At 35.4% G+C, this 72,089-nt stretch overlaps 5 protein-coding genes across 5 annotated transcripts; 2 read left to right on the top strand and 3 right to left on the bottom strand.

The window, feature by feature from the left end:
• The first annotated feature begins 18,767 nt into the window (after nt 1-18,767).
• LOC120122338 (beta-galactosidase 6-like) lies at nt 18,768-24,827 on the top strand. Its single transcript, XM_039141478.1, is given in 17 exon segments — nt 18,768-18,928; nt 19,601-19,700; nt 20,001-20,113; nt 21,009-21,075; nt 21,178-21,203; nt 21,205-21,268; nt 21,458-21,601; nt 21,687-21,887; nt 21,958-22,042; nt 22,112-22,230; nt 22,302-22,648; nt 22,731-22,822; nt 23,416-23,525; nt 23,605-23,712; nt 23,833-23,940; nt 24,409-24,554; nt 24,628-24,827. Coding segments are annotated over 17 exon segments (2,148 nt in total). The 3' UTR covers nt 24,785-24,827.
• LOC120122303 lies at nt 24,677-33,954 on the bottom strand. Its single transcript, XM_039141457.1, has 10 exons — nt 33,350-33,954; nt 29,225-29,322; nt 29,082-29,127; nt 28,760-28,842; nt 28,615-28,679; nt 27,580-27,641; nt 26,025-26,084; nt 25,844-25,876; nt 25,082-25,147; nt 24,677-24,984 (listed from the first exon to the last, which is right to left on the bottom strand). The coding sequence occupies exons 1-10, from the start codon at nt 33,791-33,793 to the stop codon at nt 24,940-24,942; spliced, it is 1,002 nt and encodes a 333-aa protein (XP_038997388.1). The 5' UTR covers nt 33,794-33,954; the 3' UTR covers nt 24,677-24,939.
• A 363-nt stretch (nt 33,955-34,317) lies between these two features.
• LOC120122337 (WAT1-related protein At5g40230-like) lies at nt 34,318-36,401 on the bottom strand. The gene is made up of 3 exons (XM_039141477.1): nt 36,093-36,401; nt 35,879-36,004; nt 34,318-34,530 (listed from the first exon to the last, which is right to left on the bottom strand). Exons 1-3 carry the CDS (start codon nt 36,348-36,350, stop codon nt 34,318-34,320), a joined length of 597 nt encoding a protein of 198 aa, XP_038997408.1. The 5' UTR covers nt 36,351-36,401.
• A 747-nt stretch (nt 36,402-37,148) lies between these two features.
• On the bottom strand, nt 37,149-39,122 carry LOC120122302 (poly [ADP-ribose] polymerase tankyrase-like). The gene is made up of 3 exons (XM_039141456.1): nt 38,941-39,122; nt 37,395-37,986; nt 37,149-37,295 (listed from the first exon to the last, which is right to left on the bottom strand). Exons 1-2 carry the CDS (start codon nt 39,057-39,059, stop codon nt 37,404-37,406), a joined length of 702 nt encoding a protein of 233 aa, XP_038997387.1. The 5' UTR covers nt 39,060-39,122; the 3' UTR covers nt 37,149-37,295; nt 37,395-37,403.
• A 19,535-nt stretch (nt 39,123-58,657) lies between these two features.
• Nucleotides 58,658-59,527, top strand: LOC120122336. The gene has a single exon (XM_039141476.1). It carries the CDS (start codon nt 58,658-58,660, stop codon nt 59,525-59,527), a length of 870 nt encoding a protein of 289 aa, XP_038997407.1.
• The last annotated feature ends 12,562 nt before the right edge of the window (nt 59,528-72,089 follow it).

Below are 72,089 nucleotides of genomic sequence, written 5' to 3'. Positions count from 1 at the left end.
TTGGTAATAAGATTTTCTGAATTCCACCAAACACATAAACTATAACAAGTTCTTTTAAAAAGTAAAGAGTCATATGCAATAAAGATGTCCCTCTAGAGCAATTGGTTAATAGCGTTGGCTTTATGGATAAAGTTTAATTAGCCCAATGAAGGCTAATCACAATAAAGCTGAATTCAGCTAGCCAAAAAGGCAAAAGAATAAGTTGTTATAAAAAGTGAAATAAATACCTGTTATAGTCTATTTCACACATGTACACATAGAAATTTCATTATTAGATCGATATTCTCACACTGCTTTGGGTAGAATAAAAGATTTCAGAGAATTGAAATGGAAGTATTCTATGAGGTCTAGTACTTAGTTGCGCTAGATTGTGTCATTTTGTATGCATCCGATTAAAGATACCAAGACAAGAAAGTGAAACATGTGACAATTTTCACAAAGAGCGAGAGAGGAGTGACATTTTCACTAAGATGTAACCAAAGAAATAGGAAAACCAACCTGAAACTAACTTCTCAATCTTGATACTTGTCAAAGAACTATAACTTTGAAATAGTAAAAGTTGTTGATTCTTTTGATATTCCTTGAACTCATGCTTATGATTTGATTCTATTGTGAACCTATAAGGGACAATATTTTACAAAATTCTTTCATTCTTTGACAAGAGAGGAGGAAGAACAATTTTAAACAGGATGGTCTCAAATAAGAAAGAATCTTGAATCAAGTTGATTTTACCCCTATTGGAAAAAATAAGCAGGCTAGAATGAGGAAACATTTCACATTCTTGAAAGCAAGTGGCCCGAGAAATTAAGTCTGGGGAGTTGGACTTATAGTATTCCTTTATGACAATCTGTCAAAAAGAATAAGAATGGTCGTCTCATTTGAAAGAAAGGCATATATCTCGGGCATTTCTGTCAGAAGAATTGATCACTTCTTAATTTTGTAACAACGTGAAAAGAATTTTTCAAGTTACTTGACAACATTGCTATTTAGTTATACTGGAATGAGAACATTTAAGATAAACAAATTTGGCACCAAGAGAGCCACGAGTACCCACGATTGGACATTATCAAAGTTGGACCTTGTAAGGATCATGAGATTCAAAATCAAAGGGACATTGAGAGCGAACCTTACAACTTAGAATTTTGGAACATCTTGAAGGCTCACATCAGCATGAAATAATTTTGGGGCATTTTAATACTGGGGCATGATGAAAGCCTATATCAGACAGAAATAATCCATGTAGGGTATGCTGAAGGTCTATTTCGGAAAAAAATGATCCAAGTAGGATATTTTGAAAGATCACATCAATGTTGAAGCATTTTTTAAGGCTCACACCAACAAGAAGCAAATGTTGGGGCATGCTGAACCCTTATCATCCTATGGAAGATTATCGATTTGAGCAAATATTTCCACTAAAACAAAAAGGTATGAAGAATAAAAATGGTGAAACAATGACAATAGAGTTGACCATACATCACTGTTCGTTTACCATGTGATCACATTATCCCCACAGGAGCCACAAGAAATGATGAATGTGTTGTCAAGTGTTTTACGAATGGCAGAAGTCACAGGAAATGATAAATGTGTTGTCAAATATTTTACGAACCAGTAATTATGGTATTGAACCAATCATGTGGTTGATATAAGATGAAGTTTGTCTTCAACTCCAAGATTCAGAAATGAGAAATAATGAAGATTTCTTTCCATAAAAGAGCATTGCAATTTTAACAACAATAAACTAGTGGAGCCAACTAAGATTGAACGATGGGTTGTTGTTAAGAATCTAATATGGTTTAAGATCTGATTAGACGTGGAGACATGAAAGGAATTAGGATAAATCCTTCTTGTGATGTGTTTCAAGAGTCAAATCAGAACAGACGTAGCTGATATCTTGATTAAATCTCTACTGGGTTTAGCATAGTTACATCTATATGCTGCAAGGATGATAGATTCTCTTTTCAAAGACAAAAAGCTTTATCAGATTTCTACACAAGTTCTGGTAAAGACAGCTAGTGTTATCAAGAACAAAATGGGGCAACAAGGTCGTAATTCTGAGTATGGCAAGAGTTCCATAAATGAAACAGTTCTTCTGAATGCAAAAGAAGACACAAAGATACAAGTTGATCAGATGGCTATTCAGAAATACAAACTTGAAAGCATAAGTTGTTACATTGATATTCGAAGAAAGCTTTGGAAATGAATGATCAAATGGAAGGAGATTAAACTTTGGAGTCAAAAGAAGATTGAGTCAACATTTTGAATTCATAAAAACATTATTTGCATAAAAGAGCATGCATTACATTGATACATTTGATTGCATTTGCATATATATACATATTCACAAAGATGTAGGGACAAAATACCTTACGAGTATAAGGTAGAATCCAAATCACATATACATGAAGCACGTTAGGAGAGGAAAACATCTAAAGAATAGATGAACGCAATCCATAGAATAAGTATTATTTTGGGGCATGCCCGACCAACAAGTTGTTTTGAAAAATGAGAACATGATTTTCAACGTTCCTCATTTAATTTTTGTCAAAAATGAAATTTTTGGAAAGTAAGAAAGTTTCTTACCCATTAAATTATTTTCCACGAATTTATAAATCCTTCGGGTCATCTGTTAGACTTTCGAGCATGACGTTTAAATCCTTTGGGTCATCTGTAAAGCCTCAGAGTAGGATGTTTTTGTATGAAAATGAGAAAGAGATTTTCAAAGTTTCTCATTTAATGTTCTAGAAAATTAAAGCCTCCGGGTCATTTGTAAAACCTTCAGGTAATTTGTAAAGCCTTCGAGTAATTTGTAAAGCCTTCGGATAATTTGTGAATCCTTTGGGTCATTTGTCAGTCTTTCAAGCAAGATGATAAGTCCTTAGGGCCATTTGTAAGATCTTCACGGAATAGTAGTGGAATCAAATCAATCTAATATTCACGGAAGAGTAGTGAAATTAAATTTTTGTCAAGTTAATCATTTTTCAGTCTTCACGAAAGAGTAGTGAAGCAAGAGTAGAAGCAAGATCGAAATTCGCTCTCCACGGAAGAGTAGTGGAATGGATTTTTCAGCAAAGTATGAAGCCTTCATGAAAGAGTAATAACGTAATGCAAATTCAGTCTTCACGGAAGAGTAGTGAAGCAACTCATTTGCAAAGTCATCCTCAGCCTTCACAGAAGAGTAGTGAAGCAGGAGCAAGATCATATCAAAATTCGATCTTCATGAAAGAGTATTGGAATGAATTCCCAACAAAGCAAGAATTTCACTCGACGAAAACTTTTTGTCTTTTTATCTTTGCTTTATTCTTGTTTACAAAAATAAGAAAAAATGGGCAACTGCTGACAGTAGTTTTCGTCCGAGTTGTTATATTAATATATATATATATATATATATATATATTATGTATTAATATATTATTATATTATATTATTTATGATTATAAATGGAGGCCTATGTACAAAGAGAAAGGCCCGGTTACATTTAAACCCAACCAGTTATAACCAGAGCCCGATCAAGATTCAAGCCCAATTCCAACAGGCTTGCGAGAAGCCCATCAGTAGTTAGGGTTTCCACCAGCTTCTCCAATACCGCTGCTCTTCCTTAGTCGTTCGATCAGAAAGAGATCCAAGGGCCAGAAACGAACCAGCAAAACCCTAGGGCCTATTCCGGCCACCGCCTCCACTTCTCCAACCTAAGATTACCACGACACCGCTGCCTCACCAGAAGGCTCCAGAATATGCACACCAGCTGTACACATCGCAACCCTAGGGTGAGTCACCACCGTAGCTTCAATGACTCACAGGGTACATCCTTTTAACCGGTCTGAAAGGGGACTCGAAGAACCCTATAAATAGGGATACACCTGTAAAGAAGAGAACAACGAACAAGCAAGCCAAAGCAGCAACACAAACCACAGAAAAATCATTAAATAAAGAGAGAGGGAAGCCTTACCGTCATCGGAGATCTCAAGCGCCACCGGAGAAGCCAAGTTTCGAAGGTATAACTCTTAGATGTACGAGATTATAAAGCTTTTTAGAGGAAACCAACGTCGGATTTGGCTTTAGGGTGCTCGGATCTACATTTAAGGGTAGTTTGGTATTTTTCGACGGCAGAATACGGTGGTTATCGCGGCTGACCGGTGACCGACCTCCCTCTGGTGAGGGGTTTAGAGAGAAGAGAGAGCTTCTCTCTCCTTAGAGAGAGAAGCCAAAGAGGAAAATGAGAGAGATGGTCCTTAAAGGAGCGATTTTGGGCTATATAAACCCTCTCCCGAACGACATCATTTTGGGAAGGTATCTTTGTAAATTTAAGCAAGGGTTAACTATACTCGTGGTCCCTCTGGTTCTGTAACCTTTACGATTTGGTCCTAAAATCAGGTTTTTGTATCTCTTAATTTTGTTTTCACATTTTAATTATTTTTATTTTAGTTACTGTTATATATATATATATATATATATATATATATATATATATAATATAAGATTATTTTAGTCCCTTAAGTATTAAAAATGTATATTTTAGTCTCGATTAATAATTTAGGATAAATTATATTATTAGTACATATTTTTAATATTATTTCAAATTAGGTTAATTAATGTTACTATTTTATATTTTAATCATTACTTATTATTATAAGATTAATTATAATATTAGTATACTTTTATATATTAGGATACAACAACAATAATAACAACAAAACCCTATTCCCATATGTAATGGGGTAAGGGGAGGTAGGGTAGTAGGCTGCCCCAGCCAGAAAATTAAAAATGGAGATAAAATGCAATACATGTATAAAAAAATAAATACATAGTTGAACAGTCTTCATATCCATTTTTCATATGCGCGTATGAAATGGGAAGTAATCCATGCAAATAAATTTATGTGTTAAAAATCTCTGCATATAGATAGAAACGTAAGACCCGACTAAATTTAAAAAGAGGAAACATGAAGAGAAAGATACATAGAAGTCAACGATAGCAAGCTATGAGAAGGAATAAAGTCAAATGGGTTATAACCTAAACTAAGGCAACACTACTCCGCTACCCTAGTTCTAAGCCTTCATAAATTCAAATGATAGAAACGTATAAAAAGTAGAAGTCATGGAAATTACTTACAAAGGAATTACAAGAAGACAGAGATGATACACCCTATTAATGTGATCCGTACTACTCGGCTACCCTGGTCTTAAGTCTCCATACTTTCCTATCAGAGGTCATGTCCTCAGTAAGGGCTAAATCCTTCAAATCAGATCTCAAGCAGTCTTCCAACTTTCTCCTTGGTCGTTCTCTCCTTCTTGCACCGTCGACTGTAATAGACTCTACCCTCCTAACCACATCCGACGGTTGTCACCGAAGGACATGCCCAAACCACCGTAGTCTTCCCTCCCTTTAATTTTTCGGATACATGCACCACCCCCAAGGACATCCTAATAGCAGAGTTTGGTATCATGTCCCACAGAGTCCTACCACCTGCCCATCGAAGCATTCTCATTTCTGCGGCCTCCATCCTCCTTACGTGATCCTTCTTGATTGCCCAACATTCTGATCCATACAGTAGCGCTGGTCTTATTGTCATTCTATAAAATTTTCCCTTAAGTTTTAGAGGTACATTCTTGTCATACAAAACTCCAGTAGCAACCTCCACTTTAGCCATCCCGCCTTTATACGGTGTGTAACGTCATCATCTACACCCTTATCTTTATGTATTATAGAGTCTAGGTACTTGAAACAATCCTTTGATGAGAGAACGTGTCCTTCTATGCATACTTCTACATCTTTATCGTTTTGGTTCCCACTGAAGTTTGAACATAAATACTCTATCTTTTCAATATTGATCCTTAGGCCTTTTTCTTCCAAAGCAGTCTTACAGGTAGCCAGTCTACTATTCAACTCAGTTCTTGTTTCTACAACTAGGACAATGTCGTCAGCGAAAAGCATACACTATGGAACACCGTCTGGTGTCGCACAATAGATGTCGTCCATAATCAAGGCAAAAATGTAAGGGCTAAGAGCCGACCCCTGGTGGAGTCCGATTTACACCAGGAATGCCTCGGTGTCGCCAACTGTAGTCCTGACGTATGTAGTAGATCTACAGTACATATCATGAATCGCTCGGATATAAGCAGATGGGATCTGTCTCGTTTCCAACGTCTTCCAGATCGTATCGCGAGAAACGCTATCATACGCCTTCTCAAGGTCAATGAACGCCATGTGAAGATCTATATTTTTCCCTATATTTCTCCATAAGCCGTTGAAGTAGATGAATCGCCTCTGTAGTAGACCTGTCTGGCATAAAGCCAAATTGTTTTTTCGAAACCCTAGTAACCTGTCTCAACCTAGCCTCTATCACCCTTTCCCATAGCTTCATGGTATGGTTGAGTAATTTAATACCTATATAGTTGCCACAACATTGGGGATCTCCTTTATTCTTATAGATTGGTATCACCGTAGACTCTCTCCACTCCTCAGGCATCTTGGCAGTCTCTAAAATAATATTAAAGATATTGGTCAACCATTTAACTCTCGCTTCTCCTAGGGCCAACCATACAGTGATAGGAATTTGATCTGGACCGACAACTTTGTCCCTCCCCATCTTTCTAAGTGCCATTTTGACTTCCTCAAACCCAATCCTACTTGTAGGGCAGTCATTGGCCGTAGTATGATGGTCGGCTGACCCATCAACGGTACTATCTCTATAGGGAGAGGCACTGTCATTAAATAAGCCGAAGAAGTAACTACCCCAAACCCTCTTAATATCATGATCTTTCACTAAAAGAACAAAATTGGTGTCCTTAATAAACCTAATGCTACTTAGATCTTTTTTCCTATTCTCCCTGGATTTTGCAAGCCAGAAGATGTCGTTTTGCCCTTCCTTGGTGTCTAATCTCTTGTACATTTCCTCGTATCTTTGCTTAGCTCTCGATCTTTCTTGGCTTTCCGCTTTGCCTCCTTGTATCTTTGCTTAGCTCTCGATCTTCCTTCGTCGTCATTGCATTGTAGAAACTCCTTGAAGCAAGTTTGCTTTGTCTTCACCTTAGTTTGGACTTCGTAGTTCCACCACCATGACTCTTTATGTTCCTTGACCTTTCTTGTCGATAACCCAAGGGTGTTTTTGCCTACCTCTCTGATGGAATTTGTCATATTTTTCCATAACATATCTGCATTATTAGAGTTTGTAGTTCCAAAACCTGTATTTGACATAACCTTACTCCTAAAGTACTCAGTTGTCGCTCCATTTAAGTTCTTCCAAAGGATCCTAGGTTTACCATGTTTATCCCTCCTATTAGTGCTCTGCTCGTGGCGTACGCGAAACACCAAAACCAACAATCTGTGTTGTGATGCACATGCCTCTTCAGGGAACACCTTACAATCAATGCAAGCTCATCGATCCCGATTTCGAACCAGGATGTAGTCGATTTAGGTACAATGTCCACCGCTATGGAACGTAATCAAGTTCAAATCTCTCTTGTTAAAGAATGAGTTAGTGACCACCATATCGTGTGCAGTAGCAAAATCAAGCAACGTACGCCTCTCCTCGTTCCTACTACCGAAACCCCCATGAACACCGTCATACCCGTCGGTTGCACTACCTATATGGCCATTGAAGTCTCCTCCTATGAAAACTCTTTGGTCATCCAGAATGCTCCTAATAACATCATCTAAGTGATCCCAGAAGTAACGTTTCTCCACCTCCCCTAGGCCAACGTGTAGGACGTATACTGAAAGGACATTCACCACTTTCGCTTCTATAATAACCTTAATCATCAAGATTTTGTCCCGGTATCTACAAACTTCAACTACATTTTCCTTGAGCCTAGAGGAAACCAAGATACCAACCCCATTTCTAGCGTTATCTACGCCTGAATACCACAATTTTTACCCATTACACTCTCTGGCGCGAGCCCCTTTCCACCTAGTCTCCTGAATACATGCAAAATCTATTTTCCTATTACTAAGTACGTCAGTCAGCTCCAGCAGCCTAGCATTTAATGTGCCTACATTCAACGAACAAACTCTAAGTCTAGTCTCCTTGACACCACTCTGTCGAGCCACTCCCTATACACCCTATGGGATCTAAAAGGACATGACCTCAAGTGATCATCTATAGCCGAAACTATGAGGAACTAAAAATAAATAGTAGTAATAAACTGGTTAGAAAACCCAACTGATACAAGTCAAATCTCCAGGCAATTATGATTAGTATTTGAAATTAAAAAGAAATCCAATATAATCAAGACCTTAATTTTATCAATCAATAATCCAAATCCGAACAAATTATGAAAAATCCAAATCGAACAATATGCAAGCAATTACAACCTCAACAGTATCAACCAATAATCAAAAGAAAATCAACAACAAAAAAATCAAAACCCAACACTGAAAAGTACCAGAAGAGCCAAAAACAGAAATCATGACTTGAAAATTTACGGATCAATACAAATCTATTCAGATCCACAGCCAATTAGCTTGATTCAAAGTTTTAGTTCAAGTTTCATAACCAAAAGATTAGCATAATTTACATATAAACCGAAAGAGACAACTCGGCAAGCATATCTGTTTTTGTTAAACTAATGAAAATGAGCTCAGCCTAGTGATATGGAAAGTAAATGTTTTGATTCACGGGGGGAAACAATGTAGAATTACAACTATCTTAGAAAAACAAAAGATTCAGATCAACAGATCTACTCAAAAAAAATTTAAATAAACAAAGTGGGTATTCAATATCTTTATAGATCTACCGAGCTTACGGCAAGTTATGTAAAAATAGAAACAAAATAGAAAAGAAGATAAGATCTAAATTTCTAAAATTAGGTTTCGCTACAGACTAGACTGCTAAGGATAATAATAATTTTCACAAGATTGGTTAAGAATAAACTACTGGTATTGACAGGTTCACGGCAGAGATATTTCGGCAGATACCGGTCCCTGCAGCTTAAAGAATAAAGGAAATGGGGAGAGAAGAGACTTGTACTAAAAATTACAGTGTCACTTGATTAGAGACTTCTAGAATATTGGCGTTTTTGGGACAGGTATTGATAAGATTATTAATATTTCTATTAAATATGGTTATGTAATTATTTATATTAAATTATTAGTAAATTTAAATTTGGAAAGAAAATTTATCATTTATTGCAAAGACTATAATTAATAAATACCAGTACCAATTTTGGGAGTCATAGGGGTGTTAATCCTTCCCCATACGTAACCGACTCCAAAACTCATTTTCCTAGTAAACAGACCTTGTGTTGTATTATTTTAATATTATTCTTAGGAATCTTATTAGAATATTATAACATTTTTGTGACCAATCTCACCACATTAAAAGATTGGTGGCGACTCTACAACTTGGTGTTTCATCTGATTCAAGGAGGATAAACACTTACTTTTTTGAGACTAGTTACACCTCTGAGGTGTACTATTTGCACTCTCTGTCGCCGGGCAGAGAAACGTCTCGACAAGCATTTGATAACTCAGTAGAGGTGTGAGAAGAATGAGCCAAGTTGCCACTAATATTAAGACTATCACAGCAAAACAATACCTACTAAGGTAAACGGCTCCCGACTGGCCATAATCACAGCAATAAATGGGCGATATTCAAGTGGTAATTAAGAATAGTGCAGATCCGCTCAAACTCCGAAATAGGACTTCTATAGGCTACAAGTGCATCATAAATCTCCTTGACTTGAGAAATGTATACCCGCATGCCAAGATCTCCTTTCTTGACGGTTTTAAGCTTGAAATGCAAAGACATCAGAGTTTTAGAAGACTTACTTGGAAAGAACGAGTTCACTGTCTTCCACACCTTGGCAACAGTCTCAGCACCAACTAATTGAGGAAGCAACGCTGGGCTACTGTAGATAGGAGCCACGACGCCAACGCACTATCTTATGCCAGAAAAAATATCAAATTCTTCATTTTCAATCATCACACCATTATCTCCAAGAATAAAAGCAGGTGGAGGTTGTACTACATCGGTGAGCAACTTCTCAAGCTGGTGACTGCGAACCGCCAAGAGAATTTGTTGTTTCCGTAGGAGAAAATTATACTCGTCAAGAACGACAATAATCTTCTTGTTAGTGAAGACCTTCCCACCAAATCCAGAATCCATGAAGACTAAGCAAGTTGGAAGTGCGAGTTATCCCATATCAGAGTGACTGATACCATGTTAGACACTCAAGGTAAAAGAGAGTCAAAACAAAGAAGAAGTAAAATAAACAGAAAACTTCATATATTTTCAATTCACACTTTTAACGTACAAACCAAGTGCTTTTTATAGTACATATGAGGTAAGCATGATAGCTTTTAAACCTCCTATGTAAGATATGGCTCATAAATATAATGGTAAAGAGGACAGGGGATGGGGGTTACGATTTTATGGGTTGGGGGTGCGGGATTTGCGGCCCCGCGGTATGGTACAGGGTTAATTTTGTAATTATGTACCAGGGTTTTCTATTATAAATAGAGATGTAACCTAACCTATGAGACATTGAATAAAATTTCTAGCACCGCCTAGGCACCGAGGACGTAAGCACATTGCCAAACCTCGTTAAAATTCTTGTGTTCTTTCGTTTACTTTTCCCGATTCTTCAACAATTGGTATCAGATGTCAAGAGAAAATTTGAAGTTGCGAAATTCGATGGTCAGGGTAACTTCGGATTATGGTAAATGAGGGTGAAGGATCTGTTGGAGCAGCAGGGGATCCTGAAGGCTTTGGGACCAACAAAGGCGGCATCGATGGAGGAGGACGATTGGGAAGAATTACAACAGCGAGTGGCAAGAACCATATGATTATGCTTGGCGGATGAGGTCATGTATCACGTCATGCATCTATCGTCTCCAGACGAAATTTGGAGAAAGTTAGAAAGTCAGTTTATGTCCAAATCCTTAACGACAAAAATGTATCTGAAGCAGCGGCTGTATGGACTGAAGATGCAGGACGATCATGATTTGGCACAACACGTGAATATCTTCAATCAAATCGTTTCTGATTTGGCTTGGCTTGATGTGAAAATTGAGGATGAAGATAGACCGATGATTCTGTTATGTTCGTTGCCTCCCTCTTACTAACACATGATGACTACTCTTACATATGGGAAAGAGACTATCAACGTTGAGGAGATTACTGCAGCCTTGTTGGCTCACAACCAGCAGAAGCAGAATGCACGGGAAAACTCTCAATCCGATAGCTTATATGTCAAGGGTAATCAAGACCGTGGACAGAAGCCAGAGAAGGCAGGGTCTGGCAAGCGGAATTCCAGATCCAAATCTAGGGATAAGAAGACAATTCACTGTTACAAGTGCAAGGAGGCGGGACATATGAAGCAAGACTGTCCGAAGTTGAAAAAGCAGACTGATGAGAAGCGTGATGTTTCATCCAATTCTGTGAACGTGGTCGAGGATGACAATTCTGATTGCAGTGAAGGTGATATGCTTTCTATTTCAACGACTCAATTGACGGATGTTTGGATTCTTGATTCAGGATGTTCTTATCACATCACACCAAATAGGGAATGGTTTTCGACATACAGGACGGTTAATTCTGGTTCTGTTTATTTGGGTGATGATCGATGTTGCAATATTGTTGGTATTGGTGATGTAAGAATTAAGATGTATAACGGCTCTATTCGGACGTTGAGTGGTGTTCAGCATATCCCAGATTTGAAGAAGAATTTGATTTCTCTGGGCACTTTGCACAAGAATGGTTTTATCTCGAAGGCTGATGAGGATAGGGAGACCATTCGGATTGTTAAAGTTGCTTTGACTGTGATGAAAGGCAAGATGACTACAGGGAATATTTACATATTGTTAGGGAGTACCGTTGTAGGTGGAGTTCATTCTGTTGAGTCCTGTGATGATACAACCAAACTGTGCCATATGCGTCTTGCTCATCTTAGTGAACGTGGTATGGCTGAATTACATAAAAGAAATCCGTTGCATGGTGTTAAAAGTTGTAAGCTTGACTTTTGCAAGTATTGTGTTCTTGGTAAACAGACTAAAGTTCGTTTCAAGACTGCAAAGCACACAACAGAAGGGATTCTTGATTATGTGCATTCGGATGCATGGGGGCCTTCCACAACATCGTCTTTGGGTGGATCTAGGTATTATGTTACCTTTATTGACGATTTTTCACAGAAAGTTTGGGTGTATTTTTTGAAACATAAGTCTGATGTTTTTGAGAAGTTCAAGCTGTGGAAAGCTGAGGTAGAAAACCAAACACGACAAAAAATTAAGTGTTTGCGGTCTGCCAATGGTACGGAGTACACAGATTCACAGTTTCTACAGTTCTGTAAGGAGCATGGGATTAAGAGGCATTTTACAGTGCGCAAGACACCACAACAGAATAGTGTTGCGGAACGGATGAATAGGTCATTGAATGAAAGAGCCAGATGTTTGCGGTTGAATGCGGGGCTTCCCAAACACTTCTGGGCTGAGGCTATTAACATGGTGTGTTATCTTATTAACATATCACCAAGGGCATCATTGGCTGGGAAATTTGCAGAATAGGTATGGACTGGTCATGATGTTAGTTTTGATAACTTATGGATTTTTGGTTGTCCTAATTATGTGTATGTACATGCTGATGAGAGATCCAAACTTGATGCAAAATCGAAGGAGTGCATTTTTGTAGGTTACAAGAAAGGTGTCAAAGGATTCAAGTTCTGGGATCCAGTTGCAAAGAAAATTATGATCATTAGAGATGCTGTTTTTGATGAACAATCCATGTTGCAGCAGAAGACAAGCACAACAGTGGTGGATTTCGAGCAGTTTCCAGTTGAGAAAACAGAAACTTCTCAACCGACTTCTGGTGGTTCTGTTACGGATGATTTGCAGGATTATAGTCTCGCCAGAGACAAGGTGAGACAGACGAATATAAAGCCTCCGAACATATTGGGTTTTAAAGACTTGGTCTCTTTTGCACTTATTGTTAGCAGTGATGATCTGGTTACTTTTCATGATGCAGTTACTAGTCAGGAAAACGACTAGTGGATGGATGCCATGGTTGAGGAGATGGAGTCTTTGAATCACAATCGTACATGGGAGTTAGTTCCCCTTCCTGAGGGTAAGAAGTTGATTGGTTGCAAATGGGTGTATAAGAAGAAACCAGCAGTAACAGAAAAAGAGGGGGAGAAGTTCAAGGCTCGCTGGGTAGCAAAGGGTTTTTCACAGCAGAAATGAGTTGATTATGATGAAATTTTTTCTCCTGTGGTCAGGAACACTTCAATCCGAGCAGTACTTGCACTGGTGGCTAGTTGGGATTTGCATTTAGAGCAGATGGATGTTAACACTACATTTTTGCATGGTGATTTAGAGGAGTAGATCTACATGCGGCAACCTGAAGGTTTCACTCAACCTGGAAACGAGCATTTAGTTTGCAGATTGAAGAAATCTTTGTACAGGTTGAAACAGCCTCCGAGACAGTGGTATAAACGGTTTGACTCCTATATGATCAAGATTGGCTACAACCGATGTGAGTATGATTGTTGTGTCTATGTTAAGAGCCTTGATGATGGTTCTTTTATTTTTCTGTTATTGTATGTTGATGATATGTTGATTGCTGCGAAGAACATGGATAATGTTATTGGTTTGAAAACCTTATTGAGTCAGGAATTTGATATGAAAGATTTAGGTGCTGCAAAGAAAATTCTTGGAATGGAAATTTGCAGGGAAAGAGACTCAAGGAAACTGTGGCTATCTCAACGGGGTTATGTTGAGAAAATGCTAGAAAGGTTTGCGATGAGCAGCGCAAAACCAGTTAGCACTCCATTGGAGAATCACTTTAAGCTATCATCAGAACAGTGCCTGAAGACAGATAAGGAAGCTGAAGATATGGAAAAGGTTTTGTATTCTAATGTTGTTGGCTGCTTGATGTATGCAATGGTATGTACTCGTCCTGATTTAGCTCATGTTGTTAGTCAAGTTTGTAAGTACATGTCTAAACCTGGTAAGCAACATTGGGAAGCAGTCAAGTGGATTTTTCAGTACTTAAAGGGTACTGTGGGACATGGAATTGTTTTTGGTAATCAGCGAGATAATCCTTTGGTTGTAAGATATGTGGATTCAGACTATAAAGGTGACTTGGATAATAGAAGATCTACGACAGGGTATGTGTTTACTCTTGGTGGAGGGCCTATTTGTTGGAAGTCTACTGTTCAATCTGTTGTGGCACTATCTACAACTGAAGTTGAATACATGGCAGCGGCTGAAGCTGCAAAAAAAGCTTTATGGCTTGCTGGTTTAGTGAAGGAGTTGGGTGTTCAACAAGGTGGAGTTCAATTGCTTTGTGATAATCAAAGTGCTATTCATTTGGCTAAGAATCAGGTGTATCGTGCTAGAACTAAACATATTGATGTAAGGTTCCACAAGATCAGAGAGTTGGTTGCATCTGGAGAGGTTTTGTTTCAGAAGGTACATACTAATGAGAATGCCATCGATATGTTCACCAAGCCAGTTATGATAGACAAGTTCAAGCATTGCTTGGACTTGTTGAATGTTTCGAGTTGTTAAAGAAGTAAGGTAACTCAACCCACATTGAATGTTTCCTAAAGGGTAGGATATTCGCCATGGTTTTCTATTATAAATAGAGATGTAACCTAAACCTATGAGACATTGAATAAAATTTCTAGCGCCGCCTAGGCACCGATGACGTAAGCACATTGTCGGACCTCGTTAAAATTCTTGTGTTCTTTCATTTACTTTTCCCGATTCTTCAACATCCTAGCATAACAACCTACAGCTTTTCCCTCCTTTAGGTTGTTTACACACCTTCAACAGTATATGCCTACATTATTTATGAATTATTTGGAGTATACTAATCACATGAGTTCATACAATGTTTGTTTTCCAAGGTATTAAGCTGTAGGGATAAAGGTTTCACGGAAACATAAAATGATTTTGTTCTCCTACAGAATTTCTACGAAACTATAAAGAGGACTGAATATGGAATGGACATGTTTATTTATAGTAGGATCACATATGTAAATTATACTACACTTGGAATTCATGTAAATGTAATATTGATATTTGTGCACGAATTAACTTACTTCGATGGTTAAAGGAATCGTTGTTATTTATAGAGGTCACGGGTTCGAGCATTAGTGACTGTAAGGTGATTAAACATTCATTGTCAAATGACTGAGAGTATTTAGAACAGATACTACTTTATAATCACCTTTAACTTGATAAAAAAATATTGATATTTGTGATTTTGGAACATCTTGTATTAATTTTGATTAAAAGAATCGTTGCTATTCACGGATTCGAACGCTTCATTATCAAAATGATTACATTTTGTAATCATCAAAAATTCAATGTTATTATTTACATTGGACCAAATTTTGTGTCTAAGATGTTTGATATATGTGACCAAGTACATATGTATGCTTTTATGTTAGGAGATAAATTTCTAAAATTTTAGGAGGGACGAATTTATAAAATTCTAGTAAGGCGAAAATAGATTCTCAATAAAAAATACAAAAAAAATTCCAAAATATATGATAACTTGAAATTTTTGGAGACGACTACCTACCACCGCCCTGTTTAATCCATCCGTATACCAGAGTATTAAAGTTAAAATTCAATTCGGGAGTATTTTTTTAAAATACTAAAATCGATTAGCATAAAATATGGACCGAAAATTCATAAATAATACTTATAGTGGGACATCAAAGATCCCAATATTTAAGCATACCATTGGTTTTAACTTACAATTATTTTTTATTAGTATAGAGTGAATACAATGTTGTATCTTTTCAAAGCCATTGATATTAGTGTTTAATTCAGACTCGTTTTTGAAATTTTGGTGGCTTCGGGCAAACTAAAAAATTAGCACCCTACTCAAGGATTTAAATTTTAGTTTGTATTTGCGTCTTCGATCGCGTTGTATTTATTCCTATCACGGACATAGCTGATGATATTGCAATCACTGCAAGTATCGTGGTTGTGAATTTTTAATAACATATACTATTGTAGATATCGCAGTTTTGGACTATGTCGTTACCACTACATAATGGTCGTTATTTTATTTACATGCAGTTATTTAAGTAATTGTTCCTAATAATAAGTATTGAAAAAAATAAATTTGAAGGGTAGCTTCATAATAACAAGTAATGAAAAAAATGGGTCCCTAATAACAAATATTAAAGATAAAGTAATTTTTAAAAATATTCTCATAATAACAAATATTAAAAAAATAGACCTCTGATAAAAAGTATTTAAAAAATTGGACTCATAATAACAAATAAATATTAGAAAAGAAATTGAATTTTAAATCTAGAGATAAGATCATGTTAGACAATGTAAAACGCTTTTAGTTTTACATATATTTAGGATCGTTGGATGAATAAAAATATATGGCTGAGATTAACAGTAGGAAATGAGAAGATATTCACTAAAAAAACAAAGAGTCAATCTCAATCATCTATTTTCACTCATCCAACAGTCATAAATCTATGTAAAACTAAAGAGTTTTACATTGTGTAAGTGAATCCTAACTTTTACAAGTATGCATCTAATAACAAATATTGAAAAAATTAGGCTCCTGATAATAAGTATTGAAAAAATTGGCCCTTAATAATAAATGTTAGAAAATGATATTGGCAAAAAAATTGAACTCTTATACAAATATTAAAAAAATAAATTATAAGAGTATGCCCTTAATAATAAATATTAAAAAAATTAAGCCTATAATAATAAATATTAGAAAAAATTAAGTCCATTACAATAAATATCGGAGAAAAATAAATTATTTAATAACAAATATTGAAAATAATTGGGTTCTGTAACTGATAAAAAAACAATTTTTTACACGTATAATGCATTATAAAAATTATGGGCTCTAGGCAAGTGCCTCTCCAGCTCATGCCCAAATATGACTTTGGTGTTTATATTCCTACATATGCAAAGCTTGAACTTATACACTCGAAAAGTAATAACAATATCTTAATTACTAAAATCATTTTGTTCGTGCATTTATATTTTTTTTAACTTGGGATGGGAGGGTTGGCGCATAATTTATAAAAATATAAAGGTTAGATGACGATGTATCTTATTCATGGGGTAGTTGTTTCATACGTTTGATATAAAATAAAACCTTAGAATACAAGTCACTCCAAAATTACAAACAATTGCTGCCTTCATTATTTGTTTTGTCTTATCCTATTCAATATTCTCGTTCTTGTTTTGAAAATTTTAAATTTTTATATATTATAAATATTTTTATTGATATTTTATTAATTCACCGTCTCTTAAAATATTATAAATTAACTGTTGATATGAAAAATGTATTTGTATTTGTATTTGTAGTCTTTCTAATTTCTCCAACGGCAAAAAAGCAACGCATGATACCCTATGACGTATACGACATGGCCCTTGGACCCTTTTCATGGACGTAAGTCGGCCTAACTTTATTAGTAATTGTTAAGTCACTTTACCAATTATCGTATAAACCAAACTAAGATGATAAGGATATCAAGAACCAATAACTATATATTTAGAGTTTCTTCTCGTCATGTAAGCAAGAAAATTAACTTCAAGTGTTAAAAAGGATATTAACTTAACCTCATACAATCAATCACATTTTGTCTGTCGGTTAAGTTGTTCATCTTTATTTTATTATATTTCCTTTCTTCATGGGTTATAGACCTACTAAAATCACTCCCCTTTCTTCTCCTAGAGTCATCTCCTTTCCCATTCCCTTAGGTCTAGAGGGTGTATGTGTGTTATCAATAGATTAAAAAAATTACAAACAATAATATCTTATGATCATCTAAACTATTTAGAAAAAATATTTCTGTTTAGGATGTGCTATTTGATATAAAAGGAGAGTTATTGAATATTGGGTAAATTATGCGTTTAGTACTTAAACTATCAGTTTTTGTTCGTTTTAGTATCTAAACTTTCATTTTTTTTCAAAATCATACCTAGCGTTTAGTTTTTGTTTCATTTCAGTACCCCACCGTTAAAAATTTAACGGACAGGCTGATGTGGCATAGCTCCGATGGACGGACGACCAATCCAAACGGTGGACCACGAGAGAATGACGAGTCAACCAACATATTCTAATTTTAGGCACATCAAACGATGGACCATGGAGATCGGAGGATGAAGAAATCGAAGAGTTCATCGTTGATTTGGGTAGATTGGGGCATTTCCAGGTGAAACGGGGGGCCGAAATCGTGTTTTGGGGGCAAAAAAGGTACAGGTTGAAAAGTTTGGACTTCATCGGCCGACAACTGTAGATGCGGTGGTCGACGAACCCATCCATTAAGTTTTTAATGACGGGTACTAAAATGAAATAAAAACTAAACGTTAGGTATGATTTTAAAAAAATGAAAGTTTAAGTATTAAAACAAACTAAAATTGATAGTTTAAGTACTAAATGTGTAGTTTACCCTTGAATATTTTATCTATTTGATTTATACTCGTGATATTAAATAGTATTTTATATGGGAAGAATAAATGTAAGGGAGAATAGTTGGGGGAGGAAATTGATGGAAAGGGAATAAATTAATTATGTTTAGATTTTCAGTATCTAAACTTAAAACTCATATTTATTAACTTATCTGTTAAGAGTAAATCATTTGTGTCATTTTGTAATTAAAATCTTAAAGTGACAACTATGCACATTAATTCTGCCAAGAATGCCAAACCTTCATGTTTCCCGTGTGTGTGTCTATATATCATATCATCCCAATTCTCAGGCTCACCAACCCCACTGCAATATCAGTTCAAAGTCCAAGTTTGTGAACGCCACTGGTTGCTGAAAATTCACAGAAATGAAGGCGATGGTGGTGGTGTGGTGGTGGATATATGTACTGGTCGTGGTGCAGGCCAAGGCCGGAGAAGACAACGTGACATATGATGGGAGATCGTTAATCATCAACGGCCAACGCAAACTTCTGTTTTCGGGTTCCATTCACTATCCTCGTAGCACTCCTCAGATAAGTACATAGAATTTTATGTTAGGGACTAATTGAGTTCATTTATAAAATATATGATAATTTGAAATTTTTAGTCGATTCATCTCTTCTCGGTGACTCTCGCCTGCATGCGCCGATGTCTTCATTTCTTTAAGTTCCGTCTTCCTCCTGCCACCAGCGACGAAACACAGCACCTTTTCATCGTAGCCGAGAGTAAAATAAATATATACAAAATATAGATAACCTAACACAGGAACTGATCACGTCACGAGGTATTGGAATTTTGTATATGAATGAATGAATGTCAACAACAAAAAAGCAAGTCTCACGCTTTTCTTTGGCTTTTCAATACAAACAAAACTCTTTTCTTCTTTATTATTGTTCTAAATATGAATAGTTCTGGTCAGGAACGTTTGCAGAATTTTATGTTAAGGGATAAATTTATAAAATTTTAAGAGAGGGAAGACAAACTTTCAATAGAAAATATACAAAAAAAATTATAAAATATATAGCAATTTTAAATTTTTAAGGGACGATTAGTCTCACCAGCCTCCCCATCGATCCATCCCTAGTAATGGTTTGGGTCACGGGCACATTATTTTTCCCTTTGCTTTTTGCCTGCAAATGTATACTTGTGACACAATGATACTTCACTTTTTCTGCAAATTTATCATTATGATATTATATATGCAGATGTGGCAATCTTTGATAGCCAAAGCCAAGGAAGGGGGAATTGACGTGATTCAAACATATGTATTTTGGAACGTGCACGAGCCTCGGCCCGGTGAGGTTAGAACAGTTGATCACAACTCAATTTACATTATATTTATAGAGATGAGAATTGGTCGGGTTGTATCAGATTTTTTACCAATTTAACCCGACCTAAGAAGTATATATAGTTCATTTGATCTGATTTGATTCGACTTTATTCTTTATAAAATTTGACTCGATCTGAATTTTAGTTTTTTTTTTTTTAAACAATCCAACAAAATCATTGATTTCGAGTTAAATTATCGTTCTACGTATTTCTATATAATTGCTTGATTGTTTATTTCACCAAATCCGTTTTGATTATTTTGCATTGGGTAGTACGACTTCAGTGGAAGAAACGACTTGGTGAAGTTTATAAAAGAAATCCAAGCACAGGGGATCTATGCATGCCTTAGGATTGGGCCTTTCATTGAGAGTGAATGGAATTATGGGTGAGTTACTTATACCCATCCTTTTTCTTTTACAAAGTTTACAACTATATTTCTTTAGGTAAAGTACACAAATAACCTCATCTATAAGATGTTGTTTTATTAAGTCCTCTGATTATTAAAAGTTATCCATCGACTATTCATTTGTTCTAAACGCGTCATTTTCTATTAAGAAAATTGAAGACAGCTTGAGGTGGACGTTAACCTGTTGAGATATGATAATTGTTTGAGATTTTGATATCATATTTTATCATATTATAGTCAACATGTTAGTGTCCGACTCAGACTGTTCATCAAATTTTTTAATAAAAATGATGAATTTAGAATATATGAATAGTCGGGGACCATTTTATAACTTTTAATAATCAGGGGGTCACGAACCAAGTGACTCGCTGGTAAATGAATTGATGTTGTTCTTTGAGGTCCGGAGTTCAAGCACTATGAATGTCAGGAGTGTGAGCGTTCAATGTCAAAATGGCTAAGAGTTATCTTTGAACATTTACTACCTTGTATTTACTTCAGATTAATAAAAAATAATAGTTGGGGACCATTTGTGTATTTTTCCCTATTTTTCTCTGATCTGCTCACATTGGTCAAATTTATAAAATGGTCCCTGTAGTAGTGCCTCTAGTATATTGACTCCCTCTACTGCAACATGAGTACTTCTAGTCTTTTTACTATCATAAATATATATTTTATACCCCAAAGTCAACTTTTTTCTGATGTAATTTTTTTATAAAAAAGAAAATTATGATGACATGATATATATACTAATATTTTTTGTATACTAGGACACAAATTTTACATGATTTGAAAAAAAAATAGAAAAATGTATAATATTTATATTATTATATAAACATTGTCAAAGTCTAGATCACTGTAAGTCACATGTTTACAGGGGATTTCCATTTTGGCTGCACGATGTCCCTGGTATTGTTTATCGAACAGATAATGAGCCCTTTAAGGTATCATTATTTGTAATTCGTAAATTAAAATTTGCAGAAATGCTATTATTAAAGTTTTGGTTGATTTTTGTTTAACTGGTACCAATTATTTGGTTGTTGTAGTTGTACATGCAGAACTTCACTACCAAATAATAAACTGATGAAATCAGAAGGTTTATATGCTTCGCAAGGAGGCCCAATAATACTATCACAGGTAAATTTATGAAGCTCTTTTATTTTTTCTATTAATCCAGGACGATTACGAGGTAATATCTGTTCAAAAGAAAGTTCAAACATCCCTACAATGTCATATTCGAGAATAACAATCCAGCTTGGTTCGTGCGTAGCTCTTTCATTTTCAAAACTGACAGAAACTTGTATGAACCCTGGACTAAATTTGCAGATAGAGAATGAATACCAAAACGTGGAAGCAGCTTTCCATGAAGGAGGAGTTGCTTATGTTAAATGGGCAGCAAAAATGGCGGTAGACCTCGGAACTGGTGCGCCATGGGTCATGTGCAAGCAAACCGATGCTCCTGATCCCGTGGTTCGGTTCTCTTCCTAAAATTTGAGAAGTTCATTCTCCTAACATAAAATCTTACGTTTTCCGTTTAACATTAATACATTTGCAGATTAATACATGCAATGGCATGAGATGTGGGGAAACTTTTGGAGGTCCCAACTCACCCGACAAGCCTTCCTTGTGGACAGAAGACTGGACTTCTCAATATCAAGTATACGGTGGAGAGCCATACATAAGGTCTGCAGAAGATATTGCATTTCATGTAACACTTTTCATAGCCAGGAACGGAAGTTACGTCAACTACTACATGGTAAGCCTGTTATATTCTAATGATGCATGCATTTTACTCAACCCTAACCAATGGTTTATGTATGATATAGTACCATGGTGGAACGAATCTCGGAAGGACGTCATCGGCGTATGTGATAACAAGTTACTATGATCAAGCTCCTCTCGATGAATATGGTGAAATGGATACACTTTTCTATCTGTCATTAGCTGTGATAAAGAACTGGAATTGACGTTAAGTTGCAGGTTTGCTGAGACAGCCAAAATGGGGTCATCTTAAGGAACTGCATGCTGTGGTAAAGAATTGTTCCACACCTTTGTTGCAAGGAGTGCCAAGCAATTTCTCCATAGGTCCACTTCAGCAGGTGGGGAAGCCTTTAACCCCGGTGCTATATAATTCACTATTATCAATTACTGATGTTTTGTTTTGGATTAGGCTTATGTTTTTGAACAAGGAAGGGAAGCATGTGCAGCGTTTCTTGTAAACGAAGATTCCACAAAGAATGCTACGGTTCAATTCCGGGACAAGTCGTTCGAGTTGTTGCCGAAGTCGATCGGCATTCTACCAGACTGTCAAAACATGGTTTTCAACACTGCAGAGGTGAGGACGATGCCGAATAAGAGAATTACAACAGTAAGCAAAGTGTTTGATGCAGTGAGTAGCTGGACAGAGTGGAAAGAAGAGATCCCCAACTTTTTAGATACGTCACTGCAATCCGATTCATTGTTGGAACAAATGAATACAACCAAGGACGTATCTGATTACCTTTGGTACACATTCAGGTACACCCCAAATGTATTCTTCTTTTATCTTATTATTTTTTAAATAATAAATGAATGCTAAGGGACATCATATTCAAAACAGCTTTCAACCCAATTCAACTTGCTCCCAACCTGTGCTTCACATTGAGTCCCTTGGACATGTTGCACACTCCTACATCAACAGCAAATTTGTAGGTACAAATCTCTAATTCCAATAAACTCCTTTTCTTTAAAAAAAAAACTAAAATTCATTAAGGTAAAGTATACAAATGGTCTTTTGATTATACGATTGTTTTATTGAGTCCACTAACTAGTAAAATTATAAAATGGTCCCTCAAATATAGGATATTATTTTGTTGAATCTCTCGACAATTAAAAATTACAAAATGGTCACCCGACTGTTAATATATTCTAAATTCATCTTTTTTCGTTAAAAAATGATGATCGTCTGAGTTGAAACTTTAACATGCTAACTGAGATATGATAGTCATTTGAGATTTTGAGATCAAATTTTATCATATCCCAGTAAGCAGGTTAACATCCAGCTCAGACTGCTATCAATTTTTAACAAAAAATGACGAGTTTTGAATATATGAATAGTCAGATGGCCATTTTACAACTTTTAATAGTTTGGGTGCTCAACAAAGCAATGTCCTATAGCCAGAGATCATTTTATAACTTTTAATAGTCGAAAAACTCAACAAAGTATCACCCTATAGTCTGGAGACCAGAACCATTTGTGTACTTTACCAATTCACTATCCGGTGATGATCTCTACTTATGCTCAGAAACTGGACATGGAAGCCATGATACTAAAGGGTTTAGCATGGACGTTCCAATTAGCTTGAATGATGGTATGAACAACGTATCAATACTGAGTGTTCTGGTTGGATTACAGGTAATCTTTGTCTCCTCACAAATCATATAAGCAAATAATTACATGAAGTAATAATAACATTTGCTTATTCTATTTGAAGGACTCGGGAGCCTATCTGGAGAGAAAATATACTGGGTTGAGTATAGTGAACATTCTATGTTCAGGGTCAAATCCATATGACTTTACCAATTATACATGGGGATATCAGGTATTTACATTACTTATTTGAAGGATGTTTTAAATGAGTTCACATATTTCATTTTTAATTGTGCATTTAGGGTATGTGTAGTCCAATTAGCATTAATTTTTTTATTTATATGTTTTGTAGATTGGTTTGAAAGGGGAAAAGTTAGAAATATGTAAAGAAGAAAATTTGGAAAAAGTGGAATGGAGTGAGCTTGATGATTCTACAAATACATCACTCACTTGGTACAAGGTGAGCTCCAAACCTATGGTTTTCTAGTATATAAATACCGCATAATGTCAAAATTAGTTTCTATCTTTTTTGAGAATATTTTGGTCATATCATTTCATTTTGGAGGAAAAAATAACCCTTTACAGATGAAAATCGTTAGTTAATACACTATTAACATTTCAAAACATGAATCTTTTTATCCTAAAATGAAACATTAAGGGTCAAAATGCTATGGGGGAAAATAAAGGCAAATCTGACTATTCTGTCAAATGTTAGGGTATTTTTTCCCTAAAATGAAACGTTGGGGTCAAAATGTTCCAAAAAATAAAGACTAAAATGACCATTTTGATAAATATTAGGGTTACTTTTGACACTATACCTATAAATATATTAGCAAATGCATAATGTAAACTATATTAGGGGTAATTTTATCATTAGACCTATAAATATATTAGCAAATGCATAAGGTAAACTATGTATTTTTGTCAGACCACGTTTGATGCACCAGTTGGTGATGATCCGATTGCCTTGAACATGAGCTCAATGCAAAAAGGACAGGTGTGGGTGAATGAACAAAGTATTGGTCGCTATTGGGTTTCATTCCATACCCCTAAAGGAAATCCCTCCCAGATTTTGTAAGTAATCTTAAATTTGGATTTTAATTAATCTTTTAAATTTTCTACTGATAAGTTATGGTTAAAATTGTAGGTACCATGTGCCTCGCTCATACCTCAAACCATCTGGGAATGTACTAATAGTGCTTGAAGAGTTGAGTGGGGATCCTCTTCAAATTTCTTTGAACACTATTTCAGTTGCTAACTTCAATTCTCCAAATTATTACAATCACCTCCCTCACTTAATATAACCCTTCCATCAAAGTGTAACATCTGTCTTCATTAAAGCAATTACAATATCGGAATTTAGAGCAAAAATAATTACCTACAGCCTTTTTTACTAGCGTTTTTATTGAAAAGAAGTGGAGAGGAAGTATTAGGGGAAAAGTTGATGGGAGTAAGCTGGTCATCTTTCACCCAACAATGATTCAAGAAGGGCAGCTTCTTCTTCCTGTCCAAAATATAAAAATGAAAAGGCAGAAGAACCAATTATTTTAGGTCATTTCAGCAGGCAGAGTGAGAACAAGGTAATTATTAGGGTGTCATACCACTAAGGCATTGAACTCAGTTTCCTCATCAATGGCACTCATAATAGCAGGGTCCTCCAGGAGATCCTGTTCCCATATGATAAACACACTATTTAGGTCCATACCAGACATATAAAGGTGGTCTTATATGACTTCTCTTCACAAAAGCTAATTTAAAAAGCCTAAATGAGGGATAACAACACCAATTCAACGTCACTCCTCTCAAGTCAGGAAGCACTTCCAGCGTACACAATCTCTCCTCTCTCTCTCTCTCTCTCTCTCTCTCTCTCTCTCTCTCTATATATATATATATATATATATATATATATATAGAGAGAGAGAGAGAGAGAGAGAGAGAGAGATCATTTTTAATCAATTCAACATTTGATACCCCTTTGGATGATTCCTTCCAAGCAAAGTGCTCCCTGCCCTTGGCTTTCAATTTCCCTCATTAAGCCCTCAAAACCACAATTTTTCTTTCATGCAACATCTTACCATACTGAAATTCATAAGTGGGTAGATGGAACTTTTGTGTATTTAATCACACCGGCTGATTATTTAAGTTAGTGGGTTATGGCCTCTAAATGAGAGTCGGTCTGTACATGCATACTTAACATGCAAGTGAACACCAAGACCAAGCATTGCAAAACGATATTGTTGATAACGGAACATGAACACATTAGACTGGAAATTAACCTGTTAAAAACTGAAGGAATAGAGGACAAAGTATTCAAAGTAAAAAACTTAAATAACTTTTCTTCCGAAATGTAAAAAGTTACTTACATCATCAGCAATTTGCAGAAGTCCATTCTGATCCTGCAGAAACCAAAGCCAGCTTCATCAGTATCCCAGTTCATAATAACCTTCATACTGATTCTTTCTCAATCTATTTCTTGTAGACATTAATTTAAATACAGGCTTTAAACAGATGAAATAGTAATTCTTCAAGGATGCTTGTAGTTACCTTTACAGCAACGAATAGAAGTGGGTCAGATGGTGTATAAATCATGTAATGAGCACCATCCTGCATGGATAATAAGGATTTGTTAAGAAATATCAAATTAAATAATAATGATGATGGTGATGACAACTGTGTTATTTACCTCTTTTCAGAAGTCTGTATGGTCAAAAGATAAACCTCTTTTATAGTATACATGTAGCACATGCTCTTTCAGCCAAAATTACTAAAGAATCTTCAATGGGTTTCATTTTTTCTTTCTTTTTTCTCCAAGGAGGTTAAATAGCTCTTTTCGCTACCATATCTTTGAGTAATTTAATGCATTCTACAAGGTAATTTACATCACTAAACTTTGTTATGCTAATTTCATCACTAAACTTTTATCATTAAGAAATTAGATCATTTGTGCTAATTTCATTAATTACTTTGTTATGGTCCCTTGTTTACAATCGAGTCACCAGGTGATGCTTCAGAGAGCTCTTTCCTTTATTATTTCTTCCACGATTATGACATATGATTATCAAACAGAGCTCATCAAAGGGAATTCCAAACCTTAGACTTGTTTTAGAGGGAATTTTAGACCTCTTGGGGTTTTTTCCCTTAAATTCTGACTTGTATTATATTAATGATCATAAGCCTATTTAAATAGAGGTTACATACCTAGTGAAAATAAAAGACCTAATAAGCAAGCAATCCTACTTAAGTAAGGCTTCTAAAATAATAATAAATAGGATCTTAATACTAATAAACTTCCAATAATAAACTGACTCCTAATTAAAATACTAACGAATAAAATACTAATAAATTGATAAACTAATAATAATAAGATAATTACACAAATAATAATTATTTGACTTATTTGGCATGTAACATATTTTTAACGTAAAAGCTAACTCAGCATGCATATATATGGAACATTTTTTCTAAACAAAGTCAAGTTTGGGATTTCAAGCTGAATCACGTATGCATGTTAGGCAATTTTTCCATTAGAATTACATAATGGAAAGTGACCTTATTTATTAATAAAAGAATATTAGTATTTAATAATATTAAAGGGTTCTGAATTACATGATATCTGATGTTGAATTTAGTGACTCAGAATGTAAATAACCCTATTCTATCAACAATTCTGAACAAAGTTGACTAAAAATTCAAATGTTATCTAAGAACCAAAAAACTCTTTTTTTTTGGAAAAAATAAAGGAATATTTTAAGGATCAAATAGAATCACGTAATCGCATCCAAACACTCAAGTTGGTGGATCTCATTAGGATAATCCATCTCAAAAGTGTAAAGAGTGATACAAGCTGAACCAAAATCCGCTAGTGCCAAAAAAACTTAAACAACTATGGAGGGGGCATTTTATATTGAGATTTTAGTATAGAGAATTGAGCATAAAGTCTTGGATTTTGGAAATGAGACTATTTTTTAGGAAAGATAGAGACTAATTGTTTGTACACAAGCTCTATATGGTCAATACCAAATAGACTGTTAAGAATAGGCAAATAGGATCATGTCAAAGAGTGGTTGACAGAGAATCAAGATCAATTAAGAGTTCTTACTAGATGGAAGCATGTAATCTCTATGCCTTCAGTTGGCAACCCATCTATATCTTGGCCGTCATCTGCAAAAGTAAAGCACCAGGCATAAAAACATTATCTACATCATGTAGTGGAAAGACAGTAGAAAAGCAATGATGGTTCGGCTTTAAAGACCCTATGCCTTTCTTCATATTTCAATCCTGTTATGACAACAGAATACATAATAAGGATTGAAATATGAAATTCAAAAGTGCAACACAACTTCACGGACCACCCTAAGCCTAGCCCCTTCATAATATTTCAATTGTAACACCATAAGAATTTCTCACCCCCTTTGACGAAGCGAACCCTACACAATGGCACTTAAAATCCAAAATGAAAAAATGCTGTTCTGTTATCTTAATTTAAGGTAGATTGAAAATTAATCAGCAAGGATAGCATCTCGAAATTTGAAAGCTTCACTATAACAGGATTCTGCCCCCCCCCCCCAACACACAAATCTCTGCAATTCAGAGGAAGAAGAGGAAAACAGAAATTAAGTGGTAAGGTGCTGCTACCATTCACTTGCCTTCTGAAAGAGTTCCAAACAAGTAATAGAATACCCTAACCTCTTACACGTTTTGCCTCTCCCTTCACCCACAAGGACCCACGGAGTTATCAAATTCAAACCTTTTTTTTTTGGAAAAAATCAAATTCAAACCTTGTTATCTTATATAAAGTTAAATTGGAAAGACGGGACTTCATAGTTCAATGCTCCTTTTGGAAGAAAGATTCAGCAACTAAAGTTGTTGACTCGGTCATGATTAGATTTTCTACAATTTCAAAACTTAAAAGCATACTTTTCGCCCTTCGAACTGCCACAAAATATGCATAGGGTGATTTCTTCAATTCATCCTACGTTAGAACTTCAGAGAAGTTCATCCTCCAAGTTTAAGGGAAAAGAAAAGTTCAGAGAAGTTTGCATGACTTCAACTTTCGAGAATGTCCAGTTAAACCTATGTTCTAAAATTGTAAAGAGCCAAAAGCAAAAGAATAAAGCTACAAGAGGAAAGATGCCTGTGCGGAAATCGAAGATGTCGTCTTCTGAGTAGCAGAATCCTCCACGAGCTGTATAACAGAATCTGATGCAACATGAAGAAATTGGAATATATATCATCAATATATCAAGGATAAACAAGCTATACTGATTTTATGAACATACCCACTATGGACCAGATGCATATGTATTTTGGCAAGAGCATATTCTGCTGTAGGAAGAATAGCTTCAACTTCTTCATCACTGACCTGAAACAAAGAAGCATGAATATTGGTTTGCAAGGTTGTAGACGCCAAGAAAGAGGGAAAGATGAGTTGATTGTTCTTGCTGTGGGATGCAAATAAACAAAGATTAATGAATCCTATATACTCAAAAGTCCGGAGCATGGCTATTAAGAAAATTACTACCAACTATATCTTTCACAGGCAAAATTCCACAGTTCAATAACAAATCAAGTCTAAAGACCAATGTGGAAGAGGAAACATACAGCGGACCATCCATCCATATTTGTGCTCTTTAATATCTGAACAGGCCTGCAGAAACCAATCTTCTATCAAACATCTAGAACAGCGATATTAAGGTAATATTTTCTGATGAATTACATGCCACAATAAGAGAAACAATACATACGTGTCAACTGGGCAGAGCAGCATACATTCATCCCCCCCGGAACTTTGGAATACCCTCCTTATGACACACTCTAATGAGTTGTTGTTGACAGAATCAACCTGCCCATGATTTCTTTAGCCTTATTTACTTAATATAATATTTATAAAAAAAACAAAGAAGAGGAGTTTAGAACAAGTCATGAAGTATTTTACTTAATGAACATGAAGAACATCAGAAAAAAATTAGTGACTTGCCTAAGCAAAATGACTGGAATCAGATAGAGCAGAGTGTTGGAACAAGATAGGAATGCAACAAGAGGATCTTTTAAGAATTGACATCTTAAAGGATATGATAAAAAACATCACATCTGCTATCACGTAACAGAAACTAGCTGTAGTTAAATTTATACAGGAGAAAAAGAGGCTTATCAAACAATTATAATTATTTAAGACTTCATTTAATTGTTCTATTAAGCTTTTTAAGGGCTGGTTTCTAGAATTTAGGATATTTTAGTGCTCCTAAGTCCCATATTCTTTGCCCATCATCTTTTTTGGAATTTGGCATTCACATTTCTTCTAGGAACACCTAATACTATTATTTTCTATAACTGAAAAATTGTTTCTTCATTTTCTTTTTGGCATTAACAATCAAAGAACGTCAATTTTATTAGAGAATTAAGATATCAAGGTCAAGTTTTCCCTTAAATTCCGTAAACTCCAAACAGGGAAGAAGGAAAAAAAGTCCACGGGACTAATTCACAATTATATTTGGATTTAGGGTCAAACCTATAGTGGTTCATGTCATTTTAACTATCGGTAGTTTTGGATATGGATTATTAAGAAGTGAAAATATTTAATCTTCATATTTCCCTCTCCCTTGGTTCCATCTGTTAACCCCAACCCCCGTCTCAGCCCAGCCGTCTTCGAGGGTTTGTTTCAGCTGGCGTGAGGCATTCTACCGTCCCTCCTTCATCATTTAGGATTTCACAACTCCTTGAACCAGACAGCAGTGGTGCAGCCGGTGATTTTCCTATGGAGTCTGCCAAGGAACTAGAAGCAAGAGTAAAGGCTCTAAAAGCACTAGTGGCAGATTTGAACAAGCGGGTAAAGGATTTAAAAATGAAGGAGAATGCAGTTTCACCAGGCAATTTTCTCAGAACCTCTGGATCCACCGGTGCAGCCTCTTCTTCTTACTCCAGAAAAGACATACGTGAAAATGAGAAAGAAAAGGAGAGGTCAAAGTTTCGGAAACGGAACAAACGAGTTTTTACCAGACGCATGCTGGCCGGATTGAGGCAGTTTGGTAACTTCCCAATTCCCCCGCATGCTGCTAGGAACGATGTTCTGGCAGCCTTGGCACGTGAGGCTGGTTGGACAGTTGAGCCCGACGGCACCACTTACCGACACTCTCCTATGCTCCAAAATCAACAAAATTTGGGAACTTTTTCAGCGAGGTCGGGTGATAGTCCATTATCATCCAATCCTTTGAAGAAGTGCTTACAAGAAGGGAAACATAGAAATGGAAAGCTGTCTTTAGCACACGTAAAACCAGCTCTTTCTATTGCTCATGTTGATCATAATGGATCCAAGGAGATCAATTCGAAAGGGTATTCCAATGTAAAATTGTTCGAAGTGGTGGGAAGTAGAAGAAACGGGTTTAATAATCAGTCAAAGGAAGGCCAACCAAATATCGTCAATGAGTTCAGAAAGGGTTGTTACACGATTTTTATCGAGAACCTTCCAGAGAAGATCCATTGGAAGAGACTTGGATCTATATTTGGCTCACATGGTCAAGTTATTGATGCATTCATTCCCAAAAAAAGAAACTCGAAAGGGTTTCGCTTTGGGTTTATTCGCTTTGCTACAATTGAAGAAGCAAGGACAACGATTTCTAAGATGAATGGTAATCATATTTACGGCAACAAAATTAGAGTCTCTCTGGCTAAATATAAACCTAGACAGTCTTTCTGGCGAAAGTCCTCGACAGCTGTTCAAAGTAAGTCTGGGATGGAAGATCTTCCGAGGTTTAAACAATGTGAAGTTGAGGGTGCTGTGGACGAAGATAAACTTCAAGTGTTGAACAACTGTCTTGTTGGGTGGTGCAAGAACTTTATCAAGATTGGTAATCTTGCTAACCAAATACAAGCCAAAGGACTAGCGGGTTTCACGCTAATGAGAGCTGCTGGAAATGTAGTTCTAATGGTTTTTGAGGACTCGGATTTGTTGAGAAGCGTGAAGGAAGATAAGTTAGAGACTCTTGCAGAATGGTTTTCCAAAGTGGAAACTTGGTCAGATAGTCTTGTGGTGGAGAGTTGGCGCGTGTGGTTAGTTTGCGAAGGTATTCCTTTTCACGCTTGGAATTGGGATACTTTCAAAAACATAGCTACTAAGTGGGGCAAGTTAATAGCAATTGATAACAGTTGTGAGTTCCCTTCGTCTTTTAACCGGGCTAAAATTCAAATACTCACAAATGCTCAAGGGAGAATTGATGAGTTGTTAGAGTTGAAGGTCGGGGATAATTTATTCAAAATCTTGGTGCATGAAGTTGACCCTTCCTTCAAACCTAATTCTTGGGTCCCTGAAGATTGCGATATCTCTTTAGAACTTGTTCCTCCAATTGGACTGTGATTGTTTGACAGTTGTATTCAGGGGCGTTTTTTAGTTTGTGGTTGTAATTGTTGGTTTTTGTTTTGCTATGTTATCTTACATCTTGAGGTGTATTTTAGAAATAGGGTTATTGTCTTGGGGGCTTTTTGTTTGAAGATGTAAGATTTTTAGGTGATATGGTTTGTATTGGTTTTTATTCCCCTTTGAGGGTTGGGTGTTACCACTTGTACTTGGTCTTCTATTTAATAAAATATGAGGTACTCTTTTCTCCCTTCCAGTGTTCTTCAACATACTTCTAAGTATGTGGAAGAATATGAAGGGAGTTTTTAATGAGACCTCCAACTTCTATCAAAAAAAAAAAATCTGTTACTCTCCCCATAAGTTCTTCCATCACTTCTCCTTTTCCTCTGGTTTCTTCCTATTTTCTGTTTCCTCCCTCTTCTCTGCTTGTTCTACATTAAAAACGCCATTATAAGCATGGTTTGGTTAGAGCATTTATGTGGCCAAGTTGGGGCACTGCCTACACTAACAGACACATGTTGTAATCTGACGATAGCTCATTCTGATTTCTATGTTGAGCCATATCAACAAGAAAATCAGCCCCAAAAAAAAAGTGAATCTGGAACATATTTATCTGGCTTTCATTCAACTAATCCTTACTTTTATCAATTGAAGCTAAATCTCTTTCTTTCCAGCTTATCAGTCAAACTCAATCATGATACTAGGCTAGTCTAACTCAACTTGTTTACAGCATTAACCACAGATGACCAAGCTCATCAATCATCAATAAGAAACTTCCAAACCCCAAGGTAGATTCTCTTGTAATGACAAAAGCTTATCATGTCAAAATTAGTGAACCATTACTTAATTTCCTAGTGCTAGCATGATAATAGAGTTTAACAACACTGTCATTAACTACAATATTGATATACCTGTTGGAATAGCTAAGATTCATTTACCCCATTCGTCATGTATTCATGTTTACATGTACAACACAGCAGTCTTATCTTCATGCTTAAAGCAGTCAAATATTACACAGCGTTGTACTAAATAGATATTTACAACATAATTAATTCGTCTACGTTATGCATTGGAATTTGGAATACTAATATGAAAAAATTATCCAAATCAATTATGGTGTTATATTTGGGAACATGAATTTGAAGGTCTGGATTTCAACTTCATTTGCTACATAAATAGTCAGAAAAATATGTATACATTGCATATAAATAAGTTGAGATTCAATATGAATTATATTTTTAATAATATAAAAGCATGAACCAAATTCATAAATTTTCTATTTCATACAAAATAGGCATCTAACAAATTAATGGATTTGAAAGAGAAACATGAATATTATATTTATATGTGTTTTATCAACAACGTATAATATTTGTGAAATCCAAGTTCTCAAAAGTTACCTAAAAGTATTTCATTTTTACGCTTTATACTTCTCACTTTCAAAAGTTGCAAATTCAATAAGCCAGGCATAGCTAAGAGAAACAAAATTACAAACGAGAGCTTAGAAAAGAAAGCTTACGACGGTGGCAATTCTCTTGTTTGAGGCCATGAGAAGCCTGCCAGTGTCATCGACCACAAACCCAGCCGGCGGTTTGGGCAGCGGTGAAGGATAATATGCTAAAGAACGCCTAGTCGTACTAGTAGAAGAAGACCCTTCATCAACATCATCATCATCTTCCACAATCTCAACATCCCTCAAACTAAGCTCCTTCAAATTATCATCATCATTCCCGCTTTTCCCCTTCCTCCTCTTCTTATTCCCAGCTGCCGAGGACGATCGTTTCTTGACAGGTCCATCCGTCTGGGACTTTGCAGCAAAGCAGAGAGGGAATAGCACAGACACAGAGCTTTTGCTGGGGTTTCGGCAGGGAACGCAGATTGGAAATGAAGGAAATGGGTTTTTAGGGTGGAAAAAAGGGGAAGCGGAAGGAGGTGTTGAAGTAAAGGAAATGGAGGACGCCATTTATTGGTAAGGCTATGGTTTTCTAGCTTTGTGTTTGTTGTTGGATTTCCTTTTTTAAAGATTCTACAACTCTCACTGTAAATTTCCAGTGAAGGGTGAAGGGAGAACAAGAGAAGAGAAAGCAGTAAGTGTATTGTGTTTGTAGCAAGGCTAATGCAACAGCGATGGCAGCAATGGAAAAATTAGGCCTCGCCTTCGGCATTTTCATAAGCAGATATTTTGGAGGTTGAATTTGGACCGGTTGTACTTGAGCGGTTAACGTCATTTTCTTTGGAACCGGATCCATTTCCAGTTCTATTAATCATAGATATGTGTCTAAATTATTCTTTAAATTAATTTTAATTATTTAGAGAACTTTTCGTAAATAATAAGAGTCTAATACTTTTAACATTTTTTTTGGGTGTTTCATCTGTTATAATTATTAAAAAAATATTTAATTGACACATATCGTATTTTTTAAAATTTATTTTCTTAAAAAAGTTAAAATTACAAATTTAAAGAAATTATATATAAGAAAAAAAACACTAATCCCTTTCTCCCTTACCATCACCCTTGTTGACTGTCGTCACTGCCGCTCCCTTATCGTTGACCACTTCATCGGCACTGACCACCCTTCTAAACCAATTGCAGACATCATATATACTCCACAACGACACCCTTCCAAGCCAACACCCACGTATATACAACCGACCACGATCAGGGTATACATGGGAATTAAACAATTGTCTAAGCAATTGCTATTTATCGGCCACGATTATGGTTAGACAATTGCTGTTGACCGGTCAAGATTAGGAATTTAAAAATTAGGGTTAGGAATTTGGATATTGAGAATTTAAAAAATTAGTGTTGAACTGATATGGCTACTCCCGATAGAACCGGTGGTGGGTTTCGTCGATAGTAGATGGGTATTTACCGACAGTGAAGATTGCCCGCGACAGTAATAAACTTTGAGTTAGGGATTTAGAGAATATTTGGAGATTTAATAATTTTTTGGGGTGTTTTGTGAAAATATGAAAAGATAGGTTTTTTTAAAAAAAATTTATAAAATTTTATTTTTTAAAAAAATTAAAGGAAATTAAAAATTAAACCACGTGTCAAATGTTGATTGGTTAATTGATTTTAAATAGAATATTTTAAAGTAAATATTTAAAAATGTAATAAAAAAAACATTAATCATATATTTTTAACAAAAAAATTCTTTAGTACTTAAAATTCACTTAAGTTATACTTTGAACACTAAATACTTTTTAAAGACTGTATATCCAATCTTAATTCAACTGTTTGTTACAGTACTTGAATATGGATGGTTATGGGTTAAGTCAGGCTGGATTAGATCGAGTTCTTAATTCATCTGAACTTATTTCAAAAAGCAAACCCCTCCACGTGCACATGATCTGATTTGAGGTTTTGGAGAATCTCAATCGACCCAAATGACCCGAATTTAAATTGAAATTTACATTCGATTCGACTTAATTTAACTTGTATAATTTATTTTTACTAGGTAAAATAAAAATAAAAATAAAAAAATAAAAAGAATATTATTACATATATCCTTAAACATATAAGAAATAATTATAATATTATGATGAGTCGAATAGAGTTAATTTTTTTTATATTAAATCAGAATCCGATTCAATCTCCCTTTGAAAGAAGCCTAACCCAACCTGAAATAAACTTAAGAGTTAACTGCTTCAAATATCATTCACCTTTGAGCTTGAGTTCGAAATCGAAAATGTCACTGACGTTTCAATTTTGTCAATTTTATCACTAACGTTTATGTTTCACTACAATAATGTCACTTCGCCGTTAATGGCTTAACGGCACGATAACATGGTGTCTCTGTGTTGTGACATTGTTAAAGTGGCTTCCTCACCAAAACGGTGTCGTTTTGACGTAAATGTTTTGATGCGAAAAAAATCCAAAACGACGTAAGTTTGTTAGAATCATTTGATAAAAAATTACTTTCTATGAATTCAAACCAATATCCTTCAAGAATAAATTCTTAACATCCATCCACGAAGCTAACTTAATAATTTGATGCATTCTTAATAAAACTAATATATATGTTAACTTGCAGTTGTATACTTCTTCTTCACTCTCTTCTTCTCCAGCATTTTCAATAATGTTCTCTACGAATCCATTAAAATGAACACAAAAATTGTAGAGGAAGATTACAGTCAGTTCTGCTGGATATTCCTCCATGATTTGTGTCTGCATAAGCATCAAAGAGCCATTTTTTCAAGTGGAATGTGTTAGGAAATTTTTTTGTAAAATTCGTAACTGGTAAGTGAACTCTTACCAGGACAATGAACCAGAGTGGAATCAGGGTAAACTGAGCAGTGAAAAAAGCACCACCGATGACCCAACCGGAGTCTGCACCCGAAACCAAATTTGTTGCGGACAAGTTCAAAGGTTGATGAAGAGGCATTGAGGGTTTTGAAGCTTTGAAAATGGCTGGAACCTTATAGAGAGTCACTACAAATGCACCTGTAATTGATATTATAGTGCCCATCACTTTAGCCTTGGTGCTGCTTCTACTCCAAACCAGTTTCTCCATTCTTTTAAGTTTGCAGCAACAGAAAAAGTTGAAGGAAAAATCAGGATTATGAGATTGTTTAGCTATAATGATTTTTTCGTTTTATTTCGTAGAGATTGACGGATGCCATTGTTGAAAACACCGGAGAAGAAGAGAGCGGTGAAGAAGTATACAACTAATTTAACGTATATATTAATTTTATTAAGAATACATCAGATTATTAAGTTAGCTTTACGGTTGGATGTTTAGTATTTATCCAAAGGATACAGGTTTGAATCCCACATAAAGTAATTTTTCATTAAATGATTCTAACAAAACGACGGTCATTTTGAGGTTTTTTAGCATCAAAATAGTTGCATCAAAATGACGTTGTTTTGGTGAAGGAGTCACGTCAGCAACTCCACGGCACGAAGATAGCATGTGATCGTGCCGTTAAGCCATTAACGGTGGGGTGACATAATTGCAGTGAAATAAACGTCAGTAATAAAATTGAAAAAATTAAAACGTCAGTGACATATTCGAACCCGATTTCAAAGATGAGTGGTATTTGAAGTAATTAACCCTAAACTTAAAGTTTTAAAATAAAATGTCAATCTGACTGAGTAGGGTCTCATCGAGTCCGGATAAAATGTCCATCCTATATATGAAGATTAAAAATCGAACTTGTTTAGACACCAGTTTAATTAATTTGAGACTGATAAAGATCTCTTAAAATTAAACAAATTATCTTACTTGGCAAACCAAAGTTTTAAACAAAAAACAAGGGCATACTCCAGTACCCCATACCAAAATAGATATAACATTGTTATCCACTCTCTGTTCAGTATAACTGCATAAGTGCATCTGCTATCATATTGCAATCCACTTTAACAAAATGGCAATCTCCAGCACTACATTACTGATCATTGAAAGATGAAACTCGCATGGTTCCACACAAATGGCAAAAACTAATCTAAAACTAATCATAAGGCTCTGCTGCTTCTACTGTTGGCATTTATTGATTGATTCACCATCTTGTAACAAATTTTGTTTGAAGCAATGCTCGAGGATGGCCTTTATTCTGCTCTAGTGTCCTCAAGAGGTTTCATCGTCTTCTTGAGTGTCATCTTCGCCAAGGAGGTGATTAAGAACAACTCTTGGTTTCTTAGGTTCCGATAAGTCTTCCGGGTTATTGTCATCACTTTTCCTTTTTAAACTCTCATCCTCTTGCCCATCTTGCTCGGCTGTGGTAGCTTCATCAGCAGATTTTTCAGGTTTATCCAGCAATGGTGGCCTTGAAGAATCAGGTTGCTCAACCATAGGAGATTGTTCACATTCTTTCAAAAACGAGCAAATTTCTTCACTTGCTGCAAGATCAAGTAGGGTTTTCCCGGCTTTTGTTTTGGCACTAAGACTTGCACCTTTCTTTAATAAGACTTTGATTACTTCTAGATGCGACCCTTGTGCAGCATAGTGAAGTGGAGTAAATCCCTTGCGATTAGTGGCTTTGGCCGAAACTCCTTCCGAGAGCAGAGTTCGGACAATCTCTAGATGCCCTTTCTGGGCTGCAAAATGAATCGCACCCATGTCATCCATGGCAGCAGCACCGACATCAACTTTATGCTTGCAGAGATAACTCACAACCTGTGCTTGCCCAGCCCATGCTGCTAAATGTAGTCTATATTACAGGGGTTACCAATGTCAAGGAATCAAATCAAAAACCAGTATGCTATCATGCAGAAAATTATAGTAGAACACAAGGTTAAACAATAGGATCCGGTCACTGATGATATTTACCAGGGAAACGGTTTTAAGTAGATGCCAACAATAAATATATACAATAAGAACAAGCAAGAAAAAGGCGGCACGATGCAGTGATGTGCATAGTTCGAGCATGTTACTATTCCAAAATAAGGATCTCTTTCTTTGTTGAAATGGGTAGCTAATAAGGCTATGCATCATATAGAACACTTCCAACATCTAAATTTCAGGATAAGCAACAAGTATAATTTGTTCAAACTAGAATAGTCCCTACAGTTGCACCGGATTAAGCCCCCATGACCTTGCATTTTAGGAACTAAAAGAAAAAATACGCAAAAGTTGGAGGCACTTCTTAAATACAATCATGGTAGCAAAACTAGACCACTATAGGTAATCCTCTAATCAGTACGAAAATGATTAAAGGAAAGAGAAATTTTAGCACAAGCATGGATTCAGGGTTGAATCCAGGCCAATCTGTGTTACTAATTTGAGAATGCTATTTCATTCAGTTGCCAGAAAAATCTGATTACTCGCAAATAAAAAAAACCCTAAGAACGAAGGCTAAATTTGCCCCTTCCCCTCTTCCCTCCTCAAAGACACCATGAAATCTGAAATAATGGTCTAAAAGATCAAACCTCAAGTGCAGATAACTACGAATTTTTTAATAATGATAAATTCGCTTCTCAATCTTCAATTCGTTGGGTAAAACAAAAAGAGGCAGATGGATAAAAGGAATGAGTTAATGGAATCATGTGAGTACAGATTTGCAAAATAAGACAAAATTTAATACCAAATACTGCTAAATTAACACGAAATGTTCCAAAATATCAATGAAGAAGGAAAGGATAGGAATAGAATTAGAATAGGATACGGAGTTCTGGAGTGCTTATCTCTGGAGTTTACGGCCAACGGATTAGACGCCAGAATTGATTGAAGTTTTGAAAGATCACCTGACCTTGCCGCTGCGTGTATATCTCCGCCGCCGCTCATTCTCTTCCTTTTTATTTTCTTTTGATTCAGCCGATCCTCCACTCTTTCCCTTTCGTTCTATTCTAAACGATGATCGATAGTTACGACAGCGCGTGAACTCACATACTCTAATGTTTGGTGTTTTTATAGAAATATCACCCTTGCACAATAATTACCTGTCAGACACTTTTTTTTAAATATTATTGAATTAACACCCTTTTTAACACAATGATAATAAAGCGCGGATCGTCATCCGCACTTTCGCGAAGTTCTGTTCGAATTGGTGCCACGTAAGGGGAAGACGCGAATTACCATTCGTGCTTTCGTAGGGTTCTGACACGTACAAAAGGCGCAAATCATACATTATACACGTTGAATTATTGATAATTCATTATTACCCAAGCCTAAAAACTCAACTTTTAAATGCTCCCCCTCCTCTATAAATAGCATCCCTCTGAATGAAAACATCACCATACCAAAATTACTTGATTATTTTCATTTCTATCAGTTCCTTCTATCAAACTAAGTATATTTTGTTATTGTTTTTATAAGGTAAAATTATTTTTGATTATATTATATTTAATTATTTGAAAAATTTTTATTGTACTAATTATTTTATATTTTTTTACGGTTGTAAAATTGGAAAGCAAGATCATACCTTGAGACATTTTGCCGATACGGTAATAATATGAAATTATGTTATTTAAATTATTGTGAAATTTAAAAAAAAAATTGGATTAGTTTATATTTTAATTCATATACTATTTATTTAATTAGGAGTATTTCATGTATAAGACTCTCGATCTTTCAAAGTCTCAAAATGACCCGTATTTCAACTATTGTTTACTATGATGGAGAAATTTGGGAAGATGAAACTGGCATCGTCTTCGCATCAAATCATTCTGTCAGAATATTCTTCAAAAGAAACATCACTCTTGAGGAGCTAATAACTAAAATTTCAAGGAAGATTCATGTTAGAAGTACTAGAAGAATGTCCTTACTTCAGTACAGATTTTCAACTGTAGTATCTTCGTTAACTTATACAGCGTTCAAACTCTCCAATAATGATGATGTTGATGGCTGGCTCATCAAGTTGATCAACTTGACAGCCCAACTCAAGTAATATGTAATGATTTTAACTCAAGTAATGTGTAATGATTTTAACTCGTTAATGGGAAATCCACATCATGGTGCCATCCCATCAAGTTCAAAGGGGAGACATTCATCAGCAATTTCTTACGATATGTACCGAGGTGGCTCCACAAACAATTTGTATGGAAACATCACTTCCAGTTCAAGGGGAAGACATTCATCTGCCAATTTCTTTGACCTGAATATGGAGATGCCCTTAACGTAGCAATCTGTGCAGTACCCATTTGACACGATGCCTTCAAGTTCCAAGGGGAGGCATTCAATTGCGAGCTTCTTCGACCTCAATGTCGAGATGCCTTCAAGTTCAAGGGGAATACATTCAACTACCAGCTTGTTCGACCTAAATGTCGGCATCGTGGAGGAACCCTCATCTTCATCAGAAGAACCTCTTCGTGAGCCAAGTGCAGATGTGATGAGACTGGACTATTCGTTTAGCCAGAATCACTGCAGTTCAACATGGACTCTGGTGATGATGATGATGATGAAGTTCTCACAAATATGGTACACACTGAACCTCCAACACACATGAATGAAACTTACTATGGTGCAATGTACGGGTCAGAATTTACAGATATGCCTAATGTTTGTGACTACGGATTTAACTAATCAGTCAATGATAGTGAGTTATATAAAGGAATGGAGTTTCCATTCAAAGAAGAAGTGATGATGGTAATTATGAATTACAACATTCATAATTCTGCTCATTCCAAATTCGATCGTTCTATCACCGAAAAATATGTCTGCCAATGTGTCCAATGTGATAACGGATGCAACTGGATAGTTCGTGAATCGAAGAGGAAGAGGAAAACTAATATATGGGAACTAACAATATACAACGGTCCTCACATATGATGTGTTGAAGGGATCAACCATGATCATCCCAACTTGGATTCTGACATTATCTGCCAAGTCATCATGCCCATGGTCAAAGCAAACTCCCATATAGCTATTGTGGTGTTGATTTCATCTATACAATCGTAATATGGGTACAACGTCTCATACAGGAAAGCATGGAAGGCAAATCATAATTCCATTAAAAAACTTCATGGCGAGTGGGATGCATCCTACAACGAACTATCAAGTTAGTTTAGGGTAGTGCACAGATTGAATCCTGGGACAATTATCGACTTCTAAACTTGCCATGCATACCACAATGATCGAGTGCTTCGTGATCGATGCCAATTCTACCGGATTTTTTGGACTTACCCATAGTGTATTAATGTTGTGAAATACTGCAAGCTCGTGGTCCAAATTGATGGGATATTCTTGTATGGAAAATACAAGCAAGTTTTATTATTGGCAGTTATCCAATATGGTAATTACAACATTCTTCCAGTTGCTTTTGCCCTTATTGAAGGAGAAAATACATAATCTTGGGTTTTTTTCCTCAGAAACTTATGTTTACATATTGCCACAAGGGAAAAAGTTTGTGTCAATTCAGATCGCGTAGCTAGGATCAAAGAAGCAATGGAGTCTTTGGGTCTAATGTGGCAACCGCCCTATGTCCAACATCGGTACTGTATCTGACACATTGCTGCTAACTATCATGGAAAGTTCAAGAAGAATGATGAATGCAAATTACTTGTGCGCATGGTTATGTAAAAATACCTAATTTTATTTCTCAATTATTTTCATTTTGTATGGAAACTTAACAGTAAGTTTTACATTCGATGCTCAGGTTACAAACTATTACCTGAAACATTTGATGCTCAAGAAAAAAGTTAATCTCTTTTTTCATCAAGTAACCGTTGATGTTGTGATGATGTAATAGTTGTTTATGAAATCTAAGTTTGTGTTATTTAATTTTCATTTACTTTCAATTAATGTCATTTGAGCATCGTCGAGTAATGGGCTACTCAAGTGAAAATTAAATAAAAATATTACAAACTAAATACAAGAAAATAATACAATTCAAACAATAAAAACAACTAAATATAAATATTAAATGCAGACGAAACAATTCGAACAATTAAATAATAAAAACATTAACAAATAAAATAAATAAAAAGTCCATAACAAAATAAAAACTTTACAATTGCTAGTAAACAAACAAAATTAAATAAAAACTTTACAATTGATGGTAAACAAAAAAATTAAATAAAAACATTACAAACTAAACAACTCTATCGATGTATGTGTTTTGAATGTTTTCCATAGGGCGATAGTTGTCTGTGTCGAAGAGGATTTTTTCGTATAACTTGTTCTTCTTCCTCACTCTCATCATCACCATCATCATCATCAGGATCAATTATATTTTGTTGATGAGGGAAAGATGATGATGTAACACCTCCATGGAATAAGGACCCTACAGGTATATGACTGACTATCCCATTGTTCTTAGAAAATTGCGAAAACATCGACATCGATGAGTATGAAAACTGCGCCGGAGGTGTCTTTGTATGTGGTCCACCTTCACCTACCAAATAAGCAGCATATAAACCCCACGCTGGATCTACAAGCATGGAAATATAATATCCGCCATGAGGGGTCATAAAACCTTACGACGGTGGCATCTGACCTGACTATAATGGCATATGATATAGCTACGATGGAATCTGATATGGAAGCGGTGGCGTCTGACTTGGCTGCAGTGGTATTCGAAATGGCTACGGTTCTATCTGAAACGGCTGTAGAATGTACATCGGTATAGATAGTGGCTACTGTGATGGTTCCGGTGCTGCAATTGAGGACGATCCGGAAGCATCTAGTCTCCGTCCATGAGTCAAGGGACGATGATGCTATGACGACAGATGTCTTTGTCGACACTGATGAATGTTCCTACCTTGTGCTTCCTCGAAAACTAGGAACGGTTTCCCGTTCGTGTTAAACCACTCATAATAATCATCCACAACCCAATAATGATTCAGATAAATGGGTTTCGTATGGGGAATACGTTCACGTCAATCCTCCCATATCATTACCCACTCGATATGTTTCAGCAGCTAGACAACTTCTTTTTTGTCCCGTCTATCGATAATATGCATATCGTCGAGATTCTTATATGCTCCCGAAATAGATTGTACGAAACAAAATTGGCAGAGCACTCGATCAATAGGATGTCACTCGATAATAGCATAACATATCAAAGGGACCACCACTATCCAAACATCTAATGAGACTCTCAAGTGACGTGGGATGCAAATCCTCATTTCTTTAGTAGAATAAGGAGCCATTGAAACTAAAACAAATATATATAATTCTTATCAAAATAATATTTTAATTATATAATGATAATTAAAAGTAAATAATAAAATTTAAATACATACATCTGTACCAACCTTTTGATCAATGAGTAGCCAAATTTCTTCCAATTCATTTGGTAAATCCCAATGATCTTTTCTTGCACTTGACCACCTATTCAATGAAAAAAATTCATTATATACTCAACAAAATTATTTATATACGAATTCAGTAGTGAAATTACCTCAAGAATAGTGGAAAGACCAACGAGTTTTTCACGACCGGACATAAAAAAGCATGCGATACCACGCCCAAGTCTGGAGAAGAATGAGACATCATATGATAGCATTTTTTCGATAATCAGTTGCTTGACACATTTACTTTTACAGAAATGCCAAAACCAAATAGCCCCAACTGAGTGTGCCAACAACGTCAAAATATATAAGGTGACGTAACCACATACAATGAACTTGGTTGCACGATTTGTCGGACATCAAGATCCCTCCTATGAGTTTTAATATGCAAGCATGTGAATACATTTTAACCTGTTCCTCGGAGGTGTCACGACTCAAATGTTTAAAAGTTGTATCTAACCAATTTAACGGTATTCGACAACCGATAAAATTAGGCGGGGCACCTTCAAGATACTCTTCGCACAATGAATGCCAGTTACCATTCTCCACCCCAGAAATCACATCCCCATTTATCAAAAACCTCAAATGTATGGAAACATCCTCTAGTGTAATCGTGCACTCTTCACACGGAAGATGGAATGTGTGTGTCTCCGGTCTCTCTAAAAAACCATAGCTCAAATCTTCATTTTTCTCTCTAATAGAGGTGCACAAACGCTAAACATCTTCTTCATCATCTCTTTCTTTATCATATACTTATATAAAAAAAACCTCAAATTTCTCACAAAATGAGACATTTGTTTGACTTTCAGACTTGCTTTCCCTTTCTCACAAAATTTCTTTCCCTTTTGGATCCAAGTGCAACTCCTCGTTATAGGCCTTGGATCTGTCTGACAACACCTTGCTCGGTCTCATTTTATCTATTTCCAACTAGGGTTTTTGTTCGAACTTGAAGCTTTTTAATTTATCAAGCAATAGCCTCGAGTTTTCCAATGATGAATCCATGAGTTTGCGAGTTCTTGATCTTTCTTTCAACAAGATTTCAGGTGACAACGTGTGTAACCCCCTAGACCCAGTCTATGCATTACGATAAATCTAGCGGATTACAATAAAAATTTCCAAAACATTTTTCGATAATTTAAAATTACATTATAAATAACATCTTTGGGAAAAACATAGTTTATAACGATAAAAAGCCAACGAGTAAATATAAAACCGTAAATGAATGAGTAAAATAAAATACATCATAATCTGTATCATAGTAAATCTAACATCAGTAGCAAAAGCAGTTATAGTCATAAAAATAAGTATTTCTAATTAAAGGCACATGTTACCGAAAATGAAGGTAGTTAGAAAGATAAAAATATTGCAACAAAATATATTGTACAAATATCTCAATCCTCCAAGTGTCATGTTCGACTTGCCAATCCTAAAGTATCTGAAAGGGAAAATGGTTTGAAAAGGTAATTTATGAAGCTCAATGTGTTCTAATAGTGCAAGAAAAACATAATGAGTAAAATAATCAAGAAGTACTTCACTAAAGTATCGTAAAAGTCATAGAGAAATTGAATTTTAAAACTCATAATTACCCTCCTCCCGTACTCCAAAATGGAGTTCCCCAAAACTGCATCTATAAGGGCTTACCTTATACCCATTGGGTATAGAAGCCAACCTAACAGAGCATCTTGGGGCCTGAGAGCCTACCCAAGAAAGTTCTCGGGACCTCAAAGCCTACCCAAAGGTCGCCTTAGGTCCGTAAGGAATTACCAACTTGATCAGAGTTGAACCTACATACTCCAGTATCCTACCCAAAATAGTATCTCAATAAAACAGTTCACACAGTAAGCAGTGAATTCAATGATCCATAAATCGATATAATCATATCTTCCAGTGAAAACAAGAAATCAAATGACATATATCAAACAATCATGGTTCATAAACAGTTAACCTGTAAATTAGTAAATCAATAAATCATAACATTCAGCTATTAAAAGATTCAATAAATCATTAATTTTAGTAAATCACATTTCAAAGTAGATAAAACAATTATATAGCACATAGGGAACACACCTCGCAAAAAGGGATAAGTCAGCAAGTCTATTGATCATCTGCCTCGCCTCGCTTTGCAGTAGTACTCAAACTAATTCATAATGCAAAAGAGTTATTATCGGGTTAATACTTTAATTCAAATATTCTTAGGGTTTATGTACCATATGAGTAATCACTGGCTCAAGAGGTCGAACGGATAAAGAGGAGCTGGGTTATAACATCCCAAATGCAGGGTTAGTGATTAAAATGTAAATTTTGGACTCAATTTTAAATAAGTTAAAAGTTTAGGATTAAATTGGAAATGTTGTGAGTATGATTAATTATTAAATATAGAAATAAAGAAGTGTAAAATGGTCATTTGACAAGAAAGATTTTTATATTTCCTTTTTAGGCTATATAACACGTGGGGATTAAGAGGAAAAATGAAAGAAAAGTCTGGAGATGAGTGGAGCTTTCTTCTTATTCCTGTAGCACCATTAATAAGGTAAGTTGGTCTCAAGTTAATATTTCCTTTCATTTTTAAGTTGATTTTGATTCTAGAGATGATAAGAAAGTTTAAAGAAAGCTTTAGGGGGCTTTAAACACAAAGATGAAAAAGTTATAAGAGATTAAAGAGAATGAGTTTTTAAATGGAATCTTGGAAAAGAGTTGATAAGTATAATTGGAAGCTAAATTTAACTTTTCAATAGTTGAATTAAGAGATATGAAGTGATAGAATTGGAATTATAACATGTTGAAAATTTGGTGTAATTCTTGATTTACATATGGAGGATAGGATTTTGAGGTTAAAGATGTGATAAATGAGTATAAATGGGTTTAAGCATGTGTATGTGAGCTAAGTAAATGAAAGGGGATGAAATATGAAGTGTTTGAGCTAAAATAAGTGGATTTTCAGGCTTAAAAAGGAAAATTTGGGCTATGGGTATCGGTACCTATTCATCAGGTACCGATACTTTAAGAGTAAAAATAACAAAGGCATTCAAAGGGTATCAATACCTGGGAAGAACATTATCGATACCCAGGGTATCGATACCTTAAGGAAGATATCGATACCTTCTTTGAATGAGAATTACATAATGCAATATGGGTATCGATACTTAGGCATGATACCGATACCATAGATAGGGTAGTATCGATACCCTATGGGGGGTACTGATACCATTGCAAGAGAAAATTTGGATTAATTTTTTCTTCTAGCTTAAGAAATTAATGATCGAATCATAGTATTTAGAATGATGATATGTATATATATGATTGTGTAGATATCGATCGAGAGCAAAGTCCGGACAAATTGATACATAATAGTCATCGAGAAGAAATATGAGATCAATATTGACTAGTGAGGCCAGGTGAGTGCATATTAGTTATATGAAGTGTAACAGAAAGAAGACTTGTGACAAGTATATTTCCTATAGTAGAATGCATTAATTCATTAATATGATAATATGTTTGACATGATACATGTGTGTTATTGATTATTGCATATGTTAAATGATATGTGTGAGTACATGTTAGTGTGATTGTGAATGGGTATAAAGGAAACAAGTGATGATATAAGAATATATTATAAGATATATGATATGAAAATGTGATAATGAGCTATGTGAAAGAACCATGAGATATAAATAAAAAAAGTATATGTGATATGTGAAAGTGAACCATATGTTTATATGAATATGGGAAATGATATGAAATAGAATGCCCATATTATGTGATATGAGAGCTATAGGTACAGTCGGCATGCCAAGAGTCGAGTGTTACATAGATCCTTCGGGATATAGACACAGGTCTTTCGGGACAGATTCATAGGTCCTTCGGGATATCTTTCACATGCCACTCAGTGGACCCTTATACGAGATGTGGTGACAACATATGTGCACAACCTCAAAGTACTCACATACCTTAAGTTCTCATAGATGTACATGGGCTAATAAAGATATAATATGAATAATTTGAGGTGATTGTTATATGTGGTTGCATGTGTTGCATATGTTATCGTTTCTATGTGAAATATGTTTGTATGATATATTTGAATATAAGAGAATAAAATAAACTTATATGATATGTTACAAGTAATTACATGAGAAATGATGTAAACTCCCCAAGTATATGTATATGTAATAAAGTGGTGGACTATATGATTATATGAATAGAATAATTATGATCGTACGGTGATAATATACTTTGTAGGAAAACTAGTATAATGAAATTATATTAGTAAATGAGAATTGAGATAAAATAATGGAGATAAATAAATAGTACATCAAATATGAAACATGTACAGAAATAAGTTGTATAGGAAAGTTTATATGTTTTAATGAAATAGTGATCTAAAACTTATTAAATTATTAGGTGATATAAAACACATTACAAAGATCTAGGAAACGAAGTCATATGAGAATATCATATGAATTAAGTATGATAAGTTATGATAATATGTAACAATAGTCTATGGGTTATATGATAAATAGAAGCATATGTAAATATGAGATAAATATAAATGATTATATGAACATGAAGCAATATACAATACTATATGATATGATGATATATGTGTATGTATATATATATATATATATATATATATATATATATATATATATATATTTATTTATTACATGAATGTGTATATGAGGTTATATGATTTGATAGTATGTAGCATGCATTCATTGTTAAGAGTTATAGTTACCTTATACGTTTTATATGCCTCACTAAGTCAAAGACTTAGCGTGTGAATGTGTCACACGTAGAATTCAATAAGATTATGGATCGAAGAGGAGCAAGACAGGTCAGCTCTCCTTTACTATAATCAGATCAGACAAGAGTTTTGAATCATATGTATTTTATTATTTGAAAGTATTTGTCATATAATTAATGTTTTAAATTATATACGCTCTAATCAATTTTGAAGATATTTTATTTGCAATAACATGAACCTTTATTGAATAAAAGTGGAAAATTTTCATGTTGGTATACAAGTATAAGTTTTAAAAAGTCAATGTGACATCTCGTACTCGGATACGGGTTGAGGGTGTTACATTTAATGGTATCAGAGCTAAGGTTTAGCTAATTCTAGCCTTAAACCGAAGTTAATTAAGTTTTAAAATATGTACATGCCAACACAAAGTGAAAAATTTATGATCTGATAGTGTAAGGAGTATATTGTCTTGCTAATAGAATTAGATTAATACGTTATAATAAAAGCATGATAATAATAGTTTCGAAAGAAGTGGGAGGTGATAGACCTGATGGTGATAGCAATTCACCTGCCCTGTCCAGACAGGATGAAGAGCATACACCTGAGGAAGTGTCTTGTAGGATCAAGGGTTGATTTCGGAATGTTGGAAATATGTTAGAATAAAGTTAAAGGGGTCTTCATTGTTCTAAAGTGGAGAAGTTAGATAAAGTAGTTTAGTTATTATGTGGATAAGTTGATGTATAGTAAACAGATGTTATCATGAGAATGATAGAAGATTCAGAGATGTGGTTATTAGTTTGGAAAAGTTTGATAATAAGTATCTCGGTAATAAGTTTATCGGAAATATGAAGACATAGTTTATGAATTTGAAATAAGAGAATCGTGATGTGTATGGATAAGAGTGTATTTTATAAGTTGAATGAATAGTAGTCAGCTAATTTGAAGGAAAATGATGAGATATGATTCAGAAGAGTTTAAGAATGGGTACGTCATTGATCAGTTGTAAGACAAAAGAAGTTGGAATGTTGAGTTGAATTAAGGAAAATGTTTGTGCATGAGTAAGAATGTGGTTTTGATAAACTAAGTAAATTATTAATGGGTTAGTTTTAAATGGAAAGAATGTATATGAACGGTTCGATAAAAGTTTACGCTCTAGATTGGAAGTAATGATGCTGACTATATGATCGTAAGTGCATTAGAGTTAAAGGATTAAAAGATGATAATAAGTTAAGCTAATTAAGTATAGAGTGGGATTTGAATATAGTTATGAATTATGATTATGTAAATATGATGTAGTCAAAGAAATGAGAATTTATAAATTTGAAGGGAGATTTAAGGAAGTAGAACAAGTATTTTAATAGATTAAGGAATTATTTAAATTTGGTATCTGATAAATTAAGTGGAGGAAATACAAGTACAAGAGATGGTAAAGAATGAGGTTCTGTAAAAGAAGTTAAATATCAAGGTTATGAAGTTGCGATAAAGATCGATAATCAAAGATGAGTATAAAAGAGTTTTGAAACAGGAAGAAAAGATATGATCTATATGGTAAGAAGATTTGAAGAGTGAAGGAGATAAGGATTCGTATGTTTGAAGGATCAGATATGATAAAGGTTACGTGAGGTATATATTATAAGTTGACTAGAAGTAAGAAAGGTTCGTTAGATGATGTGAAAGATTGTTTGATTCTGCAAAATGTATGTCTTAATTATTTATAATTAAGATTCAAGGTTATATTTCTTGTTCAAATAGATGTATTTAGCGAAATAAAGAATTATTTATATGTATTAAAGAAGTTTATGAGGTAGTCAAGTGATGGAACAAAAAGTTTGGTTATTATTGCAAGGCAATTGAAGATTGATAAGGAATTTGATCAATTTATGATTTTCAGTAATAAGAATTGATGTTATTGTCTACATGATAAGTGATAGTAGAGGGATGTATCAACAAGAAAGGTAGTTGAAGAATTAAAGGAAGGAAAGACAAGTTTCTGACGGTGACAGGAAAGATTAAGTAAAGGAAGCAACATGAGAACATTAGAAGATATGTTTTTATCAATGTGTGCAGTGAAAATTCTAGGACAAATTTTCTTAAAATGAGGGGAGATTTGTAACATCCCAAATACAGGGCTAGTGACTAAAATGTAAATTTTGGAAACTTTGTGCTTAATTTTGAAATAAGTTAAAAGTTTAGGGATTAAATTAAAAATGTTGTGAGTAGGATTAATTAGTAAAGATGGAAAGAAAGAAGGGTAAAATGGTCATTTGACAAGAAAGATTTTTATCTTTCCTTTTTGGCCTATATAACACGTGGGGATTAAGAGGAAAAATGAAAGAAAAGTCTGGAGATGAGCGAGCTTTCTTCTTATTCCCGTAGCACCATGAATAAGGTAAGTTGGTCTCAAGTTAAGATTTCCTTTCATTTTTAAGTTGATTTTGATTCTAGAGATTATAAGAAAGTTTAAAAAAAGCTTTAGGGGGCTTTAAACAAAAAGATGAACAAGTTAGGATATATTAAAGAGAATGAGTTTTTAAATGAAATCTTGGAAAAGAGTTGATAAGTAGAATTGGAAGCTAAATTTGACTTGTCAATAGTTGAATTAAGAGATATGAAGTGATAGAATTGGAATTAGAATATGTTAAAAATTTGGTATAATGCTTGATTTACATATGGATGATAGGATTTTGAGGTTAAAGATGTGATAAATGAGTATAAATGGGTTTAAGCATGAATATGTGAGTTAAGTAAATGAAAGGGGATGAAATATGAAGTGTTTGAGCTAAATGAATGGATTTTCGGGCTTAAAAAGGAAAATATGGGCTATGGCTATCGGTACTTATTCATCAGGTACCGATACTTTAAGAGTAAAAATAACAAAGGCATTCAACGGGTATATTTACCAGGGAAGAATAGTATCGGTACCCAGGGTACCGATACCTTCTTTGAACGAGAATTACATAATGCAATATGGGTATTGATACTTAGGCATGATACCGATACCATAGATAGGGTAGTATCGATACCCTATGGGGGGTACCGATACCATTGCAAGAGAAAATTTAGATTAACTTTTTCTTCTAGCTTAATAAATTAAGGATCGAATTATAGTATTTAGAATGTTGATATGTATATATATGATTGTGTAGACATCAATCGAGAGAAAAGTCCGGACAAGTTGATACATAATAGTCATCGAGAAGAAATATGAGATCAGTATTGACTAGTGAGGCCAGGTGAGTGCATATTAGTTATATGAAGTGTAATGGAAAGAAGACTTGTGACAAGTCTATTTCCTATAGTAGAATGCATGAATTCATTAATATGAGTATATGTTTGACATGATATATGTGTGTTATTGATTATTGCATATGTTAAATGATATGTGTGAGTACATGTAAGTGTGATTGTGAATGGGTATAAAGGAAACAAGTGATGATATAATAATATATTATAAGATGTATGATATGAAAATGTGATAATGAGCTATGTGAAAGAACCATGAGATAGAAATAAAAAAGTATATGTGATATATGAAAGTGAACCGTATGTCTATATGAATATGGGAAATGATATGAAAGAGAATGCCCATATTATGTGATATGAGAGCTATAAGTATAGTTGGCATGCCAAGAGTCGAGGGTTACATAGATCCTTTGGGATATAGACATAGGTCCTTCGGGACATATTCATAGGTCCTTCGGGACATATTTCACATGCCACTCAGTGGACCCTTATACAAGCTGTAGTGACAACATATGTGCACAACCTCAAAGTACTCGCATACCTTAAGTTCTCATAGATGTACATGGGCTAATAAAGATATAATATAAATAATTTGAGGTGATTGTTATCTGTGGTTGCATGTGTTGCATATGTTATCGTTTCTATGTGAAATATGTTTGTATAATATATTTGAATATAAGAGAATAAAAATGAACTTATATGATATGTTACAAGTAATTACATGAGAAATAATGTGAACTCCACAAAATATATGTATATGTAATAAAGTGGTGGACTATAGGATTATATGAATAGAATAATTATGATCGTACGGTGAGAATATACTTTGTAGGTGAACTAGTATAATGGAATTATATTAGTAAATGAGAATTGAGATAAAATATTGGAAATAAATAATTAGTACATCAAATAGGAAACATGTGCAGAAATAAGTCGTATAGGAAAGTCTATATGTTTTAATGAAATGGTGATCTAAAACTTATTAAATTATTAGGGGATATAAAACACAATACAGAGATCTAGGAAACGAAGTGATATGAGAATATCGTAGGAATTAAGTATGATAAGTTATGATAATATGTAACAATAGTCTATAGGTTATATGATAAATAGAAGCATATGTAAATATGAGATAAATATAAATGATTATATGAACATGAAACAATATACAATACTATATGATGATGATATATGTGTATGTATATATATTTTTATTACATGAATGTGTATATGAGGTTATCTGATTTGATAGTATGTAGCATGCATTCATTGTTAAGAGTTATAGTTACCTTATACGTTTTATATGCCTCACTAAGTCAAAGACTTAGCGTGTGAATGTGTCACACGTAAGATTCAAGGAGATTATGGATCGAAGAGGAGCAAGACAGGTCAGCTCTCCTTTACTATAATCAGATCAGACAAGAGTTTTGAATCATATGTATTTTATTATTTGAAAGTAGTTGGCATGTAATTAATGTTTTAAATTATATATGTTCTGATCAGTTTTGAAGATATTTTATTTGTAATAATATGAACCTTTATTGAATAAAAGTGGAAAATTTTCATGTTGGTATACAAGTATAAGTTTTGAAAAGTAAATGTGGCATCTCGGACTCGGATCCGGGTTGGGGGTGTTACATGGGTCGAGCTATCGAGCGATCGATAGATTCTCGTGTATCTTCAAATAATAATATCTTAGATCAGTCAATAACCTTAATTTAATTATTCTTAAAATAAAATACTTAAGTCTATATGCATGTTCGGGTTTGATGGTTAATTCAGAGGCTTTTGGGTTCAAATTTGACAAAATAGACTTCGGATTCGAACTCATGACATCGAAAAACATAAAATATTACATTTTAGAAAATTTGACTTTTTGGTCAAATTCAACACCAGTCAAAGTCAAAGTCAAAGTCAACTCTGGTCAAAGCCAACGGTCAGTCAAAGTCAATGAGTTGACTTTATTTAAATTGACTCAATCGGGTTGATTGGTCGTGTTGACTCAATTTTACCCGGTTCAGTTTTACATCGATCGCGAGTCGAACAAGGGTGGTGGTAATTGGTTTTGGTAATGGGGGATGGGTTTTTTGGTGTTATAACCCGAAACTTAAACAATAAATATTATATTTAATTAAAGATGTCACAAATAGTGACTTAATCTAAACGATAGGGTGATAGCCGGCCATACTGATAAACAAGGGTTTGAAACCCCTTAGCCACACTTTCATATTTTATTTTTTTCTCTACCGATCAAAAAGCGGAAAATTCAGGGTTAAGTCTCTAAATTTCCCACAAATTCAAAATCGAGCTGCAAACTTCTAAAACTTGCAATTTAGTCCATAAATTAACTAAATTAATTTTATAATTTATAATTTGAAATGGGGGTGTAACAACGTGGTTCCTTGAATTCTCCACACTGGGTGCGACGAGTTAGAGCTATTGGACTTGAAAGGAAACAAGATTGATGGTAAAGCAAAACGTTTCGAACTGCAAAAAATTTTAGTTTTTGGATCTTTCATCGAACAATTTTTCAGTTGGGATTCCTTCATTCGGAGGCTTCTCGGTCTTGGAACATATTGATATCTTCTGCAACAATTTCTTTGGCGATATAACTAGGGCAATTTCTTCATGTATGAACATTAATTTCTTGAATCTATCGAGCAATCAAAAATTTCAGTCAGATTTCAGCTTTGCCAACTTCTAATTGGCAGTATATTTTTTTAGCTGAAAACAATTTTTAAGGGGAGATTCCTTTGTATCTCACTCAAGCTTGTTCAAATCTTGTTGAACTCGATCTCTCTTATAATAATCTCTCTGGGTTGATTCCTAGTAGCTTTGGTTCTTGCAGTTCTTTGGAATCATTCAATGTGTCTAGCAACAATTTTACAGATAAAATCCCCGTTGAAATATTCCAGAATATGAGTTCATTGAAGGAGTTTGGTTTAGCTTTTAATTATTGCTATGGTCCACTGCTATCTACTCTTTCAGGATTTTGGATATCAATTCAAACAACATTTTAGGGTTAATTCATGTTTCTTTATACGATAATTAGGGAAACAGGTTGCATGGGTCGACATCCCAACTGCACCGGATTGACTTCCCATGGACATGCTTCGATTTTTAAAAAATAAATAGTTAGGTGATCAAAATAGAATTATATGAATAGTTGAGTAATTAAATATATAATTTACCTGTGTATTTTTTAACGGAAATACCGATTTAAGACAAATGAGGTAATGAATTAAACTTTAGGGGGCAAAACATTCTGAAAAATATTTTAAAGAGCAACTCGGTATAAATGGTATAGTTTAGGGGCAATGGTGCATTTAAACCTTAAGAAAAAGGCTTAATTGCAAGATAAGTATCCGAATTATGTTTTTTTTAGGTTGCATAATTTTTAGGGTAAACTATTTATTTAGCTACCCACCTATCACTTTATTTTTCTTTTGATCATCTAACTATAATTTCTTACAAACTCATACATAACAAATTCTGACATCGCATTTTTAATTAGTATTTTAATAATTTATATTTTAATTATATTTTATAATTTATTAAAGGTTAAAAATCCTTTCTAAAAGATTATAAGTTTGTAAGTCTTTAAAAAGATTTTATAAAATCTAAATGACTAAGATATATATCAAGTTTTAAAAAAACATAAATTTTTGAATTACATTGTTTTATATTTGTAATTAGTTGTTTGAGATCATGTGTGACGCATGAGATAACACTACGAACATTTGAGAATTTTTTACTAATAGTCATGTGTGATGCTAGATATAACACTACAGATATCTGATATTATTTGACTAGCGGCCATGAGTAACAAGATACTATCTAGGTACTTGATTATTTAAGCACGTGTACAATCTAACAAATTTAACAAGTTTTATATACAAGTGATTTGATCATGTTGATTATGATGACTCATGATTATGGGTGATTAATGAGTTGAGCAACTCGTGAGTAATTCGAATTTGACTCGGTAAAAACTCGATTAAGGTTGACTCAACTCGAGACCTTAACGAGTTGAGTCGAGTAAAGTCTAACTCGACTCGATAAGTTCGCGAGCAACTTGTTAATTTGTTTATATAATTTTTTAGTAGTTTATCTTAAAATTTTATTTCATTCAAAAAAATTACTAATTTACCAATTGATAATAAAAAAGATGAAAAATTATTAATCTATTAATTTTCTAATAAACAATAAAAAATACTAATTTATTAATTAATATTTTACTACACTCAAACATCAAACCCTATTTATTATTTTAATGTATTTGTGGATTGTTACTTTGGAATTTAGATTTTGAAATTGTTTCATAAACTCTTTTGATAATTTTTTGGTTAAATTTATTAATATATATTTATATTAAGCTTTTATAGTATTAGTAGATTTTACGTATAGTAAATAAAATAAGGTAAAAATTTCGGTGAGCTTAACGAGCAATGAGCATTGAGCTTAACGAGCAATGAGCTTAACAAACAGCGAGTCGAGCAACCAATTTTTTTAACGAGCACGAGTCGAGCAAAATTTTAACGAGCTTAATGAGAAACGAATCAAATCGAGCAACAATTTTTTTAATGAGCACGAGTCGAGCACTGCTCAACTCGAGATCGGCTCGCTCGATAAGCACCCTAATAATGATTAGAATGTTCGATACTCATATCATGATTCTATGTGTATATTCGATTTGCATGTTCATATTTGTGAATTATTTGAAGTATGGTTGATTAGTTTTGTACCATTGAGCTTGAAAAGCTAGTGTTCAAATTATTTCTATTTTCATATCAGTATACTTTTGTTCGAGCCCAATGAGCATCATCGACGAAGGACTTCAAATATCTCAATCATAGAGTACAATAACTTATATGTTAGTGGGGATTGTATTTATAAGGCCTGGCTTATACTTTGGCTCTATAACTCATTTATTGTTTTGGATATTTTATTATTTTGATATACACTTATATTGGAGCTCAACGTATTTTTTATAACTACTTTTATTACTTTTTAGTATAACTATTTGATAATATTTTCTCATATATGAAATATTGTTAATGTTTAAAATAATAATAATAAATAATTGGGTACTCTGGTGACCTGAAAGTAGCATTCTGGTCTTTGGACATTTTGTATTTGTGATTAGGGTGTTACACATATGAGGAGATTAGAGTATTAGCACGTCGAATCTTTAGATTGTTTTTTGTCGATTTTGATCGGGTTTTGTAGAAAATCAATCTGATGAGGAAAAAGAGGAGTGAAATGTGAGCATTTTAATATCTTGCCATGAATGACGACCAATGATAGGCAACGATTAGTTTCCAGTGATGATCGGAAAAAATTCAGTGTTAAAAACTATTTTTTTTAAAAACGTTAATGGTAAAATCGATACACGCTTAAAGTTCAATGCTTAAAAGGACATTATTTTGGGTAGGGGTGAGCATTCGATCGAGTCGAGTCAAAATTTTTTGAGTTATTCAAGTTGACGAGTCATATTTTGTGAATTGAACTTAACTTGAAATTTTTTTCAAGTTGAGTTCAGTTCAAGAAATTTGAGTCAAGTTATTCGAGTTTCTATACAAATTTTATTATAATTATTTATATTATTATGGTAAGGATTGATTCTAATTTTTTGATTTTCTCTAACTATATAAGATATATATATGTATATATTATTTCTTCATATTCTTTAAACAATATAATGTTATTTAATATATCAAATACAATCTAAAATTATAAAATATATTTACAATATTATATTTTTAAAAAGATATTTTGAGAGTAAAGTATTGATGAGAGTATAAAAGAGTTAAGGAATTGACGGAAAGAAATAATTTGAAAACAATTGCAATCAAAAGATCAAATTGAGTGAAATGCAAAGTTAAGGGACTAAATAAAAAAGAGAGTATATTTTAGTAAAAAATAAGAATTGAAGTTACATAAGTATTCTATAGTGGTATAGGAGCATGTGATTCAAATTTGATAAAAAAAGACTTAAAATGAAGGATGAATTGAAGAAATAAAGAAATCATAAAAAGTTGAGGGACTAAATTGAAAAAAATGTTATAAAAAAGAGGAATTAAAAGCACATAAGTATTCTACGATGGTTTAGGAGCATGTGGTTCAAATTTAGTAAACAATACACTTAAAATGAAGGATGAATTGAAAGAATAAGGAAATTAGGGACTAAATCGTAAAACTATCAAAATAGTTAGTCAAATTTTAAGTTTTTTGAGTAACTCAAAATTTCAACTCAAAAACCGAATTAATAAATTGAGTTGACTCAAATAACTCAAAATTGAAAAAAATGATTTTTTTAGCCGAGTCGAGTTTTACTCACCCCTAGTTTTAGGCATTTAAGGTCTTGTCAAAATGACGACATTTTATCTGCATCATCACAGTGACAAAAAGATTTATCCATATCATTGAGTCATTAAATTTAATGGTCCAATTATGACTAATCTAGAAGACAACATGATTGGGAAAATTCCCTCGTCCTCGCAAGGAAACCTTATCGAAAAACAAAACCTATTCGGAACCTTTGGGGGAAGACCGCCGGAGGAGAAGACAGAGATCAATTTACAACCAGCTTTAGAAAGAACCGGATATCAGGTGAATCTAAAAGAACAAGGAAGTCCAAAGAAAACCAAGAACACAAAGGATGGAAAAATCAACGATAGTGCTACAGAAACAGAAGAGATGGAGACCGATAATATATCAGAGAGAGAGATATGACCGAAGCATCCGACATGAATGAAGTAGAAGAAATTGAAAGCGCAAAACAAAAAGAAACAGAGATAAGAGGAAAGGCAACTTACGCAAGCATGGTAGTCAACACATCTAGAGCAAGGAAACCGCTAAATACAAGATGTGGTATTAACGATGATGAAATTGTAGTATTGGAGGACTACGTTATCGACAAATCGGGTGTTTTCCCAACAATTAGATTCTCGGAAAAAGTTCATGATCAAATTGATAAAAACATGAGGAATTTCATCATCGTTCGGCTGTTAGGACGGATGATAGGATACAAAGCACTGCTAAATCAGATCCAAGCACTATGGAAACCAATTGGAGAAATACAACTCATCGACCTAGAAAACAAACTATTTCTTAGTCAAATTTGCAGATGAAGATGACTATACAAAGGTATTAACAGAAGGGCCATGGACAATATATGGATCAGGCTACCAGGACTACCTTATAGATACTACACAAAAGCACTTTTTCGACTAATTGCTTCAGTAGTCGGACAAGTAATTAAAGTAGATTATAACACTCAGGCGGGGGAAAGAGGTAAGTTTGCAAGAATTACAGTTTTAGTAGATCTAAACCAACCACTAATTCCTTGTATTGGAATAGATGGATTCACACAAAAATTAGAATACGAGAGATCACAACAGATTTGCTTCCATTGTGGGGTTTATGGGCATACAAGAGAGCAATGTGCAGCATATCAAGTACATATAGAATCTAAACGCGAGGAAGAGCTTAACGAAAGGAACAAAAACAACCACAACCTTGCAACAACATCAGAAGAAACACTGTTTGGACCATGGATGGTGGTGGAAAATCGTCGAAGGAAAACAACGACGACACAAAAGACTGAGAAAGACAATATGAAACAAAAGGCTGGTATAGAGGGCTCTCGTTTCACTATATTGAGCGAAGATGAGAATGGTCACATGGCTGAAATAAAAACAGGGACAGATGATAAAGAAGATAATGAGAACAAAAACAAACCAGTAAATAGAGAAACAACAAAAAGGAACTCACCAGATCATCAAACAAGGGGAACAAATCTCAACATGAATAACATGGTACCAAAACAAGCAAAGAAAATGCACGAATCGGACAGTATAAAAAACGCAATAGAAGTAATCCAAATGATAGAAGGACAGAACATGGAAACAGTGGAACATATAACCACAGCATGGAACGGAAACCACACAGCTATAACCATAAAAGAACCAAGCATGGGGAAAAAATGCACGAGACTAAATTCCCAAAAGGATGAGAAGAAGCTGGAAGGATAAGAAAAGAAAACAATGTGAAAGGGTTGAAAGTAAAAAAAACAACTTTTCACCCTACAAATCATATCTTGATCAAAGAGTGGGTAAATGTAACCCCTAGACTCGGCCTATGCGTTTCGACTAAGTCTAGTGGATCACATACATGATTCATAAAGATATTTTCTGAAACCGTTATTCAATCAATGTAAAATCACATTATAAATATCATGAAATAAATTATACTATCAAAACCCAACTTGTAAATATAATACCAATAAGTAATAAATTAATTTAAAACAGGTCTTCAAAATCAAAATCATGATAAACCAAACACTAATAGCAAAAGTGTCATCATCATAAAATACAATACTTTAAAATAAGATCCATGTCACCAAAATAAAGTCAACTTGCAAGATAAAACATTACAATCAGATATACTTCAAGAGATATGTTGATCCTCCAAGTGCTCGAACCGAGATATCTAACCAACAATATCTGAAAGGGAAAAAAACATTTTCGAAAGGTGAGCTAGGCTCAGTGTGTCCCAATATTACCTTAAAATCACAATAGGTACATTAAACAAATCATAGTTTAGTAAATCTCATAAATTCATAAAAGAGTTTAACTTTTGAAAATCATAGTTTAAACCCTTTTCTTGTACACTATCAGTAGTTCCCAAAACTATTTTCCATATAGCTTACTTTAAGCACACAGCAAAAAGAAAGCCAACCTAAGGATAAGCTTTAGAGCTTGTATCCTTAGGCCCGTAAGTCCAAGTCCATATAGCTTACCCTAAGCACACAGCAAGGGAAGCCAACCTAATGTATCTTGGGGCCCCAAGAGTCATATTAGGCCCATTCTGTTTATTAGCTTGATCAGAGCTATACTATTGTAATTCAATCCAAAAGTTCAATTGCACCGTGACACAAATTCCATAAATCATCACATTAAATTGGTGCATCAATAAAACAGTAACCAAAGAACTCAGTTTACCTCATATTAAAACCAATAAAATAGTTCAGTAATAATTAGGGAACACACCTCGATAATAGGTTCAAATAGTAGATTTACTGATTGCTGATTTCACCACGCTCTGCTACAGTTTTCGAACCTATTTTATAATAACACTATATTACTTATGGGTAACATAAATAAATCTCTAAAATCATAAATTTTACGGGTCTTACGGGTGAATACTGGCACACGTGGTTTAATTGATCTAGAAGAGCTGGGTCGAGCTATCGAACGATCCTGAGAGTCTCTTGTACCTTCAAACAATAATAATTTATCAGCTCCAAATCTTACTTAATTGTTCAAAGCTAAAATTCTTAAGTATATAAGCATTTTTAGGGTTTGACTATCAATTTGGAGGATTTCGGGTTTGAATTTGGCCAAACGGATTGTCGAATCGGAATCAAGACGTCGAAAAACATAAAGTATGTCTTTTCAAAAATTTAAATTCTTGGTCAAAGTCAAAGTCAACCACTTTGACCGTCGATTTGGAGGCCTTCGGGTTCGAATTTGACGAAACATACTTCGGAAACGGATTTGGGACGTCGAAAATGATCAGAATAGGTATACTCGGAAAAGATTAACGGTCGTTTAATGGTCGGTCAAAGCCATTTTAAGTTTTGGTCAAAGGAAGTCAATGGTCAACAGTCAACGATCGGGTCGGGTCGGTCGGATCGGGTCAGACCGGTCAAACCGGTGTGAACCGGTCGAAACCAGTCAAACCGGTTTTTAGCCACTCACTCTCCCTGCGGCGGCGCGTGTGGCGCGTGAGGCCTCCTCCGGGGGTCTAAAAATTACGGAAAAATTTCTAAAAATTATTTTGAGCGATTTCGAGATACTTACAAAGATCGGTTCAAATTTTTGAACGGCGGAGAGTTTGATTTCAACTCGGCCGAATCTTTGACTGCTTCACCTCCTCACGCGCCGCCGTCGACGGATACCAAGGTTGACACCGGTGGACTCGAAACGGCACAAGGAACACGTTGGTGCGGGAGGTGTCGAAAACCGATCAACGATCGAAGATGAATTTAAGATTTTCTCGGCGGTAGTGCTAAAAAAACGTCGAGACTTTGACTCGAAATTCACATCGTTTGGCAGCGTTTCGCTATAATTGATTTACTGGGTTTTGTTCACTGGTCAAAGATGAACAAGATGGTGGTTTCAATTTGACGGTCGGAGGTCGGACGGCGTTGGAATCAGGCTTTGAAGTAGAGTGCGGGAGGAGGAATTTCACAATCGTTTTCTGTTTTGAAAACAGAAAACCATACATACGTATATATCAAATTTCCTGCCGACACTAAAAGGAGTAATTCAGAGCTTGGTCCCTAAATTTCCTTCACTTTTAATATTGCCTACAAGTTTTGAAAACTTTTAATTTAATCCCCAAATTTCACCAAATTACACCGATTTAAATTGTTTTATTTTTTTCGGGTTGTTACAATTCTTCCCCTCTACAAGAAATTTCGTCTACCTTATGAGAATAACTGAGGAAACTGAGCCTCCATTGACTCCAATGTCTCCCAAGTAGCTTCTGAAGGGCCTCGATTACTCCATTGAACTTTGACCATTGGGATACGCCTATTCCGAAGTACTCGCTCATCTCTTTCTAAGATCTGAATGGGCTCTTCCTCATAGGATAAATCAGGTCTCAGCTCTACCTCTTCAACCTGAATGATGTGACCTGGATCTGGACGGTATCGCCTCAACATAGACACATGAAAAACATCATAAATACGACTAAGATGGGAAGGCAACTCAAGCTGATAAGCAACAGGTCCAACTTTCTTCAGAATATGATACGACCCAATAAATCACGGACTCAGTTTACCCTTGCGTCCAAATCTCAATTCTTTCTTCCATGGAGATACCTTGAGAAAAACCTGATCTTGAACATCAAACTGTATATCATTTCTCCTTTGATCTGCATAAGATTTCTGCCTATCAAATGTCTCTTTCAAACGGTCACGGATCAATCTGACTGTGTCCTCTATCTCTCGCACTAACTCAGGTCCCAAAGTCTTCCTATCACGCAACTCAGTCCAACAAATCGGGGTGTGACACTTACGCCCATAGAGCGCTTCATAGGGTGCCATACAAATGCTGGTCTGGTAACTGTTATTATAAGTGAATTCAGCCAAAGGCAAAAAGTTCACCCAGCTACCATGAAAATCAATTACACAACCCCGTAACATATCCTCCAGAATCTGAATTACTCTCTATGATTGACCATCAGTTTGTGGGTGGAAGGAGGTACTATAATCCAATCTTGTACCCAAAGCCGTATGTAGCGCCTTCCAAAATCTCGAAGTAAATCTCGGATCTCGATCTGAAATGATAGATAATGGAACACCATACAATCTAACAATCTCTGAAATATACAACCTCACCAACTTATCCAACGTATAATTTACCCGTACAGGAATGAAGTGAGCTGACTTTGTAAGTCTGTCAATAATTACCCAAATTGAGTCCTTTTTCGAAGGAGTCATAGGTAAACCAGTAACAAAATCCATAGTAATACGCTCCCATTTCCATTCAGGAATCTTGATAGGTTGTAACAAACCTGATGGATGTTGATGTTCCGCCTTAACTTGCTGACAAGTCAAACACCTCGCCATAAAATTCGAGATGTCCTTCTTCATGCCGACCCAATGATACCTCTCTCTCAAATTCCGATACATCTTATCTCCACCGGGGTACATAGCACATGGACTACTATGAGCCTCCGTAAGGATAGTCTGCCTCAACTCAGCATCATCCGGCATACAATATCAACCTTTGAAGCATAAAACTTCATCCTGATCAAGGGCGTAATCTGAGCTTGTCCCTTGCTCTACTTGCTCAAAGATGGAGAGCAAGGAGCTATCAAGGGGCTGCTTAGTTTTGATCTTATCAACCAAGGTCGGCTTAACTTGTAATTCTGCTAACAGAGTGCCATCGTCATATAAATTCATCCTGGCCATTAAAGATCTCAACTCTGTTACCACCTTTCGACTCAAAGCATCCGCTACAATATTAGCTTTACCAGGGTGATAATCAATCACGCAATCATAATCCTTTAGAAGCTCTAGCCAGCGTCGTTGTCTCAAATTAAGCTCATTCTGTGTCAGAAGATACTTTAAACTCTTATGATCCGTGAAAATGTAACACTTCTCTCCATAAAGATAGTGTCTCCAAATCTTCAAGGCAAAAATTACTGCTGCTAACTCCAAATCATGAGTAGGATAATTACACTCATGCGGTCGCAGCTGACGGGATGCATAAGCTACCACCTTACTTTCCTGCATTAGAACACAGCCGAGTCTTGAGTGTGACGCATCACTATACACTGTAAAATCCTTCCCGGACTCTGGTTGAATCAATACTGGTGCTTGAGTTAATACCGCCTTTAATTTCTCAAAGCTCTCCTGTTGTGCCTCACCCCAGTCAAACGGCACATTCTTCCTTAACAACTTTGTCAAATGAGAAGCAATGATCGAAAAGCCCTCAACAAAACGTCGATAATAACCAGCCAAGCCCAAGAAACTGCGAATCTCAGAGATATTCTTGGGTCGTTTCCAATTCACAATAGCTTCAATCTTGCTTGGATCGACCTGAATACCTCGCACAAAAATAATATGCCCCAGAAACGACACTTCTTGAAGCCAAAACTCACACTTGCTTAGTTTGGCATATAGATGATGCTCTCTCAAAGTCCGCAGAACGATATTCAAATGCTCGTCATTCTCTGCCTCAGTACGAGAATATATCAGAATATCATCAATAAAGACCACCACCAATTGATCCAAATATGGTCGCGACACCCGATTCATCAAATCCATGAAAGCTGCAGGAGCATTCATCAAACCAAAAGGCATCACTAAGAATTTATAATGACCATATCTAGTGCGAATGGCCGTCTTTGCAACATCAGATCCTTTAACTTTCAATTGACAATACCCCAAACGAAGATCAATCTTAGAGAATACAGTAGCTCCTCGCAACTGATCAAATAAGTCATCAATCCTGGGTAGTGGATATTTATTCTTGACCGTCATCTGGTTCAACTTCTGATAGTCAATACATAATCTTAGCGAGCCATCATTCTTTTTCATAAACAGAACTGGAGCTCCCCATGGTGAAGTACTATGCCGAATAAATCCTCGATCGAATAATTCTTGCAATTGGACCTTCAACTCCTTAAGTTCTTTTGGAGCCATGCGATAAGGTGCCATAGAAATAGGTGCAGATCCCGGATAAGTCTCTATCTCGAACTCTACTTCTCTATCAGGAGGTAAACCAGGTAACTCCTCTGGAAAGACATCAGGAAACTCGCTAAATGTACGGATCTCTTCGATCGTGGACAATGAACCTTTAGTGTTCAAAATACAAGCAATGAAAGTCTCATATCCCTTCCGGATCATACGATCAATTTCCATCGCTGAAACTATATTGGAGAGATAGCCACGCCGTTCACCAATTAACACAACAGTTCGACCATCTGAAGTCTTTAGAGTAGCCCGCTTGTATTCGCAATCTAGATTTACCTTGTGCTTATTCAACCAATCCATCCCAAGAATTAGATCGAACTCCTCTAAAGGAAGCTCCATAAGATCAGTGAGAAAAATTTCTCCCTGAACCTCGAGAGGACAATGCCGAAATACTTTATTCACTAATATCGCCTGTCCTACTGGACTCGTAACCGTAATATTATTTTCAGTGTTCTTGATCGGAATCTGAAGGTTTTGAGATACCGAGCTCGATACATAGGAGTGAGTGGAGCCATTGTCCAGTAATGCAAAGTATGGAATGGAATATATAGTAAATGTACCTGCAATAACCTCAGGCTCATCTCTGTCAACCCGACGTCTAGTGGCATAAACCAAAGCTGGTTGTCTAGCCTCAGAAACTGTTGGCCCTCTATTTTGCTGAGGTCGAGCTCTAATGTATGTCTTGGATGCTGATCCTCGAGTATTTCCTTGACTATGATCTTTAATTGGGGTATGTACTGTAGTCTGAGAACGCACAGGAGTCTGGGTAGCGGTCTGCTTAAACGAAGCTAGCTGAGGACAATCCCTCCTAAAATGACCACTAGATCCACACTGATAACAAAGACCCATCTTCTTACGACACTCTCCTGTGTGTTGTTTACCACAAAACTCATAGAGGAACCCATGATAATACGACGAGGAACCGCCTCGACTGCTAACTAACGGTGAGGATGCTGCATGCCTGAAACTTGTATTGCTTCTCTGAGGGACTGAAGTACGAGTCCTTTTCCCGGACTGTACTGATGACTCCATCGGGCCTGAAAATTTCTTAGATCGTTCCTGTTCAACACGCTCTCTACCAGAAGCTAAAACCTCCACCTCTTCAGAATCTTTGGCTCTACCCACCAGCACATCAAATATCTCATCCTGATGGGTTACAACTTGCCTACGCAGCTCGTATCTGAGTCCAAGGGCAAACTTACGACATCGATCTCTCTCAGTAGGTACCATACTGAATCCATACTTCAGCAACTTCAAGAACTCGATCTCATACTCAGAAACAGTCATGTCTCCCTGTACCAGGTCTTGAAACTGCTGACGTCTCTGAGCTAAGTAGCGCTCTCCCAGAAAACGGCTCCGAAAGCGATCCTTAAAGAAATTCCAGGTCAAACGATCGGTAGGAACATTACTGGTCACTGACTCCCACCAAGTGTAGGCATTACCATCTAACATCGCCACAGCACCCTGATATCTCTTAGTTGAGTCCAAACCCAACTGATCCATGCGTCTCTCTGTATCCTGGAGCCAATCCTCAGCTTTAGTAGGAGCTCCACCAATCTATCCCTCAAAAGTTCTAACTCCATTGGCAATCAAAGTCTGCGAAATAGGAACCTCTGATACAACACCAGTAGCTTTGACTGCTCCCTGTATCAACTCCAGAAATTGTCTACCAAAATTCTCATCCAAAGCAACTCCGGTAGACTCTGACTCAATATCCGTCGCTCCTATGATCGTTGTAGTCATGCCAATACCAGCGGCAGGAGGCAGATTCGTTGGGGTCGTAGAAGCATTATCACCTATCGGAGGTGGGGGATCTACTCGTATCTCATCGATCGGGTCTGCAAATCTAGCCACTCGACCTCGTCCACGGCTAGTTCGACGATCACGTCTAGCACTCATTTTTTTGTGGATCTCGAGTTTACTACAGGAGATAAAACTTAGGGTTAGACAAGCACTTGGAGTCTCGAACATAGTTAAAATCTTAATAACTTATGACATGGCCTTAGTAACTTGTTTTGTAAAATATTTCTAAAACCGTATTTCCAATGTGGACTCATACACAGTCCGCGGTTTAAAAACCAAAAGCTCTGATACCAATAAATGTAACCCCCTAGACCCGGCCTATGCGTTTCGACTAAGTCTAGTGGATCACATACATGATTCTTAAAGACATTTTCTAAAACCGTTATTCAATCAATGTAAAATCACATTATAAATATCATGAAATAAATTATACTATCAAAACCCAACTTGTAAATATAATACCAATAAGTAATAAATTAATTTAAAACAGGTCTTCAAAATCAAAATCATGATAAACCAAACAGTAATAGCAAAAGTGTCATCATCATAAAATACAATACTTTAAAATAAGATCTATGTCACCAAAATAAAGTCAACTTGCAAGATAAAACATTACAATCAGATATACTTCAAGAGATATGTTGATCCTCCAAGTGCTCGAACCGAGATATCTAACCAACAGTATCTAAAAGGGAAAAAAACATTTTCGAAAGGTGAGCTAGGCTCAGTGTGTCCCAATATTACCTTAAAATCACAATAGGTACATTAAACAAATCATAGTCCAGTAAATCTCATAAATTCATAAAAGAGTTTAACTTTTGAAAATCATAGTTTAAACCCTTTTCTTCTACACTATCAGTAGTTCCCAAAACTATTTTCCATATAGCTTACTTTAAGCACACAACAAAAAGAAAGCCAACCTAAGGATAAGCTTTAGAGCTTGTATCCTTAGGCCCGTAAGTCCAAGTCCATATAGCTTACCCTAAGCACACAACAAGGGAAGCCAACCTAATGTATCTTGGAGCCCCAAGAGTCACATTAGGCCCATTCTGTTTATTAGCTTGATCAGAGCTATACTATTGTAATTCAATCCAAAAGTTCAATTGCACCGTGACACAAATTCCATAAATCATCACATTAAATTGGTGCATCAATAAAACAGTAACCAAAGAACTCAGTGTACCTCATATTAAAACCAATAAAACAGTTCAGTAATAATTAGTGAACACACCTCCATAATAGGTTCAAATAGTAGATCTACTGATTGCTGGTTTCACCACGCTCTGCTACAGTTTTTGAACCTATTTTATAATAACACTATATTACTTATGGGTAACATAAATAAATCTCTAAAATCATAAAATTTATGGGTCTTACGGGTGAATACTGGCACACGTGGTTTAATTGATCTAGAAGAGCTGGGTCGAGCTGTCGAACGATCCGGAGAGTCTCTTGTACCTTCAAACAATAATAATTTATCAGCTCCAAATCTTACTTAATTGTTCAAAGCTAAAATTCTTAAGTATATAAGCATTTTTAGGGTTTAACTATCAATTTGGAGGATTTCGGGTTTAAATTTGGCCAAACGGATTGCGGAATCGGAATCAGGACATCGAAAAACATAAAGTATGTCTTTTCAAAAATTTAAATTCTTGGTCAAAGTCAAAGTCAACCACTTTGACCGTCGATTTGGAGGCTTTTGGGTTCGAATTTGACAAAACGGACTTCGGAAACGGATTCGGGACGTCGAAAACTATCAGAATAGGTATACTCATAAAAGATTAACGGTCGTTTAATGGTCGGTCAAAGCCATTTTAAGTTTTGGTCAAAGGAAGTCAACGGTCAACGGTCAACAGTCAACGGTCAATGGTCGGGTCGGGTCAGACCGGTCAAACCGGTTTTCAGCCACTCACTCTCCCTACGACAGTGCGTGTGGCGCGTGAGGCCTCCTCCGGGGGTCTAAAAATTACTGAAAAATTTCTAAAAATTATTTTGAGCGATTTTGAGATACTTACAAAGATCGGTTCAAATTTTTGAACGGCGGAGAGTTCGATTTCAACTCGGCCGAATCTTTGACTACTCCACCTCCTCACACGCCGCCGTCGATGGAGACAAAGGTTGACACCGGCGGAATCGAAATGGCACAAGGAACACGATGGTGCGGGAGGTGTCGAAAACCGATCAACGATCGGAGATGAATTTAAGATTTTCTCGGCGGTAGTGCTAAAAAAACATCGAGACTTTGACTCGAAATTCACGTCGTTTGGCAGCGTTTCGCTATAATTGATTTACTGGGTTTTGTTCACGGGTCGAAGATGAACACGATGGTGGTTTCAATTTGACGGTCGGAGGTCGGACGGCGTTGGAATCAGGCTTTGAAGTAGAGTGCGGGAGGAGGAATTTCACAATTGTTTTCTGTTTTGAAAACAGAAAACCATACATACGTATATATCAAATTTCTTGCCGACACTAAAAGTAGTAATTCAGAGCTTAGTCCCTGAATTTCCTTCACTTCTAATATTACCTACAAGTTTTGAAAACTTTTAATTTAATCCCCAAATTACACCGATTTAAATTTTTTTTTTCGGGTTGTTACAGTAAAGACGGTATCTAATAAGCTGTCCACAGAATCGAATGATGAACATGTCAACTTTGAACCACAAGCACTAGTTAATGTGCCAATACAAAATAACATGGTGATAAAGGATCAACAGATAAAGAACAATGAAGTGAAGGGAGACACAGAGAAGTCTCGGTTACTTGCCGAACAACAAGGCATCGAAATCTCACAAATTCAAATAAATGGCTAGTTTCATGTTTTGGAATTGCCAAGGAGCTGTAAGCCCAACCTTCAGAAGAATCTTTAATCTCTTTGTTAGAGAACACATACCAAATATGGTTGCATTATTCGAAACAAGAACGATTGGAACAAAAGCAGACAGAATAATCAATAAACTAGGATTCACACAGTCACTTCGAGTAGAAGCACATGGATTTGGAGGTGGAATTTGGCTACTATGGGAAGAAACAATGGAAATTGAGATTACCCATATATCAAATCAATTCATTAATGGTAGATTTCAGCCTAAGGAAGTTAATACATGGGCACAATTCACAATAGTTTATGCAAACCCAAACGGGTCTAAAAGAAAACATCTATGGAGCCAACTTGAGGCATTAGCACCAAACGATAATACACCTTGGATCCTTGGAGGAGACCTCAACGTGATATTATGCGTAGATGAAAGAAGAGGAGGCGCGACGACACACACAAGTGGAAGCCGATTATTCTCCAATTTCATGCATTCTACTGGATTATTAGATTTAGGATTCCATGGTCCACCATTTACATGGAATCGTGGGAATCTACCACAAAGACTAGACCGCTGCCTCAAAAACACAAAGTGGATTTCAACATTCCGAAACTCACAGGTACTACATCTAGATCGAATTGGATCAGATCATCGACCACTTATCCTAAGGTTGACAACGGACAAACAAGATCATAAAAATCGACCCTTCCGCTTCATAGCAGCATGACAGGAACACCCAGAGTTTAAAGACTTTATCAATTCCATATGGAAAGAAAACGGGGAACTAAACGAAAATATAAGCACATTCAAAACTGAAGTGGAAAATGGAACTCAGACGTCTTTGGACACATAGGAAAAAGGAAAAAAATGTTATTGGCACATCTGAGAGGAATATACAAAGCCCTACAACGAATACACTCAAAATTTCTGGTAGAGTTGGATAAACAATTACGTACAGAACTCGACATTGTACTAGACTAGGAGGAGAGTCTGTGGAGACAAAAAGCACGTACAAAATGGATACTGGAAGGGGATCGAAACACTGCATTTTATCATGCCTCTACAATAACAAGAAGAGCAAACAAAAGCGAAACCTTAAACGCGAAGATGGCAGTTGGAATACTGATCAAGAGGAACTTAGAGAAATGGCAATCCAATTTTATACCAAACTATTCTCAAGCAGTGGAGATACTAAATACAATTACGAAATAAGAGGCAAGTTCAAAAAAATAGAAGAGCATGAAAAAGAAAGCCTTACACGAGAAGTAACCAATGAGGAAATCAAGGAAGCCATTTTTGGAATGGGACCACTTAAGGCACCTGGAATAGATGGAATACATGCGTTATTTTATCAGAAAAATTAGAGATTAGTTGGGAATTTAGTTTGCATGATGATCCGAAAAATACTCACAGAAGGAAAAATGCCAGAACAACTCAACCAGACAATATTGATACTTATACCAAAGGTAGCTAAACCAGAAAAAATGCACCAGTTTCGACCGATTAGCCTTTGTTCAGTGCTATATAAAACGGTCACAAAAATCATAGTAAATCGTCTGAAGCCTCTGTTACCAGAATGGATATCAGATAATCAAACTAGTTTTGTTCTGGGTAAAAGCATCATTGATGATATTATAATAACCCAAGAGGTAATACATTCTATGAGAAGGAAATCCGGAAAAAAGGCTGGATGGCAATAAAAATCGACTCGGAGAAAGCATATGATAGACTAGAATGGAATTTCATAGACGACACATTATGAGACCTAGGTATTCCGGATGCTCTATGTAATCTTATTTACCACTTTGTTTCGACAGCTTCGACACAAATATCATGGAATGGATCATTAACAGATGCTTTTAAACCATCAAGGGGGATAAGACAAGGCGACCCAATGTCTCCTTATATTTTCGTTCTATGTATAGAAAGACTAGCACAAGCAATTAAAATAGAAACCAAAAAGGGACGATGGAAACCATTCCAAACATCAAGAAGCAGCCAAAAGATATCCCACTTATTTTTTACAGATGACATGATTCTATTTGCAGAAGCATCCTTAGACCAGCTCAAAATCATCCGAACAGTACTAGAAAGATTCTATGAAGTTTCGGGACACAAGGTAAGAATTGCAAAAACAACAATTTTATTCTCTAAGAATGTACAGACAACACTGCGAAATCAGATAAGCACATCATTTGGATTTACTATGGTTGATGATCTAGGGAAATATTTAGGAGTACCAATATTACACTACCGAGTCACCTCGACCTCCTATTATTACTTGGTACAAATGGTTCAAACTAAACTAAGTGGGTGGAAGGCAAAAACATTGTCACTAGCTGGTCGAATTACACTTGCCAAAGCTGTTTTGGCAGTCATCCCAACTTACACCATGCAGACAGCAATATTACCAAAAAATAATTATGGAGAACTGGAAAAAATCATCAGACAATTCGTATGGGGTAAAATAGATGGAAAAGGAGGGTTACCATTAGTAAAATGGGAGGAAGTATGCCAAAAAGTATCGGATGGAGGTCTTGGATTTAGAAAGATAAACGAGCAGAATGAAGCATTTATAATGAAAGTGTCTTTTAATCTAATAGCAAAGAAAGACACATTGTGGGTTCGAGTTCTCAAGGCGAAGTACAAATGTAAAGACGAGATACCGACTAACATTAGAAGCAAAAATTGTTCCAAACTATGGAAAGG

This window comes from Hibiscus syriacus, unplaced genomic scaffold (assembly GCF_006381635.1).
Source record: "Hibiscus syriacus cultivar Baekdansim isolate YM2019G1 unplaced genomic scaffold, ASM638163v2 tig00110386_pilon, whole genome shotgun sequence".
Classification (NCBI taxonomy): domain Eukaryota; kingdom Viridiplantae; phylum Streptophyta; class Magnoliopsida; order Malvales; family Malvaceae; genus Hibiscus; species Hibiscus syriacus.
Note: the sequence above shows the minus strand (reverse complement) of the source record. Positions and strands in the feature narration are given on the sequence as shown.

Coding starts and splice junctions, on each gene's coding strand:
- LOC120122337 (XM_039141477.1), bottom strand. CDS start 36,350: ATGGAGAAACTGGTTTGGAGTAGAAGCAGCACCAAGGCTAAAGTGATG. Junction 36,005..36,092: donor CACTCTGGTTCATTGTCCTG/GTAAGAGTTCAC, acceptor ATGCTTATGCAG/ACACAAATCATGGAGGAATA. Junction 34,531..35,878: donor AAGAAGAGAGTGAAGAAGAA/GTATACAACTGC, acceptor GCCGATAAATAG/CAATTGCTTAGACAATTGTT.
- LOC120122336 (XM_039141476.1), top strand. CDS start 58,658: ATGGACAATATATGGATCAGGCTACCAGGACTACCTTATAGATACTAC.
- LOC120122303 (XM_039141457.1), bottom strand. CDS start 33,793: ATGGCGTCCTCCATTTCCTTTACTTCAACACCTCCTTCCGCTTCCCCT. Junction 28,843..29,081: donor ATATGGATGGATGGTCCGCT/GTATGTTTCCTC, acceptor TCTTTGTTTCAG/GTCAGTGATGAAGAAGTTGA. Junction 27,642..28,614: donor CATCTTCGATTTCCGCACAG/GCATCTTTCCTC, acceptor TTACTTTTGCAG/ATGACGGCCAAGATATAGAT.
- LOC120122302 (XM_039141456.1), bottom strand. CDS start 39,059: ATGAGCGGCGGCGGAGATATACACGCAGCGGCAAGGTCAGGTGATCTT. Junction 37,987..38,940: donor GATAAGCACTCCAGAACTCC/GTATCCTATTCT, acceptor CCTGTAATATAG/ACTACATTTAGCAGCATGGG.